Source organism: Martes martes, assembly GCF_963455335.1.
Source record: "Martes martes genome assembly, chromosome: 6".
NCBI classification, from domain to species: domain Eukaryota; kingdom Metazoa; phylum Chordata; class Mammalia; order Carnivora; family Mustelidae; genus Martes; species Martes martes.
This window is the reverse complement of record NC_137893.1, coordinates 42,838,179-42,910,267: the sequence shown is the minus strand read 5'-3', so window position 1 is coordinate 42,910,267 and position 72,089 is coordinate 42,838,179. Positions and strand designations below refer to the sequence as shown.

The window sequence follows — 72,089 nt, the reverse complement described above, 5'->3', positions numbered from 1 at the left end:
TTCACATTGCACTCAAACTCTTTCTGCTCATCTTTCCACACATGCTCTGCTGCCACCATGTAGACCAGCAAACGGAAGATGAACACAACAGCCAGCCAAATCCGTCCAATGCCAGTTGAGTATTTGTTTACTCCAGTTAAGAGGTCTCTGAGGAACATCCAGCTCATGACTTGGGTTCAAAAGAAGGTAAGATTCTGCAAAAGAAAACAATTTCATCATGATTCATTTATTTTTATTTCATTGATCATTTTCACTGTCTTACTTGATTATGGGATTGTGGAAAAGAAATTCAAATTTCAACTCTGGATTGAGGACTCACTTTCAAACATGGAGATAGCACAATTAGTCTGTATATACAATTGATCTCATGCCCAGTTTAATTTGGAATTTGGTTGGTGACCCCACACACACTATACCCATTTTCAAACAAACTCTTCAGTTTATTGCTTCTCTATAAGGATGGATGTGTTTTGTTACTAATCTAGAAAAAATTAGATATGAATCCCAAGGTAACCTTGGTACTTTGAGATAGCTCTCACATACCCACTTCTTGAAGTTGTAATCTCTACTCACTTTTTCTACTATGTCAGTGCCCCTCCCCAATCCCTAAAGGTTATTCACTGCACCTACCTCCCTTTGTGTCACATATCTTATATCAACAGCTGAGCTTGCCTACAGTCTGATAGTGAAAAATGATTCTCTCCAATAAGAATTTCTTCAAACTCATGTTTCCTCACCCTTCCAGACCCACTTACATCCCTGCCCAACTTAACTTGCTCCACCCAGTCTAGAGGGAGGGATCCGTCTCATCTTGCCTCAAAATGGTCATTCCAGCTCTACAGCCCATTCCCATGGATTCAACTACTGCTTTCAGACTCCTGACTCTCAAATCTTTGGCTTCTCCCCAGATTTCCAGACCTCACTGCCTCTTGGTTATCATTTAAATATGTCCCAGGCATCTCAAATTTGATATATCTACAGCTGAATTTATTATCTGTCCTGCCCTTTGATTTTCTTGCTCAGTGGCATCACCAATACCCAAGCGCCCAAGTTGGATATCCCATATTCATCCTGGACTCCTCTCTCATGCCCCTTTTTAATTGCTCCCCAAATTCCGATTCCTCCTAAATATCTCTCAAATTTTCCTCCAGGTCACTGCTGAAATCTCTCTCACTTATACATCCTTCCCACATCTTTCCATTTCCAGTCTCATCATCTCTTCCGGTCTCCTCATACTATGTCCTTGATGCTGCTTAATTATCTTGCACCTCTCTCCATCTCTTTTGCTCTTTTCCACATAAAAGCTGATAGGACAAAAAATCCAGTCAAGAAATGGGCAGAAAACATGAATAGACATTTCTCCAAAGAAGACATACAGATGGCCAACAGACACATGAAAAAATGGTCAATATCACTTGGCATCAAATCAAAACCACAATGAGATACCACATCACACAGGTCAGCATGGCTAAAATTAATAAGTCAGGAAACAACATATGTTAACAAGGATGTGGAGAAAGGGGAACCCTCTTAAACTGTAGGTGGGAATGCAAACTAGTGCAGCCACTCTGGAAAACAATATGGAGGTTCCTCAAAAAGTTAAAAATAGAACTACCCTATGACCCAGCAATTGCACTACTAGGTATTTACCCAATGGATACAAAAATAGTGATTTGAAGGGGTACATGCACCCCAACATTTATAGAAGCAATGTCCATAGTAGCTAAACTATGGAAAGAACCCAGATGTTCATAGACGGATGAATGGATAAAGAAGATGTGCGATATATATGTATATGTATATATGTGTGTGTATATATAAAATGTGTACATATATATGTGTGTGTGTGTATGTGTGTGTGTATATATATGTGTGTGTGTGTGTGTGTGTGTATACACGCACACACAATGGAATATTACTCGGACATCAGAAAGAATGAAATCAAGCCATTTGAAACAATGTGGATGGAACTAGTAGGTATTATGCTAAGTGAAATAAGTTAGAGAAAGACAAATACCGTATGATTTCATTCATGTGGAATTTAAGAAACAAAACAGAGGAACATAGGGGAAGGGAAGGAAAAATAAAATAAGATAAAAACAGAGAGGGAGGCAAACCATAAGAAGCTCTTAACTATAGGAAACAAACTGAGGGTTGCTAGAGGGGAGATGTTTGGAGGTTGGGGTAACTGGGTGGTGGACATTAAGGAGGGCACTTGATGTAATCAGCACTGGGTGTTATAGGCAACTGATGAATCACTAAATTCTATGCCTGAAACTAATAATATATTGTATGTTAATTAATTGAATTTATATTTTAAAAAGTTTTTAAAAAGTTGATAGGATGCTAGGGAGCCTTCTTTTTCATATCAGTGATGTCTTTCTGGCTTCTATCTTGTCTTATAATTGAATGCTGTGGTGTGGCCCCGAATTTTGTTTGTTGGGCCCATTATATGCTTAGCACTCTCTGTTCAGTGCTTTTAAGTTGGTTTCTCACAGCTACTCTGGGAAGTGGGAGTTCTGTTTGTTTTTTGGTTTGGTTTGTTTGTTTATGGTGGTGGATGTCTTGTTCTTTCAGATGAGAAAGCAGATTCTAAAAAATGAAGCCACTTTCCCATGTTTACAAAGTAAGATGCAGAGCAGGGTTCAAATCCAATTTCCATCACTCTAAAACAGAGCTTCTCAACAGTAGCACGATTAAACTTGGGGCCAGATAATTCTTTGTTGGAGTGGCTGTCTTGTGCATTGTAGGTTGTTCGCAGTCTCCCTGGCCTCTACCAGTTAAATGCCAGTAGTACCATCTCCTGCCCCCCAGTTCAGACAACCAAAAATGTAGTCCAAACATTTCCAAATGTGCCCTGTGGAGATGAGGCAAAATCTCTCTGAGTAAAAATCACTTCTCTTAGCTCTCTCATCAGAAGATGTGGGCCAGAACTCCAGGTCTGCCACTCATATACTTTGTGATTTCTCAGGTGAAATCCTTGTCATTTCAGACCTTGTTTTCTACTACAAAAATTAATTAGTTTTTGCTTTCTCTATAGCTCATCTGAAAGAGTATCATGGAAATGATGGTGTGAGGGGAATGAGGATGTTAAGAAAATTGGGATACTGTTATAGCAGCACACCTGTTGGAGCATGTTACATTATCTCTTATAGAGAGAACAATATATAGTAAGCCCACACACTAGAGCCCTGAGGAAATGTATGAAGGTTAAGAGATGTTTTCAGAGAAAACAAAGACACAGGTACACAGTGCTCTATTCAGCAGGGAATAAATACTTCAATGTCCTTGGGTTTTCAGAACACAAACAAAATTGTATTAAATAAAAAGGATTCTCAAATCCACCTGAAAGGTTAATGTCTCCATGAATTATAAAACAAAGTCCCAAAGATTAAAAAGGGAAAACAAAGGGTATTATGTTTTCCTGTAACATGTGTCATTGAGTATTTGTCCATATTATTCAAAAGGGTATTTATGTAATGTTACAAAACATTTGAAAGCCACCCTGCTGGGCATTTTAGAGAAGGGAGGAAGGCAAGAGTAGATTCAGACTTTTTTGCTAAAAGGAGAGCAATAAAAAAAGCAACTGGTGTTTGAGTAGAATTGGACGACTGATACCTTCAAATGTGACAGGATTATGAATTTCATTTAACTGATAAATGTCTATCCTATTTTGAAGTTCTCTGCTAATGGAAAGACCATGGCTTTTCTCAGGAGAGAGAGGTGTTCTAGTGTTAGTTCAATTTTAACAAGGGTGGTTTAACATAGTGGATAAGAGCCTGGGCACAGTGTTGGACTCCTCGGGTTCAAGTCCAAGTTCAGCTCTGATGATAACAGTGCCAGCCATGTTGGGCTCAAAACAGAGTCTGACACATGGTAAGTGATCCATAAGCATTATTATTATCATCATCATCATTATTATTTTGCCATTAAAAGCCTTTCTTTGATGTCAAATTGGAAGTCTTTCCAATTGTAAGTATATATATATTTTTTTCCCTAGCTTTTTTCCTATGAAGGTGGGTAAGTTTGGGGGGTAAGTTAGGAATCTTCATATAATGGCCCTTTAAGCATTTGAAAGCAGTCATTATTAGTTTGAAATCATTAGTTCATCATTCTTATCTCTCTCTTTAAAAAAAAAAAAAGATTTTATTTATTTATTTGACCACAAGATAGAGAGAGAGCACAAGTAGGCAAAGAGGCAGGCAGAGGGAGAGGGAGAAGCAGCCTCTCCACTAAGCAGGGAGTTCAATGTGGTGCTTGATCCCAGGACACTGGGATCATGACCTGAGTCAAAGGCAACCACGTAACAGACTGAGCCACCCAGGCACCCCAACATCATTAAATAATAATTCAATTATCTCTTTATCTTTAATAAAACTCTTTAATTTATCTCTTTTCTTAAACCACTAAGGATAACTACCAATTTTTGAGGAATTTCAAATTGCCTATTCTAATGTACTAGTTCTCCTGTGACTTTCTCTTTTCTCTTAAGAGCTAGCAGTTAACTGCACAAGAATTTAGTTTGGAAAATTCAATTAATCAAATATTTTCAGAAAGTAAAATATTCAGTATTACTAATATCAGGAATAATTTGGGGAAATTGCAAATATTCCCCAAACATCTTACCTGAATTAAAAGTGGAGGTGAGAAGAAGGTGCTGGGTCAATCAGATTTCCATATGAACAAAAATGAAGTTGGACCCCTACTTTATACCATTTAAAAACTTAACTTAAAATGGATCAAAGACCTAAATATGAGAATCAAAACCATAAAATTCTTAGAAGAACACAAAGGGGTAAATCTTTATGATCTTGAGTTTGGTAATAGATTCTTGGATATGACACTGAAAGCATGAGCAACAAAAAAGAAAAAAATAAACTGGATTTCATCAAAATTAAAAACCATTGTTCATCAAAGGACATTATTACAAAAACAAAGAGACAACTCACAAAGTGAGAAAAAATACTTGTATGTAATGTATCTGGTAAGGTTTTAATATCTAGAATATGTAAGGAGCTACTAAAACTCAACAACAAAAATAATTCAAAAATGGTCAAAATGTTTGAATAGACATAACTCCAAAGAAGACATACAAATGGCTGGTCAATACATGAAAAGATACTTAACATCATTAGTCATTAGGAAAATGCAAATCAAAGCTACAATTAGATATTGCTTCACATTTACTAGGATGAGGATAGTTTTTAAAATATAAAATAAAGGGGCAGCTGAGTAGCTCAGTAGGTTAAGGATCCAATTTGATTTTGGCTCGGGTCATGATCTCAGTGTTGTGAGATTGAGCCCCACATTGGGCTCTGCTCTGGGCATGGAGCCTGTTTGAGATTCTTCCTCTCCCTCTGCCCCTCCACACCCACTCTTTCTGGCTCACTCTCACTCTCTCTCTCACTCCAATTCTTTCTCTCTCTCCCTTAAAAGAAGAATTGTGACAAGTATATGCTCTGGGTGCTGAGATACAAGAGTGAACTGGATAGAGAAGGGCCTTGCTCTCATACAGCTTATATTCTAGAGAAGGAGAGAGACGATGAGTAAGAAATAAATGCAGAATATCAGATAATGATGAAGACTGTGAAGAAACACAAGCAGAATGATGTAATTTTGATGGGGCCAGGAGAGTCTCTTTGGACTGGGAGACCATGGGCGACCTCTCTAATGAGGTGGCCTTTGGTTGGAACCCCAAGTGGTGAGAAGTCAACTATGTGAAGCTATGAGGAAGAACATCCGAGGAAAATGGAATGGCTGGACAAAATGAACTTATGTGTTTGAGGAACAGAAGGAAGATTCACATGACTGGACCTTAGTGAGTGAAGGGTGGATGGTCTGAGATGAGGCTGGAGGTCCAGCCAGGTCACATAGAGCCTTAGAGGTCACAGTGGGCTGTCCTGTGCTATGTCACTATAGACAAGAAGTTCACTCTTTTGAGGGTTCATTCTCCCTGTCCATAAAAAGGGGATACTAATATTTTTCAAGCTGACTTCATGAAGTTTGTTGGGAACATAAGATGAAATATAAGAATTTCGTAAAGGATGCACACACACAGAAAAGAACAGAACAGAAAAGAAAAGAAAGGAAAAGAAAAAAAAGAAAAAAGGAAAGAGCAAAGTTGAATGTTGACTCTCAGGTGAATTATTCAGTCTCAAATTTCTTTGCTCTTTGCCATAGAATGAATCACTCATACAGTCGTCAAGGGCCTTAATTCTTCACACTGACCACACTAAGAATATTGAGCTAAAAGATGAGAGATTAATTTTCATATCACTTTGCTGTCATATCTAATATCAATATTAGTAGGAAATATCCATCCATTCCTATTTACTCAAATAATTCAAATGTTAAGCTTATAGCAAGGGTTTTTTCATTATTGGCATTAATGTTGATACAACTATTTCATAATTCTATTAAAATTCCCAGATGAAATGTATCTGGGAAGTGGAGACAGAGGGCATGTGGTTGCACATAAGCCCATGCTCTGTGGGGATGAGGAGTGGGAATGCTCTAAGAAAAATGATTGACAAATTGTTTGGACCCTTCTCTTCACAGCAGAGAGCTGATCCTCAAAATGGAGATTTTGGATAAGAATTGTGTTAAAATGTAAAATTTAAAATGACAATCCCCTGTGTGTTGCATATCCAGGAGTCACAACCAAATGAATATGCAGAAGAAATAAATTTGTACATGTCAGAGTTTACTCTCTTAGAAGGAACTTGTGTTAGTATAGCTATGAGTAAATAGGTATAAATGAATAAATTCATTTGAAGCACTTGGGATATCACCTGATGCATAATAAATACCAATTTAAATATCATCATCATTATCAAACCAGTGAAAGTTGAAGGACCCCCAAAAGCTCAACTAAAAATCCTCTACCAGCTATACTGAGGTTCTACTAACTGATTTTGTTTAAAGATTTTATTTATTGACTTGGCAGAGAGAGAGAGAGAGAGAGAGAGAGCACAAGCAGGAGGAATGGTAGGCAGAGAGAGAGGGAGAAGCAGGCTCTGTGGAACTCCATCCCAGGACCCTGGAATCATTGAGCTGAGCTGAAGGCAGACGCTTAACCAACTGAGCCACCCTGGTGCCCTCTACTAACTGATTTTTTTAAAAAAATGAAGACTACAATCACAGGCCTCTATAAAACATGACATCCTAGAGGGAAAGCATAATCAGACCAAATCAAGTAACTCAGAATTTGGAGACAAATACCTCCTTTGAATGTGAAAAGACTAAAAAGCATCATTGGAAAAGATTAGTAATTTGTACAAGAAAACTATCTCAAAAAGACCATCTGTCCTATATTCCTGGGATAATCTGGAAAATACTAGAATGTTAGTAGATATAAGGGTGTAAAATTATTAAACATTAAAATTAAATTAAATAAATTAAATAAATAAAATTAATAAAATTATTAATTAAACATCAAGGTGAGAATTGGAAACTTATTTTCCCATCAAAGCAACCAGAGTGTCCCTAAATAAAGTTGATAGTAAACGAAGAAACAAGCTAATCAACCATGTGGGCCTGCGACTGGCATAATGACATAGCAGGTCAACAGAAGAGTAGAGCTCTACATGAATGCTAGGTGAATGGAAACTCCATAGACCTTCTCAGTGTCTGCCTACTTCTATGTACAGGGAAAATGTACAAATATAAAACACTCCATCACTCTTTCCGCAACCAAGGATTCTGGATTTTCTGGGACAACCCTATTGCAAATATGCTGATGTCAGAGCTAATGAGAACATGTACAAGTTTTAGTTGAGAAAATGAGTTACAATAACCATAGAGTAGGAGCAAGGATAGTTAACATGTTAGACTTTTCTACATCCTAGATTAAATATCCATTACAGTCTTTTGATTCTCATTCCTCCAATTTACCAAGCAACCACTGAGTAATAACTTTCTTGCTGAGGAGATTCCCTAAACTGTGCAAGATTATTCTCCTGCTATTACATACAAGAGTTCCAGTCCCTGGAGAGCCACCTAATAAATCAGGCTCCTCTGGGTTTGGTTAATGAGTCCCTTAGAGCTGACTCACCTTGGGGTGAATCATACACCTGAGTTTTGTAAGCCTTTGGGACTGAGCATCTGCCCATCCATCCTTCACTTATTGCAAAGTGAGCCTTTGTTATGCCACCAACTCCCCCCACACTGAAGCCACACTTGCAGTGTGGTTCAGCTATCTGCAGAAAGTGCCTTCTCTGTGCTCTGAATGAGCACAAAAACACTGCCAGGAGCTAGAGTCCTGCTCTGAAAGTGCTATTTTGAAACTTGGGTTTGAGGGGCACTGGATTTCCAATATCTGTGCAGACTGCCAGGGACAAGCCCTAAAAAAGGTGTCAGCTTCCATACTCAGCTCCTTTCATGTCTCAGTAATAACAGTACCTGCCCTTGGGTAGTGCTTGAGCATTTCCAAAGTGTCTCACAGCATCTCATATATCCCCCACCTCCATCCTCTGAAGCAGGTAAGGTCTGTGTACGTCCTCCAATGTGGTGATAAAGAAAGAGAAACTCAGAGAAGAAAGGGGCTTGTGCAAGACTCCCCCAAATCAGTAGAAAATCCAGGAGCAGTGGTGCCTGGGTGGCTCAGTGGGTTAAGCCTCTGCCTTCAATTCAGGTCATGGTCTCAGGGTCATGGTCTCAGGGCCCTGGGGTCAAGTCCCGCATAGCGCTCTCTGCTCAGTGGGGAGCCTGCTTCCCCCATCTCTCTCTGCCTGCCTCTCTGCCTACTTGTGATCTCTCTCTCTGTCAAATAAATAGATAAAATCTTTTTTAAAAATTTTAAAAGAAAGAAAGAAAACCCAGGAGCAGAACACAGATCCTGAATGGCTGATCTCCAGCTCCCTGCAGCATGCTGGGTTTTCTGGTTCATTAATAACTCTGTGCTACCCTGTACACAAATTATTTAACCTCTAAAGAATAGTTTCCTCTCAAGGGTCTCTTTCCATCACCTGCTGACACTTGCAAATTCCATAAAACCCCCTGTAGCAATAACCTGTGTGGAAAATCCCTAAAATCCCTAAAGCAAGGTGTTTCTCAGTCCACGATCTATGACCTTGAGGGTTTGTCATTAGATTCTGAAGGGTTTGTGAGAAGTTTATGTGTGTGTATTTTGTCTTTATGGTCTTAAACAAACAGACCAATGCTGGATGACTAGCTCATACCTGAGGACTGCCATAGGCTTTCAGTACTCATATTTATCAGCATTTGGCAAACTACACAGCCTTCAGGCCAAATCCAATTGACCACCTGTTTTGTAAATAAAGTTTTATTGGAATGCAGCCATGCCCATTCATTTACTATTGTCTATAGTTGTTTTCATGCTAAATTAGCAGCTCTGACCTGTTGCAACAGGGATAGTAAAGTCCTCAAAGCCTAAACTATTAACTATGTGGCCTTTGCAGAGGCTATTTGCGGATCTTTGATACTTTTATTGTTCTTGAAATCATATTGGAACCAAGTTGCAGAACTTTAATTATCTGGGCTTTCAAGAAACAACATATGATGGGTTCTGCTCAACAGAAAGCTACCTAAAAGGGACGCCTGGGTGGCTCAGGCTGTTAAGCATCTGCCTTGGACTCAGGTCATGATCCCAGGGTCCTGGGATTGAGCCCCATGTCCAGCTCCCTGCTCAGCGGGGAGCCTGTGTCTCCCTCTGCCTGGAGCTCCCCCTGCTTGTGTTCTCTCTCTCTCTCTCTCTCTCTCTGTCTGTGACAAATAAATAAAAGCTTAAAAAAAAAAAAAAAAAAAAGGAGGGGCGCCTGGGTGGCTCAGTGGGTTAAAGCCTCTGCCTTCAGCTCAGGTCATAATCCCAGGGTTCTGGGATCGAGCCCCGAATCAGGTTCTCTGCTCAGCGGGGAGCCTGCTTCCTCCTCTCTCTCTGCCTGCTTCTCTACCTACTTGTGATCTCTGTCTGGCAAATAAATAAATAAAATCTTTTTAAAAAATTTAAAAATAAAAGGAAAGAAAGCTATATGAAGGCTATTGACAGTGCAGTGTGAATGAATGAAGCTGGCTGGCAGCTTGAATGGAGACAAATGGTGGGAGAAAAGCCATTACCTGACCCACAGTGGGACAGGTAGGACCAACTTCAAAGAATCTGGGCTTCTGGGGGTGCTTGGGTGGCTCAGTAGGTTAAAGCCTCTGCCTTCAGCTCAGGTCATGATTCCAGGGTCCTGGGATTGAGCCCCGCACAGGGCTCTCTGCTCAGCAGGGAGCCTGCTTCCCCCCTCTCTCTGCCTGCCTCTCTGCCTACTTGTGATCTCTCTCTCTGTCAAATAAATAAATAAAATCTTAAAAAAAAAAAAGAATCTGGGCTTCTGCTGTCAGTATCTTATTCTCTTAATGAGTAGTAATTTAATTTCAACCAAACCATATCTTTTGTCCACTAAACTTTAATTTTTGATTTTATTGGTTTTGTGATGTTTGATTTTTCTTTTGTAAATATAGATGCATAAGAGCTGTAAGTCTAAGGATTAACCTGTGAATATAAAATTACTTCACATCTAATTTTAGGTTTCATACATATAAACAATGGTATACTAAAAAAAATTAATTGTCAACACTAAAGGTTCATGAACAATACTGAGTAGAACAGTACCCACACGGGCCAACACACACACAGATATATATATATATACTGCTTGCCTGGTATTTTAATTTCCTGTAAGAATAAAGGTGTTGCCTTTTTTATTTTTAAAATAATTTCTAAATATTTATTTATTTATTAGAGAGAGAGTGTGCATGAGCGAGGGTTGGGGGTAGAAGGAGAAGGAGAGAGATTCCCAAGGGTACTCCCCACTGAGCACAGAGCCCAGTTGCAGGGCTTGATCCCAGGACCCTGAGATCATGACCTGAGCAGAAATCAAGATTTGGACGCTTAACTGACTGAGCCACCCAGGGGTCCCAAGGCACTGTCATTTTTTAGAGGTTCCCCTCTTAGGAACAGAGTGAAGTTTGTCCTCAAGCCACACAGAAGGGGCCACGAGAGGTCCTGTGCTGTTTCTCTATGCCCTCAAGTCCCACTCATTCACATTCTCTGTTCAAGCCAGGTGTTCCGACTTGGCCACAGCCGCCAAAGCCCTCAGATCCATCACACATTCCACATGGGCAATTTTTCTTAGAGGTAGCTTATCCCAAAGGGGCATCTGTGATGTGGCACAAAACTGGATAGCAGGACATCTAGCTTGTAATAATTAGGATTACTTCTCTCAGCAAAACTTTTTGGAAAGAGGTAATGACTACCTGGTTACAAGAAATGCCATCTTCCCATTAAATAAACAAACCCTAGTGTAAGAGAAATAAGCTTAACTTACCTCTTGACACAGATGTGGAGATTAAGAGGAGAGCCAGTCGGTTGCTCATTTGATTAAAAAAAATCATGAGCTGATTATATTATTTCCCAGAGAGGAAACTAGTGCTTTAAGCTCAGGCAAATGGAGTCTAGCAGTTTCCAAGGTAGCATAAGCCAAACAGGTGTAACCCAATCATTTGTTTTGGCTCATAACTTAGATGAGAACTCTTGAGTCTCTGCTGTTTACAATATATGTTAAAAGAGAATCGAAACTGGAAAAACTAATACAAAGCCATTCACATACACACAGTTCATTGAATATCTCTTTTTATAAAACCTCGTAATCATCTACACAAAGAAGCTGGAACAATGAGAGTGTTTCATCTCTTTAAATGATTTTCCAAGATTATTTATCAGAACGTATCTACCAAAGACAATAGGCAAAAGAACAATTTAAGTCAATGTATCTTTGATGAACTTGCTTTGACTTCATATGCTATTCTTAGAAATTCAGAAAGTGGGCGCCTGGATGGCTCAGTGGCTTAAAGCCTCTGCCTCCCGCTCAGGTGATGGTCCCAGGGTCCTGGGATGGGCCTCTGCTCAGTGGGGAGCCTGCTTCCTCCTCTCTCTCTGCCTGCTTCTCTGCCTACTTGTGATCTCCGTCTGTCAAATAAATAAATAAAATCTTAAAAAAAAAAAGAAATTCAGAAAGTAAGAAGACATAGTAAAAATCACTCTCACAAAACCAGGAAACATCAATAACAGGCATTTTGTATGTACATAACAAATAGATGTGAAAGGGAGGGGGAGAGGGAGAAGCAGGGGGGGGAGGAGAGAGAGAGAAAGTACTTTTTATCTTTTTATTCTTAGGTATGAAATCAGCTAAAATTAAAGATATGTGGAAATAGAAATGAAATCATTTTCCTCTTAGAGTAAGAATAGCTTACAAATAGAATTCACAGCTGGAAATGAATTTGATGTCATGAAATTTAATGCCTTCATTTTAAAGATGAGAAAACAGAACCACAGAGAGCAGCCTGCCTCAGGTCCCAGAGCCAGGATAGTTTTTGTTCTGAAACTTTTTCTGCCTGGAGCAGTTGGATTGAAGTAGTTGGTTTTGAGATCAACCTTCAGGCAGGCCATACCGAATCCTTGAGCATTAATGATTCAGAAGATCCCAGCCTTCCAATAATATTAGCACTAACCCAAACAAAGGTAAGATTTAACAGTTTACTAGACAAAGGTTCCTGTCCTCAAGGTTCTTACAGCACCTTACACAGAAGCCAGAGGAGGGAGAAATTGCCAGGGGCAGGGGGCAATCAGGAAATGCTCTGTAGAAGAGGTGGGCATGGGTTGAATCTTTCTTTATGTAACAAGAGATAGGAATGTGGGTGTGTTCTGGACAAAATGTCTCTGTTAAGCCCTACACCTTCTCAGTCACACTCAAGGACTCCTGCTATGCTTTTGACAAAGATTGAATTCTTCCAATGCCATTTTTCATTTGAAGAAACAGGCATAATAAAAACTACAAAAAGAGTGCTGTATTATAGTAGAAATAACAGCATCTACAAGTCAGAAAGATAAGGGTGGGGAGAAATAAGAGAAAGGCAGAACTAGAAAAAGAATGGGATGAATTCTGTAAACCTTGTTATCCTCTCCTTCTTTAAGATTTGGATTTCCATAGCTCTGGCCCCTGTAAAATGTCAGCAAGAGCAGAGTCCAGAGCAAAGACTAGATATGCCAGAGCCTTCAAATGTCCAGTGTGTCCCCCTGGATGGACTGCCTAAGGGAGGGGGCTCAGGAAGACTTATCTTGGTGATCATCATTAAGAAAGGCCACAAAGTTGAGTCGAGTGCAGACACCATGTGAGGAGAACATGACCAAGGTTCTTAGAGTTACAGTCACAGCTAACTGCTGCAATGGCAAATAAACACCACTATACACACAGATCACTGTGCTCTGAACTTAACCTTTATTGTGGCTCAGCATGTCTCTTCCAAGGAAGGGTGGGGGTCTTTTCTGCTCAGTTTAGACGCAGTTGGAGCACCGTGTTTTGTTCTAGTCTGAGTAGGACCTTTGACAAACTCAGGTAGGTCTAGAAGTCTGACCAGGGTGGAGAGGGTGTCTCTAAACATGCATAAAAAGGTTTGGAGCAACTGGAGGTGCTTAGCCCGGATAGGCAAGGTCCAAGGGAGTTACTTACCAGAATATGATGCTAATTCTGTCAGTTTCAATGTATATATATTTTGCAATAATAGAGATCCCATAGACTCTGAGTTCAGACAAACCAGGGTTGGAATCTTAAACCTATTTCCCACTTCACTTTTTGGCTCTGTCCAAGATGCTTGAGTGATGCTTGAGTTCCCTGAGCCACTATTTCCTCACCAGCAAAATAGAAAGGCATTCCCTACTTCAACATTCTTACGATAGTTAAATGAAATAATAACTGCTTGATAAACAGTAGCCACATTATCCTTGTCTACTGAAAGGAGCACTGACCTTGGATTGTAAAATTTTCTGTTAAAAAGGGGGGGGGGGGCACCAGAAATGAGAGACACATGCATGGACTTGATAAACCACAAAAGTTACCTTTTGTGTTGGGGAGAACTTGCCTGCACATCTCAGAGCAATTGCCTTTCAGTACCATTTGTGATCACAAGACACCTACATGAAGGAAGAAGTTATTCTCAGTTATTCCAGGAGCTTGTAGATTTGTAGCATTTGGGACAACCCCAGGGACACACTAAATATTCCTTAATAATGATTGATATTTGTGATGTCAGTGCTTTTGAGGTTTCATGTTCTGGTAAGAATGGTTTGAGGGGGTGCGCTTGGGTGGCTCAGTGGGGTAAAGCCTCTGCCTTCAGCTCAGGTCATGATCTCAGGGTCCTGGGATTGAGCCGTGCATTGGGCTCTCTGCTCAGCGGGGAGCCTTCTTCCCCCCCCCCCTTCTCTGCCTGCCTCTTTGCCTACTTGTGATCTCTGTCTGTCAAATAAATAAATAAAATCTTAAAAAAAAAAAAGAAAAGATGGTTTGAGGGGCTCTCTGCCTTCCACTGCTGTGTCTTCTGGTGCCATAAGTGATTTGTTCCTCTTCTGACTGGTGTAGGAAAGGATCAAAGGAAAATGTTTCATGGGTACAGGATACCTGAAGGATCCAGGAAAGGTCCCATTTTAGCACCATTTCTATTTCTAAAATGAGTTTTTAACATTTTTAGAGTGAAAATGTGAGCACTGTCTTCTTGACTTTAACCTCTCTTAAGTTAGCTCTTTCTGGACCCAGTGACATGATGTGCTTGCCCCATATCACGGCTGGCTGCCGGCAGAACCATGGTCCTGGGCCCCATCCAGATACCATGTCTCTTTTTGGGTCATTGAAAAGGCTCACATTTTCAAAACAAGTACTTAAAGCATCAAATAATTTCTACCCATTTTTCCATGTCCAAGAAATGCTTGTGATATTGTTGTGCCAAGAAAAAGAAACTCACGTGTTATCTATCATGAGTGTAACCACAACTCTTTCAAAATTTTCAGGGCTCAAAGTTGATAAATGCATGTGCCTCTGGCCCTAGTTAATTCTTCTTGCTGTTAAGTCAAGAGATAAAAGGCCAGATTTTACTTATAAGCATTTTGTGCACCTTTACTTAAGAAAACAAGTGCACAGTATTGGAAAATATTTAGATTCAACTAATTTGTTCACAATATATATAACAATTATTACACCTATGTGACAGATAAGTCTAAATTTTTATCTCTCTTCCCTTATTATTTGAATCTGCTTTGAAAGAAATAGTATCAATGTTTTTTTGTGTGTATAGATGTTATTGCAGATATTGGAGATTAAACAACACATTTTATCTGTTCTTCACCAACTTTTGCCAAATAAACAGTTCTTAATTTAATTACTTGTAATGCCCGAGTTTCGCATCCATCCAACCAAGGAGCCAAGCACCAATGCAATCACACAAGGGTTTATTTGATAAGTTTAAGCTTGGGCCCAAGTATACCCGACACAGCAGAGTAGGGACTTGGACCCCGAGCCAGATTACAGTCAGAGTTTTTAAAGGCAGAGTAGGGGTGGACTTGGCGGTGGGTGAGGACAAAGGGGGTTATGGATGATGTAAGTCTCTAAGGAATTTTGGAAGCGAGGTCTCCAGGACCTTGAGGTGTTGTCTGGGGAAAAGGTTATTCATTACCAATAATAAATATCCTCTTGTGAGACCCTTTAGATGTATATCAGTGGGCCATATGCTTGGGAATGATTGCCAACACTATCTTGGAGGTTTAGAGACAAAGCTTCACATTTTTCCTATCAAGTGTCCTTGTTAGTGAGATTTAGGTTTAGATATTTAACTTTATTTACATTTCCTTCTGCCTCAGCCTTTTTCAGTTTTATGGTGGGGAGGGCGACATTAGGACTTAAGGAACTGAGTTATTTGTCTCTTGAAATTGGGCTATTGAGAAGATAGCTTCTTTGTTGTAAATCACTAGGACATTTGTAAACCGAGGGAGACTCCTGTCTTGCAGGATTGTGATCTCTGCAAGTTAACTATTTGTTTTTCTTTTAGGGCAGCCAGGGGAGGCTGAGGAATGTCACACATACTACCGAGGGGAGGGGAGTGGGTGGAGAAGGGGTGCAAGGTGCCAGCCAGCTTTTGCTTTGCCCAGATGGCTGTACTTATGTCAGGGCTAGACTCAAGGTGGGTACAGCCTCGTTTTTCTTGGCCTCCACACACTTACATGCCTTCTCCAAGAATATTATTTAATAGTTAAATTAAATTTTATTTTCTTATTTATTTGACAGAGAGAGAGGTGGAGCAGCAGTTAGAAAGAGAAGGAGAAGCAGTTTCCCTGCTGAGCAAAGAGCCCAACATGGGGCTCCATTCCAGGACCTGAGCTGAAGGCAGGCTCTTAACTGACTGAGCCACCCAGGCACCTCTTTAATTCTTAAATTCTAGCTGGAGACATAAATATAGACATCAAAATCCCATTTTGTATGGAATATATATATAAATCTGTAAATGTCGCCTGGAGATTAATAATGTGAAACATACATTCATATATGAATAAGGATCTCCTATTCCAGGATAGTTGGAATAGATTGGACTCATCACAACTGTAACTTCCTTATGTGCTTGGGAATTGTTGGCTCTGATTATCTAGCAATAATGTGAAATTATTGGGTAACAGTGTCCAACATATAATAGACCTTTGATAAATGTTACTGTAATTAATCTGAGATTCATGTATAAAAGGGGATCACAATATGTTAAAAGTGGTAGCATTATTTCTTCAGGCTATTCGTTAGTCCAATGGGTCAGAAGGGCAAAAGTATTAATACTTGCACATGTAATTAGAGAAGATGAAATAATTAGGTCAAATGCTTCCTCCAGTGCTTGACTAAAAAAAAAACAAAAAACATCAGAAAGTACCTTAGACATCTCTTTTTGTAATTCAGATGAAAAGCACACACTTCAAATCCCATTTGGGGCTTAAGGTCTATAGATTGTGTCACTGTGTATGTTGCCATATCAGCTCAGCAGACAGTGTTCTCTAAACATGGACATAACATACCCATCCGTTCTTCTAAGCTTTAATGCCCAAGTATGCTTGTATTTTGCTTCTTATGGTGTAATAAACAAGGCTAACTTTGCACACAGCCTTCATATGGTTGTACATAGAATTAAGACAATGGCAGCCAGAACCAACACTTTGAAGCCACAACCTGAAATCCAGACACTTCAACAACTTTAGCTTATTGGAAAAGTGGAGAAATAAACCCAGTGTATATATTCCATCCGATTTGAGAGATAGAAGGATTAAAGTCTATCCCAGTAGGTTTGGGGGGATATGGGAAATAGAGGGAGGCAAGGCTTTATTCACTCTAGTCTTCTGTAAGGACAATGTATTTCAGAATACTCTCACCACTCTTTGTCCTCTCAGAACTTTGAGAGTGAGAAAGAAGAGGGGTGGGGGCAGTATATTTGACAAGACATTTAGAGAGAGAGAGAGAGAGAGAGAGAAGGAATATAGAGAACAATTATTGTTCTCTTATTCTTCCCTCAGAAAGTTCTACTGAAATGAGACAGGGGAGATTATTTGATGTGGTGCTGAATCTCCTTAAGACCATGTGTATGAATTTATATAAAGGGAAAGGACTGAGCTTTCTTTTCTTTGTCTATGATTATTTCAGGGTCCACATTGAAGTATAAATAGCATACATTGTTATAGTAGTTTCAGGTGCACAATGTAATAACTCTATACATTACTCAGTGCTCATCATGGTAAGTGTACTCTTAGTTCCCTTTATCTAGCTCACCCATCCTTCTACCCACCTCCCCTCTGGCAACTGCCTGTTTGTTCTCTGTATTTAAGAGTCTGGGTTTTTATTTCTTTTCTCTTTGTTCGTTTGTTTCTTAAGTTCCACAAATGAGTGAAATCATATAGTATTTGTCTTCTCTGATTAACTTATTTCATTTAGCATTATACCTTCTAGGTCCACCCATGTTGTTGCAAATGGCAAGATTTCATTCTTTTTTATGGCTGAGTAATATTTCATTATACATATAATGGAATATTTTATGTATATAATGGAATTATTCATATACATATATAATGGAATTATATATATATAATGGAATAATATATATATATAATCTCTTCTTTATCCATCTATTGGTGGGTACTTGGGTTCCTTCCATGTCTTGGCTATTGTAAATAATGTTGCAATAAACATAGAGGGGCATATCTTTTCAAATTGGGGTTCTCATCTTCTTTGGGTAAATACCCAGTATTGGAATTACTGGATCATATGGTAATTCTATTTTTAATTTTTTGAAGAACCACCATATTGTTTTCCAAGTGGCTATATCAGTTTGCATTCCCAGCAACAGTCCCCTAAGTTTCTTTTTTCCAAGAGTCCACATTCTAAATGAGCTACCTTGTGAGGAGTAATTAAATAAATAATATTTTAAAACATGGTAGGTTTACACTGAAGTTAATAAAACCCCTCCTCACCAGCATACCCCCCTCCAAGGCCCTGGAAATGGTGCCAGTAGTGTGTTTTTATAAGCACATGTTTCTATAAAATTTAAGATATTTTAACTGATAAGATATTTAAGATTTAACTAATTTAAGATATTTTAACTGGTAAGATAATCAATTAAGACTACTGTCTCCTTCTACTACAATATCACCTGCATTTCTTCCTCTATCAGAGTTTGGAATGGCTGTGGTTGTTTTGAGGATCCAGCTAAGGAAAGTTGTTTTAGGCTTAGTTTTGGTTTAGTGAAATATATCTGTGTGGTTCACAGGCACTTTTCTTTAGAGATAAGTTATTTTAAAGTGTTCTGGTGTAGGGATGACTTTCAAGAATCATCCTATTGCCCATTGTGCCCACTCACCCATTGCTATAACCAAAGGTGCAGAAATCGCAGTCTCTTTGCAATTTGAATGTGTCTAGTGAAACAGAGTACCAGAAGGATTTGAGTTATGGAGGAGAAATGAAGTTTGAAATATATCAAGGCAGATTTTGGTCTGGAAGATTCTTCTAAATATGAAGAAACTTCATGGAGGCTTTTGCCCAAATTGGCAATAAACTCCAATTTATATGTTATTAGTAGAAAGTAATGAGAAAAACGTTTTTCTAAATTGTCAGTAATAATAAGCAAATTTTGAACAACTATGCTAGAGGAAAGTTTGGATTGTCTCTGTGTATTCTCTGGAGAAAATTTAACAGTTATTATCATAGAGAGAGGCAACAGAAGAGTATGCAGACAATTAAGTTTCCTTAAGGAACTCAGACTAGTGGAAGACAGAGACATTCCCAAGTTTACACACATGATTACAGTGTAATAAGACAGGATAAGCACTGAGTCAATGATGTTCCTTACTCCTAATGGACAGGCAGAGGTAAGGACTTATGAATTTTGTGGGGTCAGTTCAACTGAGACTTGAATACAGGGCTATTTCTTCTGTTTATTTATTTTTCTTATAAAGATTCTTCAGAGAAAAGGTGACCATGGACAAGGGGAGGAGATGAAATGTATCTGTCCAACTTTGTCACCAGAATTAAAGGTTCTGATCAATTCAAAGCAAGGGAATGCAGGTACTGAGAGTCAAAGACAGAATCAAAAGGAATAGAAGGGGACTCCTTCTTTCAACTATGGCAGATTACTTTGTAGCAAATCACCGATCTAGTTGAGAATAGCTAGAAACCTGTACACAATACAAAGACAAAACAGACAAAATTGTTTGAGGGCATCAGAGAGGCACCTGTAACCATGACTTAAGGAGCCAAGAAATAGACAAGGCTTTTAAAAGACTGAGACTCAACTCTGAAGCAAATCAATTCCTTATTAGATGAAGATAATATCCTATTTTAACTGTCTCAGAAGCTTAAAAAAAAAAACCTTTCTGGAGGAAAATAGCATTATCTAGAACTTCTACAGTACTAAATACACAATTTCACGTATTTAATTAAAAATTACCAGGCACACTAAAAGATTCATGTGAGAAAAGCAAGAACACAAAGCAGACCCACAGGTATTAAGAGATTGGTGTTGTTAGATATAGATTTTAAAATAACTATAATTAATATTTTCAAGAAAGTGGATAAGATGAATTTCATCAGAGAACAAAAATATATCAAAAATCAATTAGAATTTCTACTTAATATTCAATATCCAAAATTAAAAATGGATTAGATGGCTTTAACAACAAATTAGCTGTTTTGGGAAAAACCTCAGTCTTTCCTCCTGTGTCTCCTTCACTGTCTAACACACATTTCTAACAACAGAGGTGTGGTTTTCCCCACAAAGCTGTTCTTTGCGACACCAGCTGAATGCCCTACAAGGCAGTTAAATGCTGACATTTCATACCTGGAGATAGTGTCAGATCCCACAGGTTAAAGATTCAGTCCCATGAGACTGCTCTCACCTGGCCTCAGGTGCCATTCTCAAGTCCAGGTTGTCACCAATGCTTCTGACTAGCTAGGTTCTCACAAACTCCTCCTTGGATTTGATTAATTTGCTAGAGTGGCTCCCAGAACTCAGGGAATAATTTACTTATGTTTACTAGTTTATTAAAGGATGTGATAAAGGATACAGATGAAGAGATACATAGGGCGAGATCTGAGATCTGAGAGGGTCCCAAGTGCTGGAGCTTCTGTTCCTGTGGAGGTAGAGTACGTCACCCTCCTGGTATGTGGATGTGTTCACCAACCTGGAAGCTCCCAAACTCTGTACTAGGGATTTTTATGGAGGCTTCCTCATACAGGTATGATTAATTATTAACTTCATGTCTAAGCTTTTCCCCTCTCTGAAGAATGGGGAGTTAGAGCTGAAATTTTCAAGCTACGAATCACGGCTTGATCTCTGTGGTGATCAGCCCCGTTCAGGAGCTCACCCAGGATCACCTCATTAGGAAAAAAACTCTTCCTAGTGTCTTATAACTTAGAAATTTACAAGGGTTTCATGTGCTCTGTGCCAGGAACTTGGGGCATATATATATATATATATATATATATATATATATATATATATATATACACACACACACACACACATATATATGTATATATATGCATATAATATATTATTATTATCTAATGTTAGCTAAAGAGAGACTTAGCAATCTGAAAACCAAGTCAGTAAAATATATCCAGACTGAAGACTGAAGCACAGAGACAAAAGAATGAGACATTTGGATGTGGTACATATTATGGATGTTGTGCATATAATGCAGCCATCCCAAAAAAAAAAGTTTTTAACATATGAGTTTTAGAGTCCCAAAAGAAGAGAGAGAAAATGGGAAGAAGTAATATTTAATTACTGATCAAGAATCTTCTAAACCATATGAAAATTATCAAGACACTAATTCAAGAAATTGTATGAATCCCAAGCAGGATTAAATACAAAGAAAAACATACTTAGTCATATCATAGTAAGAGTACTGAAACCCAAAGGCAAAGAGAAGATCTTAAGAACAACCAGATAAAAAGATGCATTCCTTTCAAAGAATAAGTAAGACTGATTGCTGATCAATTAACATTAATAATGGACTCCAGAAAACAATGACATACAGTAGTGCTGAAGGAAGTGACAATGTAATACTCTAAACCCAGTGGAAATAATCTTATAAGAAACACATCTCCATCTCCTTTTCTCAAAGGAAAAACAAAGATACTGAAATAACTCTGAGATGCTTTGTAATGTGTCTGTTTGCCTAGGTTGAACTACATTTTCCAGAATTCTCTATCTTGTATGTTCCTGATTAAGGTGTGCTACTAGGGAGATACTTGGGAGATTTGCAAGGTAAAAGGGAAGCAACAGCTACTGTAGCTGATGCACATTGTCTCTGATATGCTGATTCACCCTGCTGTTGTGAAGCAGCAGCTGGACTCGCAATCAGTTCACCTTCTCCAGGATCATCCTTCAACTTCCTTGACTTGGGCCAGGTATGTGTTTATCTCTTCAACTGAGGGCTGAAGCTTCTGCAGGATGCCCCTGACACCAAAGTCGGAGGCAACAAGAACAAAGGTTTCAGTGATCCTTGTGGGTTTCCAACTCATGCTTGTGAGTTCCAGGCTGCTTCATGATCTTTCCTTCCTGACTGCCTATGCTGTGGACTTCAAACTCCAACATCAGAGAAGGAGATAACAGCCTTACAGAGTCTGCTTAACCAGCTTCCCCAATTCCCTGAAAGTCCAGACAGACTTAACTTTGTACAGCCCTTAACTTTGTACAGTGATAGTACTGCAGCACAATGGAGAAAGAATGGTCTTTCAATAAATAGTCATTTAGAAATCCATTTGAAAAAAAACACATCTTAATTTATTTATATTGTGTATACAATACACAAATATAACTGTAGAGTTGTAGATCTAAAAAAGGAAAGAGAAAACAATAAAGACTCTAGGATTCTAGAAGGTAATAAAGAAAAATATTTTCATGGCCTCGATGTAGGAAAAAATTTCTTAACATGATATAAAAGGCGCTAATCAGAAGGGTTAGTAAAGTGACTATTTCATTAAAATTAAGAACTTCAGAAGATACCACTAAGAGAGAAAAAAACCAATCACATGTTGGGAGAAGATATTTGCAATACATCCAAAAAGAGACTCCTATCCAATATCTTTATAGAACTTGTGAAAATTAATAAATACAAATTAGAAAGCCCAATAGAAAAATAGACAAAATAACAGGTGTTTTTGCAAGAGGATGCCCAAATGAAAAACAAGCATATAAATGGACAGCAATAGGCAACAAGCAAACAAGCAAAGACACCTAAACTTGTAGTTTATCAAAAAATTATCTTAAAATGGATTGTAGAGATAAATGTGAAGCATATTACTATATAACTTGTAGAAGGGAACACAGGAGAAACTTCACAAACTAGGGATAGGCAAGAGTTCTTAGAAATGGTACCAAAAGCTCTGGCCAGAAACAAAACAAACAGAAAGAAAGAAAGAAGAGGAAAGGGAAGAGAAGAGGAGGAGAAGAAAAAGAATGAAAAATGGATAAATTGTACGTCATCAAAGTTCAAAACTTCTTTTTTTAAAAAAGATTTTATTTATTTATTTGACAGAGATCACAAGTAGGCAGAGAGGCAGGCAGAGAGAGAGAGAGGAGGAAGCAGGCTCCCTGCTGAGCAGAGAGCCTGATGCAGTGCTCGATCCCAGGACCCTGAGATCATGACCCGAGCCAAAGGCAGAGGCTTTAACCCACTGAGCCACCCAGGCGCCCCCAAAGTTCAAAACTTCTGCTTTGCAAAAGATCCTGTTAAAAAGATAGACAAGTTATTGATTGGGAGAAAATATTTACATATATGGCAAAGGACTTGTATGCAGAACAAATAAAGAATTCTCTAAATTCAACAATAAAAAAGCAAACCAATGAGAAAATGGGAAAAGACATGAAGAGATACTTCATCAAAGAAAATATATGAATGGCAAATAAACATATGAGAAAATGTTCAACAATGCTGACCATTAGGTCAATGCAAATTAAAAGCACAATGAAATATCACTACAGAGCTATGAATGGCTAAAATACAAAATATAGATAATACCAAAAACTGATGAAGTTGTGAAGATATTGGATCTCTCATATGTTGATGGTGAGAATGTAAAATGGTACAGCCACTCTGAAAATCAGTCTGACAGTCTTTAAAAAAATTAAAAATACACTTCCTATAAGACCCAGCAATCACACTCCTGGAAATTAATCCTAGAAAAAAATGAGCTTTTATGTTCACACAATAACCTGCACATGAATGTTTATAGAAGCTTTATTTGTAATAGCCAAAACCTTTAAGCAACAGTATAAGTGGATCTTAAGGACATGATGCTTAGTGGGAAAAAAGCCAATCTCAAAAGATTACATACTGTATGACATCATTTATATGACATTCTTGAAATAACAAATTTATAGAGATCTAGAACAGATAAATGGTTGCCAGGCATTAGGGAAGCAGAAGGAGGATGTGACTGTGAAAGCAAAGCACTGTGGAGTTCCTTTGTGGTGATGCAACAGTTTTGAATCTTGATTTTGGTGGTGGTTGTAGGAACCTATACATATAACAAAATGTCAGGTAATTATACACAATGACATACAAAAAGAATGAATGCATCCAAAAACTGGTAAAGTTTGATCAATATCTGTTGTCTAGTTAACTGTGTTATGTTGATCTTTTCCTGGACTTGATACAACACTATGGTTGTAGAAAATGTTATCATTTTTGGGGGAAGCTGGGTGGTGGATATGTAGGATTTCTCTGTACTATTCTTGCAACTCCTTGTGAGTCTATCAGTTTTTTTAAGTTTAAAAATTGGCATATGAAAAGGGATTCATCATCAAGGAAATACAAGTTAAATCATAATGAGCTACCTCTACATACTCACCATTATAGCTAATATTAAAAAGGCTGACCATATCAACTATTGGTTGTAATGGGTAGCAAGTGAAACTCTCATACATTGCTGGTAAGAGTATAAATTGGTACACTCACTTTGGGAAACTATTAAATCTGTTAAAAGTGAACATACACCCACTGAGGACTCTGCAATTTCAACTCCAACTGTATACGTATGTGCATCAAAATACAGTGTTCGTAACAGGACTGACCATAACATCTTAAACTGGAAATGCCCAAATGCCCATCAACCTAAAAATAAATAAATAAATTGTGATATATTCATATTGTCAACTTCCTCATGGAGACCGCCAGAAAAACACGTTGATTTAGCAAAGCTCACGGAGTCTCATTGTAAATGAACTGATGTGAGTTCACTCTTTGGTGAGTCGGAAACTGCACAAGGTTAAGTTGTTGCACAAAGGAGACTTTACTTGCAACAAATAAGGAGATCAGAGGGAATAACTTCCAAAGCTGTGACTCCTTGGGCAAAGGTGGATGGATTCCTTTTATTTAGGGCTTAGAGGAATGTTTAGATAGGGAAGACTGGTCTTCTTAAGTAGAGGGGGACAAAAGGTTACTTGTGTACCTTTAGGAAACATGCCTATATACACATTGTATGTTATGTAAATGGAGATGAGGTTCCTCCTAGGGTGAAGATTTTAGTATTACGATGAGGTGAAGGTCGTCATCGGCCATTCTAGAGGTCACTCCATGGTCCATCTGCACAGGTGTGAGTCAGGGGTTTAGTTCAAATGGGTCTGGATGGTCTGGGCTGGCTGGAGGTCTTGTCAGGACAGTCGCTATTGCTCTGGATGGTCTGGGCTGGCTGGAGGTCTTGTCAGGACAGTCGCTATTGCTCATGGGTGGTTTTGCTTTCCATTTGCCTGAGTTAAGAGATAAGCTGGAAACAAGAGCTTGAGGAAAAATGTGGGGAAAAGATGGGTGAGTACAAGCAGGTGGGCATTAAAGATCAAGTCTTAGGGTCTAGCTGGTGACATTAGTACTGTCTCTAAAAGGGAACATCAAGGAAGAGTATTTGTAGGTTTGGGGATTCTGAACTCAGGTTTGTGGCAGGTCTTTCGTGGTAGGGAACTCTTTGGGACTGGGTGAAGTTCATGACACAATATTTCAGAACTGTTGGTCATAGCAAGATTACAGTCTGAAGATGAGTTTTATGAAGAGCAAACTATTGTCCTGATAAGTGAGTTGTTTACCCACATAGGAAAACTATTTCCTTAAAGAATGGGTTTGCAAAGTCATCCTGATGTAAACACTGAAGTATTTGATGGATCTGCTATTGTATCTCCTTTGGCAAGAACTCCCTGGGGATTAAAGGCAGTGACTTGACACAGGTGGTCTCAGCCATCAGTCTCATCAGTTAAGTTTATGTTGGTGCAAGTAATCTTAGTTCTTAACTGAGATTAAGAAAACTCTACAGCAACGGAAATGAGTAACTGACAAATACATCAATATGAATAAATTTTAAAACCTAAAGTTTAAATGAATGTGGTGATAGAAATCAAAATAGCAGTTAATGGAGGAGAGAGATAGTAACTGAGAGGAGGGGTAATGGGATTCTGGGGTGCTGGTGATAGTTGAGTTTCTATTTTGAGTTGTTGAGGGGGTTCACTCTGAAAATCCATTAATTTGTACACTTAGGACTTATATGCTTTTCTGTTTATGTTATGCTTCAATTAAACAAAATGATTACTTAAAAAATAGAGGTGGGCTAAGAAAAGGCCTAAATTCTGGCAATGGTTTTTATCTTAAATGATTGAAATTAAAAATAAATGCAACATGGGACACCTGGGTGGCTCAGTGGGTTAAGCCTCTGCCTTCGGCTAAGGCCCTGATCTCAGGGTCTTGGGATCGAGCCCCACATCAGGCTCTCTGCTCAGTGGGGAGCCTGCTTCCTCCTCTCTCTCTGCCTACCTCTCTGCCTACTTGTGATCTCTCCCTCTCTGTCAAATAAATAAATAAAATCTTTAAAAAATAATAAATGCAACAACAATACTAAAGAAAATTTGAACAAAAGGAAGTAATTCCTCAAAATCACAAAATCCTGTTATCCTGTTTACCTTGATTCACCCACTTTCCATTATTCTGTGACTGTCATTTTGCCTCACTCCATCAGGCATTTATGGGTTAATGCAGAGCCTTGTTTCCTTGCCTGCTTTTTCAAACTATTGATCAAAATCCTACCTCTTGCAAAAACAAAAACAAACATAAAGTACGTTTATGAGACATGGTTGGAAGACCTTCTTAGCTGCTTGGAGTGAGTGGTAGAGGTTTATTGATCTAAAACAAAAAGAGAGTGAGCATCTTGCTCAGAAGAGAAACCCCCAACTCCTGTTAACATAGGAGACACTTGTCTTCTGGAGATTTTAGTCTTTTTACTGTGGGTTTTTAACGACTGCTATCATTAACGAGGAAAAGCCCTTAGCTTGTCAGCAGGTTACCTTAATTCAGCACATCTGCAGCTTTACTGTGAATACAAACACTTAACTGTAATACACTAATAACCCTGCCTTGTGCATCATATGTTGTAGAACAACTTCCAAGTGACTTGAGGAAAATGCCCAAGTGTTTTATAAAGAAGAAACAGGAAAAGAAAAGAGAGAGAGGGAGAGAGAGAGAGAGAGAGAGAGAGAATCAAGGAAAACAGAAGACAAGGGAATCTTTATTACTTGTTTGAATTTAAAGAGACCTTTTGTTGTTTATGGCATTGCAAGACATCCTATGGAACTATTACAAAAAAGGACTTTATTATATTTTATGCATCTGGAAGAGGACTTCAGCTACAACCTCCATTTTGACCTCAGTCTGTATTTTCTAAGTGAATAAGCTCTTTCCAGCTCATCTCTTAGCTCAGGCAAAAGACCCAGTGGGCAAAGCATCCCCTGAGGGAAACTAAAACTACCCCTCAAGCAATAACGACTGCTCAGAGCCAGCAAGACCCTGCCCATGACAATGATCCATCTGACCTTCACTGCCCACTCACCTTTGTCCCACATTTTCCTCATATAAACCTGGAAGTATTTTCAGCACTTTGGAAACAGTCTTAGAAACACTAGTCTGCTCTTTCTCACTGAAATAAATTCTTTTCTTGTTTCACTACTGTAGGGACCTACTTAGCCAGAGCGACTCCATCTTGGTTAAACAGCCATTTTGTTGTTCATGCAGTAAAACTTAAACTGACCCTGCCCTGCCCCCCTCCCCGGGGAACTTACTTAAAAGCAAGTCTGGGAAACCAGTAAAATATGGTCGACCAGTCCCTGATAACAGAGCCCAAATACAAGGACAGGTCAAGTCAGGTGGAGATAACAGAGCCCAGAATGCAAGGATGAGTGAGGCCAGGTGAAGACAATCTCATTGGCCAGGCTCAACCACATGGCCTTTGCTCTATAAAAGCTAGTCTGTGAAGCTGGGGGTCGTCGCTCTCTCCAAAAGAAATGGCTCTGGCCGGTTGGTTTGATTCTCGGTGCTGGCGCAAAACAAATTTTTGCTTGACCTTCGCTTTGTATCAGTCTTGCTCCTTTGGTCACGGATCCCATCAACTACCACTCATTTCTCTGCCTTTGGATTTTGTCAGTGGCCAGTGGCTGAACCTGGTCTGTGTGGGACCCTGGGAGCCAGGTGCTCTTATAGCCTGGCTACATATCCAACTAACTCAATTATTTGCTTTATGTTCTGAAAGGATGGGGGTAAAAATAATTAGAAGAGAGTCTTTAAATTTCCTAAAGCCTCTGTATTTTTCGAGTCTTAGGAAGCACCTTCTCATGATAAGTGTCATTGCACCCAAATGAAATCGTCCTTTTTCACTGATCATAATCCATACAGACCTACAATAAATACAAACTAGAATTAAATCTCCATCATCTGAAATAGTTGTTCTGTATGCTTTCCTGAAGTCTGATCAATTGGGTCAGATATTTAAATCTTCAGAGGAATTTCCTTTTTTTTTTTTTTTAGATTTTATTTATTTGACAGATAGAGATCACAAGTAGGCAGAGAGGCAGGAAGAGAGAGAGGGGGAAGCAGGCTCCCTGCTGAGCAGAAAGCCCGATGCGGTGCTCGATCCCAGGACCCTGAGATCATGACCCCAGCTGAAGGCAGCCGCTCAACCAACTGAGCCACCCAGGCACCCTATGTCTTCCATTTGGGCTGCCTCATTTCATTAGCCATGATAGGAAGAAGGTATCTCTTTACCACCATGTGAGAATATGGCAGCAGCACTGCTCAGCAAAAAAAGCTCTGTTCTATGGTCCCTGCTGGCTGCTGTTTTCCAGGAGCATACTCCTTGCCCCAGCTGCGCATAACCTGAACTGGAAAGCTGGTCTACCTGTTGGGTGGACATCTGCTGATTTTGTCCTTCTAGCACCTCTATCCCATTCCAGCCCCCAGGCAACTGCTCCTCCACCACTGTGATAACAGGACTTGACTCAGGCCTGGCCAGCCAGGGCACCCCTTCCTCCTGTCCACAGCAATTTGTCCTGAAAAATGGCACATGATCCAAAAGTCATGAAGGCTGATCAGAGCCCTCTTATAAGATTTTATATATGAAGGATTAGAAAAGCTCCCTTTCTAGTTGAATGTACTTTAACATGGTAGGTGCCTAAAACTGCCAGCAGCTATTTACCCAATATATGGAATATATGGAATATAGGTGCCTAAAACTGCCAGCAGCTATTTACCCAATATATGGAATATATATATGTATCCAAGAGGTGAGACAAGGAAGCCCTGTTGATGTGTTTGGATGTCCCATAACTCACTGTTCCCAAAACTAGTTCTCTCCTTGTATTTATCATTACATGACATAATACAGATCCTTTTGCACTTGAGCTAGTGATTTGCAACTGAAATAACAGTTGTATGCTGAGTCTCCCAAGATCTTATATCCAAAAAATGCTCCCTTCTGTTTCTACCTTGTCTCCAGGGGGTCAGATCTTGTTTCTTATTGGCCACGGAACAAGGAACCCTGCTCTTTCCATTTCTTCTCTATGAGCTGATGCACAAATCTTATCCTTCCCACTTAACCAGGAAAGACAGTTTCCTTACTTATCACCTCCTACACATAGACACCAGAGTTTTTAGATGGGTGGGGGCAGGGTTTGCTGGCTCCTTGTGCTCAGTCTTTGCAGGGGCTCAAGATTATCCTGCTAGACTTCCAGCTTATAAAATAAACAAAATAAATGTAGCCTCTTAACCTTACCTGAGAATCTGAAAAGGGGAGTCTTTCTTCTGGATAGGTATGATTTTTCTCCAAGAGTCAGCTTCCAGGAAGATAATTTTTACACCTCAAACATGGCTGAGCTGTGGTTGTCATGTCTCCTCTGATTAACCTTATGGAATAAGGAGAGAGGCAAAGGGCAAGGACAGGAAAGGGCATCCCAGCAGGAAATGTTGAGCAGAAGAGTGACATGATTAGACTTGTATTTTAGAAAGGACAATAGTTTGGAGGGGAGTTTGGCTGATGGCAAAGAAGCCTGTGCATTAATCTATTCTCTTCTTAATCATCTCAGCTCCCTTAGCTTCCAAAGTATTCCTATCCTCTTCTTCCTCACACCATTCTGACCATCCTTCCTCAAACCCTTTCCTGATCTCCTCTTGGTCTGCTCACTCCCTCACTGTTGTGTTCCCAGGGTCTTGTGGCCCACTGTTCTTTCCCTGCCTCCTCTCACATGCTCACATCCACTCTCATGGTTTTACCATGATCCTTAAATCTTTATCTCCCCCTGAACTTCAGACGCATATACCCAAACCCAGTATCAGCCAATCATTGGTTGCAGGCAACCAACCCCTAAAGGACTGGATGAGACAGTTTCCTGAAGCCCTGAGAATGCCCAGCAAAGGAGCAGCTGGAGGCAGTCATCAGCAGATCTTCCACGTTGCCCCAAAGAGGCAGCATTCTGGGCAGAGCACCACAGGCTCCACTCTATTCACCTAGGTTTCTTTTCCCCCTCACCTCCTACTCCTTCCACCCCAACCCAAAACTATCACTGGTCTTACCAGTTTTGCTCGCTAGTATCACCAAAATCCATCCCATATTCTCTATACTTCCTATTACTGTCCTAATCCAGGCCTTCATTCCCTCTCTCCTGGAATACGGCATTGGCTTTTTACTGAGTTCTGTGCCCTTTAGCCCATCTTGTTCTCAGAGAAATTTATGTGAAACATACATTCGATCACATAGCTCCAGGTTTAAATGGTTTCAGTAACTTGCCATGACCTTCAGAATACTGTACCAGTCCCTCATCACAGATGTGAGCCCTCCTGGACTGGCCCCTATCTGTTTTTCCAATCTCATTTCTTCCCATTTTCCATTTGATTATTCACTCTCTGGTGAATATGTCACACACCCCATCACACTGCATGGCTTCATGCTTTGAAGACTGTGTTCATTCTCTTTCCCCTGCCCTGACACATCCTTTCTAGCTTTCTTGCCTTGGTTAATGCTTGTGATTCTGTCAGCTCAGCCTTCAGTGCTTCCAGGCCAAGTTACATTCCATTTTCTGTGCTTCCAAAGAAACGTGCACATTGTTACATTATCACTCATCACATTATGTTGATCTATTGATCTGTTGAGATGATCTGTTTTTATATTTGTCTCCTTCACAAATCTTTAAGATCCTCAAGGGCAGAGAATAGATCTTAATATTTGAATTCCCAATGTCCAGTATAGTAGCTGTCACACTGAATGCACAAAGGCACTAGAATTTTTTCACTAAACTGAACCTAACTACACTGGTAATGAACTCCTGCTTCTTTCACTCAATTAAAAAAAAAATGGAGTAAAAAGGTTTTTAATTTTTATTTATTTAATTTATTTATTTTTAAAGATTTTTAAATTTATTTTATTTGACAGAGATCACAGGTAGGCAGAGAGGCAGGCAGAGAGAGAGAGAGGAGGAAGCAGGCTCTCTGCTGAGCAGAGAGCCCGATGCAGGGCTCGATCCCAGGACCCTGGGATCATGACCTGAGCCAAAGGCAGAGGCTTTAACCCACTGAGCCAGGCACCCCTTTAATTTTTATTTTTTTACACTGCTTTGAGATTATGAGATTTTAGAAAAATTAATATAGAATAAGTCATTATTTTTTCTAGTGTTTGGAAATGTGACAAATGTAAGTATAAGATGACTTGACATGGAAAGTGCCAAAGACAGTTTTGCTAAAAAAAAAAAAAAAAAAAAACATTATCTAGAAGAAAAACAGTAAATAAATATCAGTTCCCCATTCTCATTTTTAAACTCATTTATGTTTCCTACTATGTGATAGATTTCATTTCCTTCCCATAACAGATATTCCTGTGATGGTAGACCACAGTATAGCTTTTACAAATAGCAAACATTTGGGCTTCTTGCAGTTTCCACTGAAACTGGATTACTCCTGAAGCTCCCAAGCAAATCGAATGCTCTTTGATTTCAGGGAATTTGCAGTGGAGGGCATTGTGTCAATTATCCATTGCCACATTGTATCAATTATCCATTATAAAGTTACACAACAACCAGCACATCTATTTAAGCTCAGCTGATCTCAGCAGGCTTGTCTGGTCTTGGTAGGTAGATTTGCTGATCTTGGCCGGGCTTGCTCACTTGTGTGGGGTCTAGTTGATGGATGGCCAGCCTAGGATGGCCTCAGTAGGAATGATGAGGATGACTTGGTTTAGCTCAATGTGTTTTTCATCTCCAGTGGGCTAGTTGGGGCATATTCACCAGTTCAAGCACCTTTTCAGCCTCTGCTGGTGTCATATTTGTTAATATCATATTAACCAAAATAAGATACAAAACCAACCCCAGAATCAGAGTGGGAGTGGACACAGGAGTGAAGGGGAGGGTATGGAGGAGCAGAGAATTGGGATTATTCTTGTATTATACCACAAATGCTTGATTTTTTTTCCAGCGCATCAGGTAATAATTCATTCAATGGAGTCAGATATCCAATGGACCACATTAATTATGTCACCTACTTTGGTTTGGCTTAATGCTAGGGAAAAGAAGCCAGTACTTATTTTATAAAAATAACAGCAGCAACTATTATTTCATGTCTGGAAAGAAAAGAACCAGCACATCAGAGATTCCCTTGACAAGGCTCCCAGACCACCAGTATTGTCCCTGGGACACACTTGATGAACTCCTGATTAAAGTATATGTATTTTGAAAATTTGAGTGCAGTTTCACACAGATGAACTTTTGTTTTATGCAGCTAATCCCATCAAGTATAAAATCTCTAATCCTAGCAAATGCCAAATCTCCTCTTAAATATTAAATATTGAAGGATCTATTTAAAATGACTATAAAAGCTGATTTCAGACCAGCCTCATTCTTCAAAGTAATTTCTTAAAAGCATGATAAAATGGAAAGAACTTGTGTTTATTCACAACCCTTGCATCGTTTTCATATCCATGACATTGGCAAGGCCATTAGGCTTTTCTCTACTGTCTTTACCTCTTTTTAGTTTATGCTCTTTTTTTAACCATATTCTTAAGGTTCATATTCTTTCACCTGTCACAATTCGTGACAGTAAAGGTACTTTTGTTTCCGTAGTGATACTTGGTACTTTACTGATTAGGGGGGAGAACCCCAAAGGATAAGGAGAAAATACGGGTATGCTGATAATGTAGCACAAGAACATTTTGTAACCCTCAGTTGTTCTGTGGCTACTACACAAATAGGCTTTTGTTTTCTTTGAGAGAGTTCTGAACATCATCTGTAAGTTTGGTATTGTGTTTGGTATATAGATCCTTTGCCTGATTTTGTGGGTGACTTCCACTCTACCCCAGCTTTACCGAGATATAAATGACATATAACATTGTGCAAGTTTGAGGAGTCCAATGTTTTGATTTAACACACACATATATTGCAAATGATAACTACCAGAGCATCAACTAGTTATTATTTTTTTGGTGATATTTAAGATCTACTCTTTTAGCAACTTTCAGGTATGAAATACAGTATTATTAACTGTAATCACTATGCTGTGCTTTAGATCTTCAGAAATCACTCACCTTCTAACTGGAAGTTTGTAATCTTTGACCAATATCTTCCCATTTCTCCTATGCCCTCAATTCCTGGTAACTAGCATTCTAGTCACTATTTCCACACATTTGTCTGTTTTAGATTCTGCATGTACTTGATATACAGTATTTGTCTTTCTCTGTCTGACTTACTACGCTTGAGGACTTAGCATAATTTCCTCAAGATCCATCCATGTTGTCACAAACAGCAAGATGTCTGTCTTTCTCAGGGCTGAATAATTATCTATTGTACATATATACCACATCTTCTTTATCCATTTACCCATGGACAGACACTTAGATTGTTTCCTTATTTTGGCTATTATAAAAATGCTGCCAATGAACATTACAGGGTGCAGATCTCTTTTTGAGATAGTAATTTCATTTAGTTTGGATATATGTCCAGAAGTGGAATTGCTGGATCATATGGTATTTCTATTGTTAGTTTTTTGAGGAACCTCCATACTGTTTTCCATAGTGGCTGCACCAATTTATATTCCCACCAACAGTGCAGAAGCATTCCCTTTTGTCCACATCCTTGTCAACATGTACCTCTTGTCTTTTTTGACGATAGCCATTCTAACAGGTGTGAGGTGATCTCATTGTGATTTTGATCTGCATTTCCTCAATAATTAGTGATAATTAGCACCTTTTCATGTCACAAACAGCTTTTTAGTTAAAATTTAACTGAGTTTGTCAGAAAATTGTCTAGTAATACCAGATGCTGATGAACTTCTGGAAATTAAAACTCAAGTCAAATATTAAGTTAATTTGGCTTGAATGAATGAATTTTAAATTCAAAATTCATTTGCCCAAACTTTACACAAATTCATGTCCAAATCTGGGCACCTGCTACTCTATTTGGTTTGTTTTATTATTTTTAAAAATTATTATCATTTTTTATTTTTTTTTAAAGATTTTATTTATTTGACAGACAGATCACAAGTAGGCAGAGAGGCAGGCAGAGAGAGAAGGGAGGAAGCAGGCTCCCTGCTGAGCAGAGAGCCCGATGCAGGGCTCGATCCCAGGACGCTGGGATCATGACCTGAGCCGAAGGCAGCGGCTTTAACCCACTGAGCCACCCAGGCGCCCCTTTTATCATTTTTTAAAGTAGGTTCCAGGCCCAGTGTGGAGCCCAACATGGGGCTTGAACTAGGACCCTGAGATCAAGACCTGTGCTGCGATCAAGAGTCAGACCCTCAACCAATTGAACCACCTGGGGACCCATATTTTGTTTGTTTTAATGCAACTGGTATACCAAGAAACTTTAACATCAAGAAAGTATGTACAAACCAGCAACCCTATCTATTCTTATCACAACCATGGCCACACACACCTTGCATCTTGGAATGTCAAGACACTAAGAGAATGACAGAGTATTAACTGTATATTTGAACCAGTGTGCTTCTAAAATCCGGGCTGGAGGATAGCCTTCTTTCCCGCCTCAGAATGCTTTCCCCTTCCATTAAATACATTTTTATTTCTAGATGTTGTCTCCTTGTATTTCTACAAAACACAGACACACGAAATCGAACCCTGGGAGGCTGAAAACTAAAAGTAAAGGGAGAAACTAAACACGTCTCTTGGAAGCTCCCAACAGCTGAATCCGTGGGCGGCGCCACGACCTGGGAGCTAGAGGAGCGGTCAGAAGCCTGAGTCCAGCAACGCACGCGCGCCTGCGTTTGCAGCCTCCACGCTGTAGGGGCCGCTGTGGCAAGGAGCCTGATGGGCGCTCTGGGCGGCTCTGTCCTGCACGCGGAGAGGAGGCGGAGCTGAGAGGACGTGCCGGGTGGGTGACCTCGCAGCAGGTGAGGGGCGGCGGGTGATTGGCGATGGCTGGGGAACAGGGTGCCCTTCCCCCCACCCCTACTGTCTGGTCCCTGGCCTTGGCGGGGGGGCCGTCCTGTGGGCCTCGCTTCCAGGTGCGTCGGGCCTGACGGCGTTCTCTCCAACACCCCGAACGTCGCCACTCTGTGGGCGCCCTGACCCGTCTTTGGGATCCTTGACCTCATAGAGCCCATTTCCCGGCCCTCACGTGCCAAGATCCCGGCGCTGGTCATGGGCAGCCTCACGCCAGGAACACTCCCACTTCCCGGACAGTTTCTTGGTGTCCCAGCTCACCAGACTCCTATTTAGACGGAGGAGGTGTTGTGATTGTTTTCCCCTGAAGTGCCTCTTTTCCTTCAGTCACGTGTTCCCCCTTGCAGTTCCCCACCACAGTGTCTGGAACTTCATTGAATGCAGTTTCTTTTTCTGGAGGCTTCAAATGCGTCTGTCTTTGAGTAATAGCCAGCTGTAGTGTGGGTACCACAATATGGGGAGGGAAGTAGAACGCACTACTACTTTACAGCCCTCAGATTGTAACAGCCATTGTGAAAACCCTTCTCCCTTACTCAGGTACAGTAAATTCAAGAGATGGAAAGGGACTTTTTAAAACTTTTTCTTTTTTTTAAACATCAAAACAACAAATACAGAATCCATTTAAAAATTTAGATGATTATAATTTTATGTTTCGTAATTCTGGTGATAACTTACCGATTTCAGAGTACAGCGGGGGTGAAGCGGAATAGGGGTGGGCTGGAAATTGAGAGACCTGGGTTATCTCACTCTCATTGACAAAGACAGTCTCTTTGGGGCTAGGTTTCTGTGTTTAAAAAAGGGAATTGGACTAGATGGTAAGCATGACAATAGCTGTCATTTATTGAACATCTGTTACATCCTTTAAAAAGTGTTATTTCACTTAATCTACACAGCTGTTCTATGCAACAGATAATATTACCCCTTTAGGTGGAAACTGAAGCCTGCAGAGGTTGTCACCTATCCCAAGACCTCCAGCTTATACATAGCAAAATTGGGAGGAATTTGAGGCTATGCCGAATCCCCTGAAAACACAAAGCTGTCTGATTCTATCCCAAACTTGTTTATTCTAATTTAAATTCTTTCTGAAGTGCTCTGACCCTGACTGCAAATAATTTTCTTAAATATTAAGATAGTGTGGTATGTGAAACTAAAATAACAAGTGTATTTTATATCTCCACTAAAATATTTTGTCTATTTTAGAGTTCTCTAAATCTTTTTTTTTTAAGATTTTATATTTTATTTGACAGACAGAGATCACAAGTAGGCAGAGAGGTAGGAAGAGAGAGAGGGGGAAGCAGGCTCCCTGCTGAGCAGAGAGCCCGATGTGGGGCTCTATCCCAGGACTCTGGGATCATGAACCAAGCCGAAGGCAGAGGCTTAACCCACCCAGGCACCCCTAGAATTCTCTAAATCTTAAAGGGGGGACTTTGATTATTGCTAAGGTTCATTCTCACTAACATTCTGTAATTCTGATGATTTTGTTTTGACATCTTCTGTTGAGATGCTGATTTCAAAAATTAACATCTGGAGATTAAATTTTTCCCTAAAGTAACTCATAGTCTTTTTATCTTGGTCTAATTTCCATGTACAACATAATATAGTCATACCAGTGAATTGTTCAATATCAGTTGCCAAATACACTCTGATCATCTGCCTGAGCAAGAATTTTAGTAAGGGAGGGGAAAATCATCCATAAATGACCAGTTCTGGCTGTCTAGGACTATGTTGTACAGCCTCATACATTGTGCATTAGTTCCAGGAGGGCACCATTCTCACTCACACTTTGAGGTGTGAATGACACTCATGAAGCTGTGTGAGGCGGCATCCTTCTCTCTGCTGCTTTCTTTTCCAATCATGTATTTCCTTCACAAGAGGATGGGCAGAAGAAAAAGATGAACTTTTTACCGGGGAGGGACATAAATGCAGCTGAATTTAGATCCTTTTTATCTACAGGTAGGTATGAAAAATCTTACTCTGTTTTTAAAAAACATATAAATGACGGTTTCATATCATTTGTCAGTAAGGGAACAAGAAATGAGTGATGGAAAAATGAAGAAATACAAGTAGGGGCTCCTGGATAGATTGCACCAGCAATCTATCTAAGGTGGCCCCTTAGATACCTAATTTATTGAGTATTTTGCAAGTGGGCCCACACACAGGCTAATCACCAAATTGCTTCACCAGCAGCAGTGCAATGCCAGGTTTCCGTCATCCCTGCCAGACTCTGTGTGTGTCTTTTTAACACAATAAATGAGGAGTTTTTCCCTAGCTTAAAAGTAAACCTATCTTGAAAGCAAGTGTAAGTCGAGATTGGTCAGTATCATATGCGAACAAGTAAGTGCTTGCTACTTAGCGGTGGTAAACAAAGAGTGAGGGGGGAGAAGTTGGACAAAGTAATGGGAGGACAGGAAGTTCTTTTTTTTTTTTTTTTAAGATTTATTTATTTATTTATTTGACAGACAGAGATCACAAATAGGCAGAGAGAGGAGGAAGCAGGCTCCCTGCCGAGCAGAGAGCCCGATGCGGGGCTCGATCCCAGGACCCCGGGATCATGACCCGAGCCGAAGGCCACCCAGGCGCCCCAGGACAGGAAGTTCTAAGGGAAGTGTGCTAGATGTTAAATAGATGTTTTTGTCTGAGGTACGGTGCATTTGAGTGGTGATGGTCAGATTATTGCTCTGCTTTGAATTTATGATTAGTTCTGCAGCTTTTAAAAGTGAAATTTACATTAGCTCTGCACTTGAAAGTAGCTTTACTTCTAGATTAAAAGTTTACTTTTGATGTAGATATTTGTTTTCCCCAAAAGTTTTGACAGTGAACACATCTGTGAACAAACAACTAAGTTTTTGCACTCTATGGACTTCACTTAGACAACCAACACAAGTTGTATTTCTGCTCCAGCCATATATCTGTAGCTCTGTGGCCCAGGCATGTGAAGAGATTCAAAAGAACTTTCTACACGAAAAAATTTTTTGTTGTATTGTTTCTTATAGTTGTATATAACACAATTTTTTTCTTAATATTTATTTGACAGAGAGACACAGTGAACAGCAAGAGAGGGAACACAAGCAGGGGGGAGTGGGAGAGGGAGAAGCAGGCCTCCCGCTGAGCCAGGGCCCGTTTCGAGGGTCTATCCCAGGACCCTGGGATCATGACCTGAGCTGAAGGCAGCCACTTAATGCTTGAGCCACCCAGGCGCCCCTTATGTAACAAATTTTCGGCTACTAAAGCCCTTTTTGTACTCAGTAATCTATATTTTTTTATTTAAGGTATAGAATGTTGTTAAGATATCTTTGTTCAATAGATTATATAAACAAATTCATGCAATTTTTGGGAGAACTGCTATAGCCTCCCAGTGACCGTGACTTATTAACATGCAGCAATAGGGGCACGTGGGTGGCTCAGTCAGTTGAACATCCGACTTTTGATTTCAGCTCAGGTCATGATCTCGGGGTTGTGGGACTGAACCCCGAGTCAGGCTCTATGCTCAGTGAGGAGTCTGCTTGTGCCTCTCCTTCTGATCCTCCTCCTGCCCTTCTCTCTTTCTCCCTCAAATAAATAAAATCTTAAAAAAAAAAAAAGCAGCAATAAAATTGAACTGTCTTATGCCATATCTGGTAAAAGACTGATATATCACGGAAAATGTTGCTTACATACTTCGCAGAAAGTACACTTTCCATCCACAAATGATGGAAAGTGAGGTATATGAAATCTTTTAAAATATAGTGTGGTAGGTAATCCCTTAATTTGTAAATGTCCCTTTAATAAACATTTCTGCTGGCTTCCTCAGGTATTCTTTGTCATTTCTGATAAAAAGTTTACAATAAATAGTGTTTATTATGGTGAATATGGATGTCTGGAGATAGCAGTATAATAAGTACTGCCTTGGTTATTTGCTTCCTTCATTCATTACAAAGAAAACATAGGTTCTGCTAAGGAAAAGAGGAGACCAAGGAATCTTGCAAATAAAATTAAGTCATTAGAGGGACGCCTGTAATGTTATATGTCAGTTATATGTTCAATTCTTGATCTCAGCTCAGGTCAAGCCCCGAGTTGGGCTCTCCACATTGGGGATTGGGCTCCTTGCATTGGGCTTCCTCCTGGGTGTGGAGCCTACCTTAAAAAAAAAAAAAAAATTAAGTCATTACAATTCAATTACAATAAAAAATATTTTATTTATTTATTTATTTGACAGAGAGAGAGAGAGAGAGAGATCATAAGTAGGCAGAGAGGCAGGCAGAGAGAGGAGGGGGAAGCAGGCTCCCTGCTGAGCAGAGAGCCCAATTCGGGGCTTGATCCCAGGACCCTGAGACCATGACCTGAGCCGAAGGCAGAGACTTAACCCACTGAGCCACCCAGGCGCCCCATGTTAGAACACTCTTAATCCATGCTTTTTACAGACATTTCATATAGGTTGAATTTCAACATCGAAGATCCCTTTGATTTGATTAAAAAAATTTTTTTTGCAATCCTTTGATTGTAAAATAGTGAAATCTTTCTTTCTCCCTCTGTTGTTTTGGATTTGAGGTAAGGATTGCATTAACCATCCTCAATTCTTGGCACATTTTTATCAGCACAGAATGTAAGTGATTAACTGTGGTCTGAGGACCCTTCTGTGCTTTACAGTATGTGTTCTCTGTACCCACCTTCCCCGTTACCTTGTTTTTCTTCCCCATGAACAATTTTAAACCATAGTCTATTGGATATCTTTGTTTTAATTACATGCAGCAGTTTCTCAATAATTGAAGGAAAATGCCACTTTGTAAGTTTATGGTTAGAATGAATGACCTTTGTGTATTTGCTTTTTCAGGCCTTCCTAGTATTTTTTCTAATGCCCCAGTTTCAATTAGCAGTATACTCAGGCTGTGATTTAGTCTTAACGTGGCTGTTGGGTGAACTATTTCCTGCCTCACATTTCTTTTAATGGGCAGAGCTGATTTATATTCTATAATGTTGCTTCCACTTAAATGATTGCTTCTTTTTAAATTTTCTTTCCCAGTGTTACAGTTAATCATGTTATTAACTTTAAAGTAGAAACATTACTGGAACTTAGCTTAGGCATCTGGTGACCAGCATTTGTCACTTAAATTCCAAATGCATTAGTGGTACATCCCATCTACCCTGCTCTCATGGCTGAGAGAGAAAGATGAAATGCCAGCAGTTTTCAGAGAACGAAATGAAAACAATAGGAGTAGGTTGTTGCCATAAGAAAGGAGGAGTAGCAAAGGAATTTACCATCCCTTACAATCCCTTCCCCATTTTGTTAACATTAGGGAAAGATTAGGCCATAGATGAAGAGGAAGTTAAAGTATTGTTCAATAGATTATATAAATCAATAGATGATATAAAAGGGATTCTGAGCCTAAAGCAGAAACAAATGCCAGGTCCCTATTAAAGGTATTTTTGTGTGATATCAAGAAGTTAGTTCAGTACGCGGCACCTGGCTGGCTCAGACTGAAGAGCAGGGAACTCTTGATCTTAGGGTTGTAAGTTTGAGCCCCATGTTGGGTGTAGAGATTACTTAAAATTACTTAAAATAAATAAGCTTAAAAATTTTTTTTTAAGTTAGTGCAGGACACAGGCACATAAGTAGACCTCTTGGTCAGCAGAAAGCAGTGTATTTTTTGCCAGCCTTGGGCATAATAAGTTTCAAGCAAGTGTATTCTGGCTGGACAAATTTCAGGCATCTTACAGAATTGTTTCATAAGTTGTCTGTAGTGGGAAAAACAAAATAAAAAACAGTGTCCCAGTGGAGAGAATGAGTAACTTGCATACAGGAGAAATTTAAAAAAACAATTGCTAGTTACAGTTTGAATGATGTTTGAAATGCTGATGAATTGTGTTTTATGAGTTGCTACGTCATATACCTCATGGCCAAGGTGGACTTTGCAGAAGAAGTAAACAAAGCTAGATGATTGCTGTATTCTTGCAGAAGAGGTGAACAAAGCTAGATGATTGCTGTATTCTGCTGTAACACATCTTGGACGGAAAGGGTGAGACTACTTCTCGTTGGCAAGTCGGTTTATCCTCAGTGCTTCAGAAATGCTCATTTGCTCCCCTGTGATTACAAAGCCAGCACACGCATCTCAAGGATGAGAGGTTTATTTAATGAATGTCCAGGAAATGCTGGCAAGAGAATGGAAGGAGCAAAATGCCATATCCTCCTGCTGGTAGACAGTTGCTCTGCCTCCAGCACACTCCTATGCTTGGATCATGCATGTGTTGAGTTTTTCCCATTGAACTGCATGGAGCCATTCTAAAGCTATCAGATGGGGGTATAATTTTCACAGTGAAAGCACACTGCTGAAACAACTCTTTCTAAATTTAAATGGTGAAGAGAAGATAGAAAATATGATTGCCGAGATCTCGTGGTCTGTAGAAGCCATCCACATAGTGAAATTTTGGCAGAAAGCAGGTATGATTGCTGTGGAACCCCTTAGGTCAACCTGGAAGACTGCAAACCAAGCATGGTATTTGAAATACTCTGGTACTTAATTGCCAACTCTCTTAGTCTCCCAAACCAGTTTGATTTTAAAGGCATTGTGGCTAGAGATAGTAGATGAACTATTTTCCAAGAGTTAGCAAATCCAAAAATTGCTATAGGAGTGCTAACTAATGTCAGAGTGGAGCCAGAAAGTAATGATGATGATGATATTGATAATGACAGTGATAACCATAACATCTGGTGGATGATGGAACAGGGAACAGTGAATATTTCAGAAGCCCTGCCAAGTATAGGGAGCATTGAGAATCCTTTCCCTTTGAGTAAGTGTTTCTGACAAGGTGTTTATCCAACTAAGTGATATAGATGAAGTATAGATGGTATAGATGAAGTAATCACTTCAACAAAAAACAGTTTTGAAAAAAAAACAAACAAAACTCCTGGAGTGCCTGGGTGGCTCAGTTGGTTAAGCATCTGTTCAGGTCATCATCTCAGGGTTCTGGGATAGAGCCCCTTGTCTGGCTCCCTGCTCAATGGAGAGTCTATTTCTCCCTCTGCCTCTCTCCTCCCACTCATGCTCTCGATCTCTCTCTCTCTCTCTCTCTCAAATAAATAAAATCTTTTTTTTTTTTTTAAAGAAAGAAAATAGAAAAAAACTGAACTCCTAATTTTCTCCATAATTAATAAAGGTACAAAAATATTGCTTTTATAAAGTCAATAAAATGGAAGACTTGAAGAATCCTTGCCTGAGCAAAGCCCCAAAGAGAGTTTAAATGTGAATGTTTGACTCTTGTTTTATAACACTTACTGTATGGTAGGGTTACAGCATTTCCCCAGAGAATTTTATTAATATTGTCATAATTTCAGCCTTTGGAAGCTCTCTTTGCTACCTTTTCCCTTCCAACTCTCCCTCACCCCTCCCCAGCATTAGGTGACAGGAATGATAAGAATAAGCTTTTGCCTAATGGTATCTAGAAGAGAATATTCACAAAATGTTGACACTGCAGCTGGGAGAACTGGAAGCCAAAGACACAGAGAGTTAGAGTGATTAAGAGGAAAAAAGGATATTCAGATTGAGAAGATAGCAGAGCAGTCCTTCCCAGAGAGTCGCTAACACACAACGAGGAGTCAAAGTAACTACTTGCCCTTACTGCTTGGTGCTCATGCTTGGGTAGGCCAGCAGACGCTGAGCACAGGCCAGGGGGAAGCTGTGGGAGAAATTGAGGAATGCTAGCAACCTTTCAGCTGTTTCAAGGTGAGCAATAGTGAAAATGGGAGGAAATAAAGTAGGGTATGAATTACTCCCTGCCCCCTCCTTCCCTTAGTACCCCTTTTGTATAACAAGGTACAGGGTGACTCAGACCAAGGCTTCTGTGAAAGTAGTAAAACAACTTTTGCCCATTTCACAGGTTTGTTCTAAGAAATGAAATATTAAATAATTGTTCTACCAAACAAAATTTAAAGCACCGTTTACAAAGTACATGTTATACAAAGTAATAAAATAATTGGCAATCACTTTGTATATATCTGGACTGGGATTCAAGAAAATGAATGAGTACAGATGATTTTTTTAAAGAACATTATAAAAAAATGGTCATGAAGGGAAAAAAGGTCTCTTACCTTATTTTTAGGTAATAAATCATCATTAGTCAAGAAGATGTCTTCAGCACCAGAGTCTCCTGGCTTTAAAGAGGAACCACCCAAAGAGAAAGACTTTCGAAACCCAGGGCTCAGAGGGATCCGTACAACAACCTTATTTCGAGCTGTGAATCCAGAGCTCTTCATTAAACCTGTAAGAAATATATCCAGGATAAGTCATTACGTTCAGTTTAACTAGGCTATCAGAAATAGAAAGTTTTTATTTTATCATGAAATAGCAAGTTTTCATTTTATCATGAAAATTTTGTGTTTACTAGTAACAGCTCACTGAATAAAAGAAGGTGGAAGGAAAACTTTAAATGCTATTTCTCTAAATACACATATAAAACTAATTATTTTAAGGGTATTTGAGAACTTTTACGGTATAGTTGCACATTAATAGATCAACTTCTCAAATTCCTATTTAAAATTTTATTTAAATGGTTGCACTAATTTGAAATATTTTTTGCAGTAAGGAAATATTTGTTGTTTGATCAGGTATTATTGAGTTAATAAGATCTTCCATTGAAACAAAACAAAATGAATATCTGATCATTCTTACTACAATTCCAGCCTTTATTGTAATATTTTTACTTAAGGGATATTGCAAATATCATGAAAAGTTTTAAACATACAATGTAAAGGAGTTAGCTAATCATTTATATTCTTGTTGCAAATTGTTGAATATATTTGACCAGTTTTATTTTTAAGTAAATAGAAATTTATTTAAAAATAGATGTAAATTAAAAAAAATAAATGTAAATGAAATCAAATATTATACAATATACTTAAATATATTGAATTTGGTTAGAATATTAATAACATAGTTGTCAGTGTAAACTGTTTTAAAGTTAAATAGGTCAGTTTAACAATCAGATCATTAAGTCAAGGTAGAATTTTGTAAAACCTTTGAACAAATGTGTTGTTTTAATTGCCAAGTGCATTTCAAGAGTTGTAGATTTAAACCCCTTTGAGCTTATGGCTCTTCTTATGTGTCCATCCAAGTGGATAGTTTGACCTTTATTCTTTTGATGATTAAGATTTGAAATGGTAACACAACAGATGTGACAGAAGCAGAGAATACTAATTTAAACTTGTATCACTACTGTGCACTCACACTGACCTTAAGAAAGGTTAATTTGTTGAGTGTGAACACGAAAAGGAAGATTTGAGTTATACTCTTGACAGGACAAAACATTTCTGTGGAGTTGTGAACATCTTTTCCTATTTTTTTTTTTCCAATTTCAAAGTTAGAATGCTTTGTCTCTTAGGGTCTTGGATTTTTCAGCAGTTAATCAAGATTATTATAACAGCATAGTATCTGCCCCAATCACTAAATTTCTTGAGGTTATAGAGTAGGTTCCCAGAGAAGAGTGTATACATTGTCATTTTTGCTGCACTTAATATATGACGTGAAAATGAAGGGCTTTTTGTTAGCTATCCATGAACTTAGGCAAGAAGAATAGCATATATACTTCATTCCTCACTTCCTAACAAGAGTAAATAATTGAAGGTTTGCCAGTGAGGAAGCTTGGGTTCAGGTACATTAAGCAACTTCTTCATGTCACCCAGATAACAGTGAAAACTCTGAGCACCAGACTCATTTCTGTGCTTCATTTCCCTAGCCTCTCTCCCAGACACCACCATCCTGAAGGTGGAGGCCTGAGATCAGGCTGTACACAGGGGAAAGACTGGAGAGGAGAGCAGGAGCTTTCTGATCTCTGAATTATCAGGAGCTAAATTGATTGGATAAGGAACTGGGTAAATTGTTATAAGGGAAAAGACCATAGCAGTGCTAGTGTGGTAATAGAGACTTGGTATGTCAAGAGGAAAGTGCAACAGATTTGGGTCTCCTCAAATTATTAGTCTTAATGAGGATTTATCTTTTTTTTTTTTTTTTGGCAGAACAAACCTGTAATGGCTTTCGGATTGATAACCCTTTCACTTTGCGTGGCGTATATTGGTAATCTACATGCAACACAAGAGAATACAAAGGACCTATATGAAGCTATTGATAGTGAGGGTCACAGTTACATGAGGAGGAGAACATCTAAATGGGATTAATAGTGCTGGATACTGCAGATGTAACTTCATAAAAGGCTCTGAAATCTTTGAAGGAAAGACTGTGAGTGCATAGTATCAGCTTCTTGTTCTAGAACGTGTTGACGAGGAAAGAATATAGCAGTTGCAGCCAGGCCTTGAGGCTGTATTCCTTACCTCATTCTTTTTCCATAGAGGGAGCTTCTCAGTATTGTTCTTTTATTAAGTCCTCGTATCAAAGTGCCAGGAGAATGGAAGTCGTTTTGTTAATTATTAAGTTCTGTATAATAAAAGTACCCAGTGCTGTCAAATTTGCAGGGTATTTTTAATATTTTAAGGTGAATTGTGTATTTGCAACTGCTGTGAGGGTTTTGTTTTGCTATTTGCAAAGGCAATGATCATTTTCTTCCCGGCACAGAACCTGTCTGTATTTATGAAAAAAGAAAGAAAAAAGAAAGAAAGAAAAATTGTAAATTATTGTAAAGCCTGTAGTCCACATTCAAGACAGATAATTTTTACAGAGTCACAGATGGCTCAAATATTTTGGCATTCTATTTCAGCTATTTTGGGTACAGAATTTTATTTCTTTTGAAAAGGTAGTCCCATTCAACTACTAACATGAGTAAATGGGAGAATAATCCAATGAAATTGGAGTTTTTCTTTGAAAAAGAAAGTATAGTATACTGAGATATGTTTTTATTTGATTACAACCAAATGTTATCTATTTTAGTTTTTATAAATTAATGTTACAATGATACTATAAATATAAAACCAAATTTTCTTATGGTTATTTTAAAACTAGAACTATTCAACAGATAAGAAGAGAGAAGTTCTTCTTACTCTCCTGGGTTTACCTTATATAATTTAAATTTTTCTGACAAAGGTTTTGGACATGTTTCATTTATAGATTTTTACCCTATTTTCCAAATCCCTGTAATTGGGGGTCAGTAATAAGTCTCACTTATGAAATTTTTTTTCACTTATTATTACCAAGTAACAATAACTGCATTGACAGAGTTTGTCATCATAGTATGAGTTACTATGATGACAAATAACTACTTTATTGTAGTTTTGTAAGATATGTGAAAATGTAATTATGTCTTATTTGTAGATATTAAAGAGCTTAACTAGTTATCTATATGTAACTAAATCAAATCTTTATTCCTGAGCCCTAATATTTCTTTGCTATGTCTCTCTATATAGTGCACTTCATCAGTTTAAAATGCACTTAAGTGGTATAAAATGCCTTTTAATTTAAAGTATTATCTTTTGCTTTTTGTTTCTCTGTGTACTTTGGCTGTTAAGCTAGAATTTTTTATTTTCAGCTTATGCATGAATTGTCATACCATCCTCTTTTAGAATTCCTCTATTATTCAACAAAATAAGTTGATATTCGGTGGGGAGATGTAGTTAGGTGAACTCTCAAGAGACCAACGCAGCACCGAAGTGCAGTGGAAAATGCACAGAGCAACCTTAAGCCATGTGACATCTATGTATGTGAATACATACATATTCTCATGTGTCATTTCTGCTACATAGACTTTTATCAGCTCTTCTTATCAAAGTTGCTTGTCTTTCAGGGGTGTCCGTTTGGCATGAGAAGAATATGTGTTAAAATCTAGCTTCTGCACTGACCAGTTGTGTGCCTTAGACTGTACACTTAGCCTCTGAGTCTGTTTCCTTATAAGGATGTTAGGGATCCTATATTAAATAGGATTGTGTCATTGTTTTTGGTTATTGGGAAATAAACATAAGAAAATTTGATTTTATGTTTATAATATCGTTGTATATTGATTTACAAAAACTAGAATAGATAACATTTGGTTGTAATCAAATAAAAACATCATACCTCAGTATAATATACTTTTTTTCCCCAAGGAAAAACTCCAATTGCATTGGGTTATTCTCTCATAGACAGTCCCTATCTTGTAGGTTGGTTATGAGACTATAATGAAATATTTGAAATAATTGAAATATAATGAAATATTTGTTGACATTTATGCAGTGGTTTCAGTAAGGTGCACAGCTATGAAAAATAATGGGAGGGAACAATCACACTGAATTTTAGGAAAAAGTTACCTAACTATGATACTTTTTTACAGGGTGGTTACAAGTTACATATAGCACAGGCTATGTGTACGCACAGTGTCAAAGGCTGCCTGACTGTGTATTGATGTTCTCATTCATTCTCTAAGGGAAAATGCCACTTTGACACAGTCAGTTGTGTCTAAGAAGAGGATGGTCTGGGCATGAGATGCACAGCATTTTGGAGTCAGGGTTCACGTAAAAGGAAGGTCTTTCAGTGTGGGAATCTGGTTGAGATTGGCAAACTCAGTAACATAATAGGTTAGGTCTTGAAGCAAGTCTTGGTAAGTAAACTATTAATAAATGGTAAGTGACTTTTTTGCCCAGGGAAGTAGTCTGTTCTGATAGAAGAGCTATTTGCCCAGAGGAGCAAGCTGTTCAGTTGATAAATTGGTTTTCAAGCCATTTCCTGAATAAACAGTGTTATGATTTATTGTTTTGTAGCCTTATCCTCCACAGGGTGACCAATCTTTTCCTAGTTTTTCAGGCATGGAGGTGGTTCTTGGGATGCAGGACTTTCCATTTTAAAACAAGGACAACAAATTACTTAATTATGTGATTTTAAAAACCAGGCTTATTAATTTTGAGTGCTGACTGAAGGAAAGTAATTTTTCCTTTAAGATACTGTGATGTTTCCCCGTCTTATCTTCATGACACCAAAACATCACATTTATAGGTAACCTGAAAAAAAATTAAGTTCTCTCCTTTGCTGGCCTAAAAGAAATCAATTCTTTAAATAAACCATTTTTTTTAACTTACAAAGTTGCATTTTCTTTTTTTTTTTTTTTAAGATTTTATTTATTTATTTGACAGACGGAGATCACAAGTAGGCAGAGAAGGAGGCAGAGAGAGAGGAGGAAGCAGGCTCCTCACTGAGCAGAGGCCCGATGCGGGGCTCGATCCCAGGACCCCGGGATCATGACCTGAGCCGAAGGCAGAGGCTTTAACCCACTGAGCCACCCAGGTGCCCCTAAATAAACCATTTAAAAGAAAGTATAGAAAGGAAGGAAGGAGAGAGGGAAGGAAAGGGAAAAAAGAACAAAGGAAGTGTGGTTGGCTGAATAATGATTCCCCTGTCCCACCCCACCCCCAAAGATGGTCAGATCCCAATTCCTAGAACCTGTGAATATGTTACCTTATATGGCAGAAGGGACTTAACAGATATGATCAAGTTAGGGATTTTGAGATGAGGAAATTATCATTTATTATCGATATGAGCCTGATATAGTCACAGAGATCCTCATAAGTAGGAGGCTGAAGATCAGAGGAAGAAGCAATGTCATCATGCACACAGGTAGAAAAGGCTACGTGATGTGAGGTAATGAGCGAAGGAATTTGGTTGCCTCAGAAGGTGAAAAAGGCAAGGAAAGACTCCCCTAAATCCTCCAGAAGGAAACAACCCTGTTAATACCTTAATTTTAGCTTCATAAGATTCATTTTGGATTTCTGACCTCCAGAACCGTAAGAGAATAAATTTGTGTTGTTTTAAATCACTAAATGTATGGTAATTTGTTACAGCAGCAAAAGGAAACTCGTACAGAGTATCTGGGAAATGAATGGCTATACCATGCTCCTTTGGTCATTATTTCTAGTTGCTTTTATGAGCAAAGCTTGTCTTACCTAGCAACAGTTGCTAAGTAAGTTAACAATTTAATGCTAGAGTCTGGAAGAGAGCCACTGCTTAAATCTTCCCAAATCCAGTGCCCATACCTTATGTGGCAAAGACTTTCAGAACCATTCTTTGCCATTAGGCACATAACCACTACCTAATCATGGCAAATCATTTTATTCTTACCAGCCTCTAACATTGTCCTAAAACCCTGAACCTCTAACAGCTTTCTTAAACTTCTAGCTTTTCTTAAAACTTTTTTTTTCATATCATAAGAGTACTTTAACTGCACATAGTAAAAGACATCTAAAATTTAATTATGATCAGAAATCCAAATTACACAAGCTTTGTTTGCTGTGCTGTTTGTAATAAAATAATACCACCAGCCCCTTTTGGGGAAACCTTCAAACGGATCCATGAATACAAGCCATTTAAGACCCGCTTTTACACTCACAAAGATATACTGGGTAAGTGAATGCTCTTTTACTTTGTTCTAATATTTGATAGCATTATGTATCATTCTTTCTTTCTTTTTTTTTTTTTTTAAAGATTTTATTTATTTATTTGACAGAGAGAGAGAGAGATCACAAGTAGGCAGAGAGGGGTGGGGAGGAAGCAGGCTCCCTGCTGAGCAGAGAGCCTGATGCGGGGCTCGATCCCAGGACCCTGAGATCATGACCTGAGCCGAAGGCAGAGGCCTAACCCACTGAGCCACCCAGGTGCCCCTGTATCATTCTTTCTGCTGTATAGACTTTTACCAGGTCTTCTGAAAGTTGCTTGTCTTACAGGGGTGTGTGTTTGGCACAAAAAGAGTATAGGTTGAAAACTAGCTTCTCCATTGACCAGTTGTGTGCCTTAGACAGTACATTTAGCCTCTCAGTCTGTGTTATAGGGATGTTAGGGATCCTGTATTAAATAGGGATGTTAATACCTATTTGTGATTGGTTATGAGGCTTTGATGAAATATTTGTTGACACATAATAGTACATGGAAATTCTTTTTGCCCTTGTTCGTACTTGGGCACCTTCCTTACACATCGGAGTGGAAATACCTCTAAGTAACACCTTAATAGGTGATGACACTATAACCTTTACTAGTAGCTGGTGACATAAATGTAGATAACATGGAAATAACCCGAGACTATTTACTGTCTAAGCAAATCAGATTGTCATCACAGGTTTGCTTCTTTCCTTCTTCCCATCAGAGTTTGCAGTCTGACTTTGAGCCTTAAAATGTTTTCCTAAGGGCTCTCAAAATACTTCTCTGATCCTCTCTTCCTGTAACCTGGTAAACTAGTGATTTGATTTCAGTCCTGATCTTTGAAAATATGAGAAGCTAAAGAATGGAGAATCTTTTGAAAACACTATAGTGTAGGGGAGATCAGATTGGAATCATCCTCTACAAATGTCAACACCAAAACTGATTTTAACTTTCAGTACATTAATTATAACGTCTAAAGTGATTTAACTTTTTATGCCCAGGTCAGTGGATATGCATTCTTAGATGTGTGTTTATAGATCAATTCCTTATGCCTTCTGAGATATCTGAATCGAGACATTAAGTAGATAAGTTAAATCTAACGAATTAGAAATTAGTATTTTACATTCAGTGACCTCGATTTGTGATTGACTATTACAAGTCAAAAGAGTCAAAATACTCTGTCCTTTTTAAATAAATTCAGGAGCATGTAGAAATGTCTGTATAAATGTTAAATAAATATTGCATTGGTCAGTAGTTCTCAACCATAGCAGTGCACACAGCTTTTATTTGTGTGTATGTGTGTTTTAAAGATTTTATTTATTTATTTTACAGAGAGAGAGATCACAAGTAGGCAGGAGGCAGGCAGAGAGGGGGAAGCAGGCTCCCTGCTGAGCAGAGAACCCAATATGGGGCTCCATCCCAGGACCCTGAGATCATGACCTGAGCCAAAGGCAGAGGCTTAACCCACTGAGTCACCCAGATGCCCCGTGTGTGTGTGTGTGTGTGTGTGTGTGTGTGTGTGTGTTTAAGTAGGCTCCGTACCCAACATGGAGCCTGACATGGGGTTTGAACTCATAACCCTGAGATCAAGACCTGAGCTGAGATCAAGAGTCAGATGCTTAACTGACTGAGCTACCCCGGTGCCCCAGTTCACACAGCTTTTAAAACATTTGTTTTTACTACAGATATCTTAATACAGAGTCATAGGACGTAATGTTAATTTAATACAGACCCACTAAATTAGAACCTTCAGAATCAGGCTTCAGCATGTGTTGATTTATTTATTTATTTATTTTAATGATTTTTTTTTTAAAATAAAGATTTTTATTTATTTGACAGACAGAGATCACGAGTAGGCAGAGAGGCAGGCAGAGGGGGCGGGGGGGATGCAGGCTCCCTGCTGAGCAGAGAGCCTGACGCAGGGCTCTATCCCAGGACCCTGAGATCATGACCTGAGCCAAAGGCAGAGGCTTCACCCACTGAGCCACCCAGGAGCCCCTGTTTTGTTTTGTTTTTTTTATTTGTTTTATATTTTAACAGCTTTTCATTTGGAAATTGAGACTCACAAGTTTTAAAAACAGAACAAAGTTCCTTTGTACTCCTCCAGTTTCTCTCATTGGTATCTTACATAATGCTAGTATATTGTCAAAACCAGGAAATTGGTATTGGAACAATACTGTTAACTGAGATGCAGACCTTACATTCATTTTTTTCTTGGTATAGTTTATGAGATTTATCACGTGTAGGCTTATGTAACCATCACCACAATCAGGACAGAGAACTGCTCTGTCACCACAAATAACTCCCTTGTGTTACCCTTTAACACACCCTACCCTGAGCCTCTGGCAACCACTAATCTGTTCTCCATCACTGTAATCTTATCTCTTTGAGAATGTTATATAAATAGAATCATATAGTATGTAAATCTTTGAAATTGACTTTTTTCACTTAGCGTTATGCCCTTGAGATCCATCCAAGTTGTTCTTTGTATTAGTAGTCTTCCTTTCCAAGTATTTTTTTTTTTAAGCTATGCAGGAATCCTGTTGTACAATCAGGGTTGAGAACAATTAGTACAAAATAATGAAATTTAAGCATTAAAAAGTAATAGCCCACAGTTGTATCACATTTTTATGAAGTTTTAGTACATTGATGGTCCATGCCTAGTCACCTTTCTCCCTAGATCTTTCATTATCATACCTACACAGTGTTGAGCCTATGTAGTATATGCCCATCTCTACCATAGTAGTCACTGCCCTATGTGCTTAAATTCATTAATCTAATAGCAAAGACTCTTAATGCCATCAAACATGGATTTTCAGTTGCAGGTGACAGAAACACAACTCAGACTATGCATAAAAGAGAATTCCTTGACCCTTTAACAGAGAAACCCAAGAAGGATCCAGTACCAGGGCTTTCAGTCTATCCACACTTGCTCTCAATGAGTTGGCCTAATTATTTACTACCAGCCAGACTTATTCCAGCAGCTGGGAAAAGAGTAGAAGTGTCCCAAAGTGCTCTAAGTGCCTTTTACCTCCAGCTTAGGAATCTCAGAGGAAAAGTTATGTTTTCCTCACATCCTTACATAAAATCCTAAAGAGGAGCCTGGTTGTCCAGGCTGGAGCCTGTGCCCAACCCTGGGCCAACTGTGTGGCCTGGAAGATGGTGACAATATAATGGGCCAAGTAGGTTGGCTGCTGTGATTTGCATCCCCCCCCCCCCCCGCGAACAACCTGACGTGAGAGAGGAACATTCTTGAGAGAAATGGGTCCTGTTACCAGAGAGAGAGAGCAGAGATGTTGGGCAAACTCATACGTTCACAGTGACTTTGTGAACATAAAGTCACAATGCCTTCTCTGTACTTATTACCAAGCCAGGCATCAGGAGAGAGACATGTTAATATAAGATATGTTTTGTAATTTTCAGAAGTTGATCGTCAAGACCTAAACACATGAAAAATTAATAATTCAATAAATCTAAGATGTGAGAGTTAAGTGGAATGATAAGAGTTTAGACCGAGGAAAAGATGATGCTGTGTGTGACTTGAGCACTGAGAAGGCTGGTCGCCTGCACTCAGGTCCTGAGCCACCTGACGGTCCGCTCTGGCAGGCGAAGAGGGAGCTCAGCTGCAGGTCTAGCTCTGTCCCTACCTACCTGGTACCATGTCGTCCTCTAACCCCTTTGGCTTTTATTTTCTTGTCTAAGTAGAGAGGCAATTATTATGGGAATATTATCATGTGGACTTTAAATGAGGTAATTGACCGAGAAGTACTAAACAGCTACCCGCTTACTCACTCCACAACGGAAGCAGCTAAACCATGAAGACCTACACATGAAGAAAGGCCTGCGACAGAGTGAAGAGAGCATTGTGCTACCACTTGTCTGAGGGAGGTAACACCAGCACCCAGCTCAGGGCAGAGAGAGGGGAGCAGGATAACGTGCTAGTATCACTCTAATAATCTCTCACTGCTCTGCTCTGGGACCACAGAATGTGCTGTTTTCTGCCACTTTACTTCCCCAGTTGCTTATTGTGTGGCCTGAGTGTGAGGAAGGGAACAGACTGTCTCCAGACCCAACGATGCTGTGAGCTCCCTCCTCATTAATTAGGGAAAAACCTACCCTTTTCATCGGTATCTTTAAAGAAAAGATTGACATCTAAAAGGTATATCTTTTAGAGAACACTAATAACTAGGTGATAATGAAAAGGAAAAAATAGCCTGTGGATTCTTGTGATTGTTTTTCCTCAAATACACAGATATCGGGGCAGATATTCTGAGTAAAGAAGAGCAATTTCAAGAGGCAGCACTCAAAGAACTTATTGCAAAAGCAGAAGCTGACGTATGGGTTCAGGTAAAAGAAGCTGGATATCAACCTAAATGCATGTTTATGGTTCTTTCACTTTCTGGATTTGTGTGAAACCATAGGCAGAACTGACTGAATCCTGGTTATCTGTGGGACCTTGGGCGAGTTCCTCAACTCTGCAGTCTCAGCTTCTTCACATGTAAAAGAGGGAACAGTAAGATTCTATAGGATTGTTAACAGAGTTCAATGAAATAATGTTCTGGAACACAGGAGGTGTTTAGTGAGAAGCAGACACCATTAGGAGCTTCCTTCCTTCTGAATTGCCCCTCTGTGTGGATGACTCCTGCTTACTTTAATCTCACTGGATTAAAACATAAAAAACAAATCCTTGTTGATAATTGCTTATTATTGCTTCCTATTTGTACAGTGTGTAACACCCCTGACCAAGTGCCTAGTTTTACCAAATTCTGCGTTATGGTCTGCTCTCTTTGCTCCGTCTCTCCAAAGTCCTTGATACCTTGTCCCTGTGACTGCTGAGGGTTGTAGGGGCAATTTGAGTGTGTTGGGACTCACAGTCAGGTCCCAGACACTTAACTGAAGCAAAATCTCAATCCTTCAGCCCCTACTTCTTCCAGTCATAGACAGAATAACAAACAACTTCCCAAAGAGAATCCCTGTGAGACCAGGACAAGCCACAGTGCTTGGTACCTTAATTCTCAGTTTCTTTATAACATAGACATCATAACAAAGAGTGTTAGAATTGTCCGGCATCTGTGCCAGCACAAGCTTTGTATTAGAGTACTTTGAAAGTGCAAAATGTTCCAAGTGCAAAGGGGAATATGAATAAAAGCCTTAGTAGTCATCTCTCTTTATCAATAAGAGTAAAATTCAAATCAATTGCAACCTGTTACTTTTACACCCGAATACAAGCAATGCTTTTATGAGTAATCTCCAGTTTGCATGTCAGCATATCTAATGATCTAGGCATTCTCTTCAGATTAAATAATAAAACCTCTTTCTGAACGTCTGATGGAGGTCAGGGATGGTGCTCAGCCTCCTTTCTCTGCCAAGTTCTAGCTTTGTGCATCTTTAGACTTCTCTGTATTTTCCAGATTTTCTGGAATGAGCACACATTCCTTTGATAGTCAAGCAAGAAATACAGTGCCAAAGAAAAGACAGCTCAGCAGCTTACAGTAAAGCTCTCTTTAGCAATTCACAGAATAGTGATGTTAGCCATCAACTGGGGGATGTGTTAAGGCATCTCTGGCTGAGGCAGCCAGTTTGCTGTGGGAGATTTGAGATGGGAACAGAGCAAGTAATTAGGGGCCCCATCGTGATTGCTAATTTTCAGTAAACATTAAAAATTTGTGTTAATGTTAAGTTTATACATTATAAATATTAATGTGTATGGGCTGTTTCTTTCAAAGGCTGATGAACGTCAAAAACAAGCAGTCGAGAAAGCACTTGAGGAAGCAAATAACCAACACAAAATTGATATTCAGATTCTGAAAGAAGCACACCAAAAAGATTTACAGGTTTTTATGATGACTTGTTTGTTGTCTTTTTTAAGGGTACATAGGTTAGTAAAAAGCTCTGGCAAACGAATGAGAGAAAAAACAAAATATGTAAAACCTCGATGGGTGTTTCCTAGAGGTTGGATGGGAGACCCAGGATTTTTACAGAAGAGATGCTGAACTCATAGATGAGAGCAGCAGTGATGGGTGGGTGTGGGAGAATCCCATGGTCTCTGATGTGATGAATCCAAACTTTTACGGGGTTTCAAGGCCCAAAGGAGCTACCCCATCTACTTTACCCACCACATCTCTTGCCCCAGCCCTTCTCTCTCACTGCCCTCTTTGGATCCTCAAACCTGAATGCACTACCTCCTTCCCACCTCAGGGTCTTTGCAGTATGTTCTTCCCCCACTTCATGGGATTTAGCTCAAACATGGGATTTAGCTCAAACTTGAAGGAAGTTTTACCTGATCAGCTCTTCCCTGCCACCGTGCACTGTCTTGACACCGTGTCCCCTTTTACAGCGGCCCTCACCCATCAACATTGCAGTAAATAGCCTGCGTGATTATTTCTGCCCCACACATGACAGTAGCCTCCAGTAGGCATGTCTCTCATTCCCACTCTAGCCCGGTGTCTAGCACAGAGCCTTGACTTAGCAAGTGTTCAAGTTGGGGCCAAACAAAGGAAGTAGGCTATTTTCTTCCTTCTTCCAAGCTCTGATTGCCTCCTCTTCCCTCAATTTGCATTTACTGCAGTGCCTAGAGGGACCCTAAGCTGTTACTGAAGTATTTCCTGCAGCACCAGAGGTCATAAAACGAGGGGTCCTCTTTCTAACCTGGATCTTGTTCAAGCACACAACTGTAGGTAACTGGCCCGCTTTCCAGGCAGAGGTCCAGGAATTCATTATTTAGCTAAGTACCTCAGTTACAAAATCTGATCAAAGGAAAAGGATATAGAACTCTTTTCATATGGCAGCCACGGGAGGGACAGGACAGGACGTGGTGTAGATGTCATGATTTATGAGCAGAGGCTGGAGGGAAGGTGGCAGAAGTCTGGCCCCAGATTCAGCGTAACTTAATAAGAACAGAACTAATAAACAATTCAGGGACTACCAGCCCATTTATTCATTGTTTCGGTAATGAGCACCTACTGTATATCAGATGGGTATTAGATGAGATTAAATAGACTGTCCTTGTCCTCAAGAAATTTGTTGGCAGGAAAAGGAGCTCTGCCCCAGGATCCTCCCTGCTTGGCTCTAGTGGCCGTGGTCCCTGAGAAGTGGGCTGCAGGGGTTCCCCGCCCATTCCATCTTTTAGCTCAAAACATGAAGAGCATTTAAGCACATCTACGTGGACTGCTGCACCACTGGCGTCTGCCAGTATGGCTCTAAGTATTTAAATACTTCTCTATCAGTTGATAAATAACGACCTCCCCCCCCGTCTTCCTGGCTGCTCCCCCAGACTCCAAGACCTCCCCCAATCCAGCAATGAAGGGGGCAACCCTTTAAAATAGTGGGGGAACTTCAGGCCCCTGCACCAGTGCTGCTGTCAGAGTATATACATTTTGAATATCACTCCTGGCATTAGGCTATGAAAATACAAGGATGACCAAGCTGTGATGCCAGTTTCAAGGAACTCATGTTGACTGTACCCCATATAGCCTTTGCCTGGAGTTGATACACTTGGTGCTGAAGTAGAATTCCTAAGAAGATGTGAAAGGGAAAAGTTAGAAGGAGGTTGACCTTTCTAAAATATTCGCCTAGGGACGCCTGGGTGGCTCAGTTGGTTAAGCAGCTGCCTTCGGCTCAGGTCATGATCCCAGCGTCCTGGGATCAAGCCTGACACAGCACTTGATCCCAGGACCCTGGGATCATGACCTGAGCCGAAGGCAGATGCTTAACCAACTGAGCCATCTGGGCGCTCATGGATATTTTTAGTGTAATGAAGGAGTGATTTGTCTTTAGAGGGATGCATAGGATTGTTTCAACTTAGGGTACCCAGACACACACATCATTATTGCTTCTCAAGTGGTGTCTATGAACAACCTACTTTAGAGTCTACTCACCTGGGAGCTTAACACGCAGATTTCCTGGCCCCACCTGACCTACACAGTCAGGGGCTAGGTTTTTAACCAGCAGCCCATCTGATTCTCACATGTATTACAGTTTGAGATCACCAGTATGAAGAGCAGAAAACCAAGCTATTCTAAAACCAAATACCATTAAATTCAGATACGTAGATCTCACCAGGTATTACTCTTTTATGATATTAAGAATTTGGGATGCCTGGGTGGCTCAGTTGGTTAAGTGGCTGCCTTTGGCTCAGGTCATGATCCCAGCGTCCTGGGATCGAGTCCCACATCGGGCTCCTTGCTCGGCAGGGAGCCTGCTTCTCCCTCTGCCTCTGCCTGCCACTTTGTCTGCCTGTGCTCACTCTCTCTGACAAATAAATAAAATCTTTAAAAAAAAAAAAAGAATTTGGCATAAGTCTCAGTGCTTGCTGTTAAACAAAAGTTCAAGATCTTATGCAATGGACGACAGGTAGGTAGTACTTTGCAAAGATGTTTATATTAACTTTTTCCAAATACAATGATATTGAAAACGAAATGATAACATGGAAGCTAAGGGAAAATTAGAGTAGAAAATATAATGAAGTCAGGAGTGAATTAAATACTTAAAAGTGTATATATACATCAGTTCCTGTGCAATTATCACTATTTGGGCCTTGAACTTTCTGGCAGTCAGTGCAAAGAGGAAAATGCCATGAGTCACCATGTCCATTAGGCAAAACCAAATCAGATACTCAGAGAGGCCCAGATATTCCTACACATGATAGCTGAGAGAAACTTCTTCTACGGGAGACATCGTGTCATAAATGTCTATCACACATCAGTGCAGTAAATATGATGGATTTCATGAGGCTGTTTCTTACAATATCTCAATATATGAGCTGATTTACTCAAAATGCATTTCAGTAAAAGTAATTTAACTGGGAGACTTTCCATTGAATACGAACACTGCCAGTCAGTCATTGAATTATTTTTGTAACCTTAAATATATATTCCACATCCTTTGTGAGGCAGTAGAATGATTTTGCTTTTAATACATCATTACATAAAAGAAGGATTCGTTTAATTCGTTGAATCCCAGTTCAGAACCCAGCCAAAATTAAGGGCTGGAGTGTCATTTTAAAATTCTGTGATTCAAATAGAAATAGTTTATGATACTCCTTCATCTATCTAAAACTCAACCATTCAGCAATCTCAATTACTGAGAATATACTTGAAAACCCAGGAATAATTTAAAATATCCCTGAGGAATTTAAATAAAGCCTCCGACTACAAGACAGAAACTCAGGCTTATTACTCATAGCAGAACCTCTTCATTCCCCCACTCAAATGTTATTTACACTTACTTGACAGCCTGAACCCAACAGATGTGGCTGCTCAGTGTCACAAATCCAAAATAGATTAAAACTAGAAATGACAAAAAGGAGCTCACAGACAGCAGTGAAAACAGAGTGTCCTCAGCACAATAGCATGTGAAGAATAAGAAAAAATTACAAAAATCAGATATCAGATCTCAAAAAGCAAAGCAGTCTGGGATCATTTCTAACAGAGACAAGTAGCCCAATAACTTAAACAATTACTAAGTATAGTATAAAGTATTTAGCTCAGTACAATTGTTCTCTTTTATCTACCAGCCTGGGTCTTCAAGAAGGGTTAAAATATGCTCACTATACTCTTTTTTATGAAGTAAAATAAATGTTAAAGACATTTAGAAGTATTTCCACGTAAAATGTTTTATCATCAAAAAGTTCTAGTCTTCTCAGAGACAAAGCCTTCTGCATATGGAAAACCTAGCTGGGATTTCTAAACAGCCAATGTTTTCCTTAACATTTCTTTGTAAATACATGAACTGAGGCCACTTTGCAGAGATCCTTAAAATTGTTTTGTTGTTTTATTCCTTTTTTAAAATTGTCACCCTTGGAGTAGCCAAAGTGGGAAGTTGAAAACGTTCCTTCTCTTGAAAAAACTGAAGTCTTGGGGCGCCTGGGTGGCTCAGTTGGTTAAGCAACTACCTTCAGCTCAGGTCATGATCCCACGGTCCTGGGAGTGGTAGAGCTCCGTACTGGGCTCTTGGCTCATGGGAAACCTGCTTCTCCCTCTCCCGCTCCCCTTGCTTATGTTCCCTCTCTTGCTGTGTCTCTGTCAAATAAATAAATGAAATCTTTAAAAAAAAAAATCTAACAAATATTTTAATTGTTGAAACACTTTTTTCTAAAAAGCTAAAGTAGTTTCAGATTCTACTGAGACACAGAGTTCAAAAGAAAGAAAGCAAGCAGACATCGTCACTGTGATTAGAATATTGTACAGGGTTTCTGGAATGAAAACAAATTGATGAATCTCTTGGAAGACCCTAGCATCACAGCCAGCAATAAAGCAAGATTGAGAATACTGTTTCTGTTTTTACTAAAACACTATGCATGATTAAGTTGCTGGTTTCCTCTAGATCTGCATTAGACACGGAGTCCTGGAGGAGGAGGATCCCAGTCTTCTTGTGTTTGTACTACATGGGCCTAGCACAGTGCCTGGCACACAGTAGAGTTAGTAAGCATTTCCAAATTGGTTACAGGGTTTTCCTTGAGAATCTGTTTTTCCTGAGTCCTGGTTTGACTAGTGCTTCCTCTCTTTACTTGGCCAGAGGCATCCACAGGTCCTTCTACTCTGGAGCAATGAAGCTCTGTTCCTGTCCCCTTGGTGAAGGAGAAAGGGCCCCTCAATGCTAATGAGCTAGAATGCTCAGATGGCAAGAGGACCAGCAAACAAGCTTATTTGACTACAGTAATGGGCAACTGTTAGCTGCTTGAGCTTCAGGTTGCCTCGTACCCAGGAGACACTTGGGAGAAATAGTAATTATTTCTGTCATTTTCCAGGATTGACTTCCTAAAGGAGAATTCTATTATATATCTCTAGCATGATATTATAGAATATTTGGACAATCAAAGAAAAAAAGATCTATTTTCCTTTTTGCATATTAGGGAATATTCCAATATTACCTATATAAATATTTATGTTTTATGGTTTGCAACATTTCTGGTATTAACATTGTGTAAATGAAAGTTTCCATATTATACGCAGTCTTCTATTTATTTATTTGAGAGTGAGAGAAAGCATGAGGGAGAGAGAGAGAGTCTTAAGCAGGCTCTGTGCCCAACATGGAGCACAAGGCAGGGCTCAATCTCATGACCCAGCGATCATGACCTGAGCTGAAATCAAGAGTTGGACACTTAGCTGACTGAACCACCCAGGCGCCCCCGCAGTCTTTTAAATAATCAGTGTTCACAGGAGCACATTCCATCAGATTGATGAGCTATGATTTGAATAACCTTTTAGTGTGCATTTTTAAACATCAAAGCTTTAGGGACACCTGGGTGGCTCAGTCAGTTAAGCATCTGACCCTTGATCTCAGGGTTATAAGTTCAAGCCCCACATTGGGCTCTTGTGGAGCCCACTTAAAACAAAACCAAAAATTTATATTTAAAAAAATAAGTAAAAATAAAAATAAATCAAAGCTGTAACATCTCAACCTATTTAACTGTTGCTTAAGGAAATGGCAGCCAAAACCAAGATAGAGGTGCACCAAAACATGGAAGACGCACTACAGAGAGAACACTCGGCTGCGGAACAACGCATGGTGCATAGAATCCAGAGGATTATGATGGAGTGCCACAGGGAGAAGGTCCAGGCTGTGGAGAAGGCTAGGGCTGAAGAGAGACAGATGGCCCAAGAAGCAATGCAGGCCCAGAAAAGGTATTCCAGAGAACACATTTGCAAATCAGTGTCTTACTCCGGCCAAAACAGCTTGGAGCAAGGGCTGTAAGGTTGAGGCACATAGGTGGATATTTCCCAGGTTCTGTGTTTTTACATTTTTATTATGGAGTATTTCAAACATAGAGAACAATATGTAATATATTGTAGAATGTGTATGCGTGTGTGTGTGTGTGTGTGTGTGTGTGTGTGTGTGTAGTTTAAAGAAAAATAGCATGAATATTCAAGGACATACCACTCCTCTGAAGAGACTGAAAATTGCAAACACTTCTGGCACTCCCATGTGTTCTTCCTCAATCACATTTCCTTCCTCTCCCCCCACTCAAGAGATAACTACCATCCTAAATAATGTGCTTTGCATTCTGTATCTCCAGTTTTAAGAGGCTAAGGAAAGGAATCAAGAAATATTTCCCTATAAACACATAAAAGTCAATCTTTATATTTGTTAGCTGATATTATATGCCAGCAGGTATTGTGTTACTTTTGGTCTTTTCCTTACTACACAAGTAACACATGCTGTAAATGGAATTGACACTTGGAAATATATAGGGCAAAACGTGCTAAGTCCTGACTCACTGCTTTCCTACCCTCCCTGTCTCCCAGGGACATTCATTTTAAATAATGGGCCCATGTCTTTCTGTGCCCTTTTGACATAATTACATCTTTATATTTGTACATAATCAGAAATAATTTCTACATAAATCAGATCACTTTTTTTAAAGAATACCAAAGTAACCATTTTTACGTGTGCAATGAACATTTAATGGAGTTGGCCACTTTTAACAGAACAGCAGTCAGGATCCCTAGTGATTATTGGGACCAAGAAAAAAACAGTTTCCAGCTACTAAGTGACCTGCATAAGATCATGCAGCTTCAGCAGCAGAACCAAGACTGAAACCTGTGTTTGGCCTTGTATTCTAGGACTTGTCTGTTTTGCTTTGCTCTTTGACTTAAGGAACAAATCTATCTGTGATTAATGGGTAAAATCTTTGTTAGAACTGTTTAGAACAGGGCCAAAGGTCAAATCCTATAGAATGTTTATTTTGCAGATAAATAAGAGTGAAGGCTGCAGCTGTGACTGTTTCAGTGGTACCTCCTTCATGCACAGGCTATAAATCATTGTTGAGATGGAAAACGAAGGTGAAAGAGGATTCTGGGAGAAAGTTAGAGAAGATGGTGATGCCCAAATGAGTTGTGGTCCAGTGCAGTGAAAGACTGTATCCTCCTCTCCCTTCTCCCCACCCCCCATCTGCAGGAACTCTGTCTCTCCTGTAGAAGAATGTCTACTCCTTCTGGGGTCTACTCCTCCTGGGTCTACTCCTCACACACCTGCAGTGTCTGCTCCTTCCACTCTGCTGCTTTCACCATCCTACCCCTAACCACCCCCACCCCGCCAACCTCTGGCCCTTTCCTCTGTGAGGGTTGAATAGAAGATTTTCAATGGCTGCCTTTTATTAAATAAGTTGACTAAAATTAGGGAATGGCCATGTCTGTTGTTTAAGAATATACAACTAGAATGTCCATTTTTTCCATTGATGTATTCCAAATGCCTGGAAGAGAGCCTGGCACATGGTATGCATGCATTAAATATTTATTAAACAAAGCTTCGAATTTGTTCCAGTTAGCTGAACCCACTCTGCAGCACATCAGATCTTATTTCTAGATATTCCTAGATTCCAGTGTTCTTTAGAGCATTTGCAGAAATGAATACATGGAGAAGGACCACTGTTTAGAATTTGACTGTAGATCTTTTATTTGACTATAAACTTCCACTGAAGAATTAAGGATTCGGAACATTTACATATTATGATAAATATGCTAAATTCACAGAAAACTTTTTTGTGGACTGCGGTGATTAGATTCTAAATAGATTATCAAGGAAGGAGAGGGGGAGGGAGAGAAGAGAGCAAGCAGGCAAGTTTTGCTTAGAAAGGTTCTAAGTGTTTTCTAGCCCAGGACAAAGGCATGAATGAAGTGACTGCTCAGGAATTTTTGTGTTCATGTCTATAATTGCTAATGATAGTTACCCTTAGTTAACATGCAGCATATGCAAGGCCCTTTGTGAGCTTCTCACTGAATTCTCATATCCCTTCCCAAGGCATTCTGTCATCCTCTATAGCTTCAGATGAAGTCCCTGAGTCTTAAGAGAGTAAGTGAGCAACCTGCCAAATGTCAATAGAGAAGAGGTGACGGGGCCCGTTGTGAACCCTGGTCTATCCCATACCAAAGTTTATGACCTTCCATTACACTGCCCTGCTTATTTCACCAGAGCTTATAAAGTGCCTTCTATGGATGTGGTCCTGAGTTCTGCTGCAAGGAAGTAAGGGTGTTTCCTCAAAATGTGTAGTAACTAAAGCATGGCTACCCCATAGACCAAGGCTAGATGGATGGGTAGAAAGAACACGTAAATACTGGGAAAGTCCTGAAAAGATCAAGTGTGTTGGCTATGTAGTAAGCTAGGTTTGTCTTGGGTTGGGCCTTAGAAAGAGGAAGAAGATCCCATTTGTGAAAGACTGTAAAGAGTGACAGCAGCACCAACAAACATGTAGAGGGAAGGTAGATAGTGTAATGAGGCAGAACCAAGGGAAGGTGGCCTCTGGTGGCCTCTGGAGATGTCCCCCCACTAAACCTATGCAATGCCTGTCACCTCAGGTTGGGGATATCACTAGTCCTCCTGTAAGATCAGGGTGCAGTAGGTTCCCAGGTGGGAAGTTAGAATATATTTTCCTTAAAACATGTGGTTATAACTGATTAAAATAGTGCTAACAGTGCTATAGTTCAAGTGAAAAAATGGGTTAATAGTTTGTTGTGGGTTCATCAGGCAAATGTTCAGTATCACTCTAAATACTTGATGTACAAATGAATTTGGGGAATAATTTAGAAATTGAAGAAATGGAGAAATGAAGTATTGGTTCTTATTGTCTTAAGAACCAAGACTTTTACTGATGGACATAAAGAGGAGATTGAAAAGTGTGCTTTTAGCAACTTATAGGGAAAATGAAAACTTCACTTAATAGGTAGAAGGGAAGGAACAGCCCGATAGTATTCTTTAAACCCGTGAGCAATATATCTTGTACCATTTCAATAACCTCCCAAACACACAGAGAGAAAGCTAAGAGAGTCCCTAAATAGAGCAAAGCACAAATCAGCTGCTAGTATGGTTTTTCCCATGCTTTATTTTTTCCTCAAGAGTCTAATGAGGTTGGATTATTATATATTAGATTCTATTTTTATTTAGGAATCTAGTTTTCTTCTCTGAGACCCATTTTATAAAATATCAGACCAAATCCTATAGGTATATATGAACACACACTAAAATTACTCAAAAATTATTCAATTTCTAGCCAGCACTGCATGTAAATACTATGTGTCATTTTGAAATCCCAAGATTAGAGCCTCATAGAGTGAGAGAAGGCAGCTAGACCTCACCGCTTAGAGAAAGAAGGATAAACGTTCATGTCATGTCAGGAGGGTCATTGGAGGTCATCCAGTTGAACCTGCCATTCCTTCTGCTGGATGCCTATCAGGCACTGGTGAGCCTCCTGATTCCTTTTGTTCCAGGAATTTTACAGTGGTTGAAGTGGTTGGTTAAAATGCTGAATGCCTTACTTGTCATGTGCTTCCTAATGTGGACCCAGAATGTGCTGGGTCTCATCCTCACATGCATGCTTGGCTTCTAACTCTGCCTCTCCCCAAAGCATAGTGATCCTCCAGATATTTCAGAAGAGAGAGAGAGACTGTCCAAGCATTCGTTTGGAGGAGAAAAGAAAAAAAACAAAAAGTACTAAGCCAGTTCCTTCACTCCTTCCCCATATAATATGATTTCTAGGCCCTCTTTTGAGGAAAAAAATAAATGTTGTGGGTAATTTGTATAAATCAAAAAATATTTAAGATAAACCACAAGAATTGACTTTTTATGATGAATATTTTACTTATGCTAAGAAACCTTTTTAAGCATGAATTATTTCAAGCTTTAATAATGCTCTAATTTAGCTGTTTTTAAATTAATTGTTTTGCATAAAATATGTTTTGGGGAGAACTACATCTATACTACCCATTCTTTCACTCATTTATTGGTTACCTGTTGTATACACACCAGACACCATGACAGACAGGGGAGATAGAAAGCTGAATGGGTGCTCCAGACCATCTCTCCATGCCCTGCACCCACTTTCCTCCTGGCCTCAATTCCATGATTTCAAGGAAATTATCAGAATAAAGATCAGAGAGATACTCTGACCTTAAACCAAAAGGAGTGAATCCCACAGGATCAGAAATTCAAGCTCTGACATAAGCTGAGAGACGTTGGAAAGGACATTTCAAAAAATACCAGATTGTTTTAGTGAGAAGAGATCTCTAGAGCGAGGTGTTTTAGGCCAGGGCAGCAGGGGTGGTTTGGGGTGGGTACTACGGAGGGTGGGAGCTGGAGTCATCTGAGATGCACTTTATTTGAGCAGTTTTACCTAGGACCAGCTCTGGTGGTGCCTTCTGGTTGGCCCCATAGATGAACACATCCTCTGTGTGGGAGCGGGAGAAAACCAGGCAAAGCCAGCAGGAAGCTCACACCTGCATGGGGCAGAGCTGTGGTTCCCAAGAAGGAGTACCATTTCCTCTGTGGAGATTTGAGCCTGGCTCAAGGAAGCTTCCTACCAGTTCCTCCTAATCAAAGCCCCAGGGTCCCTAGTCGCCACCTTTATAGCCTCTCCAATATCCTGAAGATTCTATGAAACATCAGACTAAATCGTCAGAGTGTGTGTAGAGTCTCCCTCCTTGCTCTGGCCACAGTGTGACTTCTTCTGATGGCACCTCCATTCTCCTGTGACCCAGGCTGAGAATCGGGAAGTTTGTCTGGATTTTTCTTCTTTCTGCCTCCCCTGTATCCTTGCCAACACAAACTCTGGCACTACGGCTTTGTAGTATTTCTTGGACTTACCCTTTTCTCTCCCTCTTCCTGCCCCTTTCTTTTTTATCATTAATTCAGACCCTAATCATTGCACACCCAGAATGTTGCAAAATATAGTACCAGTTCATCTCTCTACTTCACCCCATTACTTTTCAGTTTAACCACTATTACCCAGAATAATAATTCTAAAATGTTACTTTCCTTGTGTCGTCCTCCTGATAAAAAATTTATAATTCTCTCTCACACTATTGCAGCAGGTCATGGTTAAGGGCGGGAGCTCTCCCACTTGCTCAGTCATGTCACTGAACAATAACTAAATCTCCTTAAGCCTCAATTTCCTCCCTTCTTACATGGAAATAATAAGAGGTAAGAAATAAAAATTGTACAATCTTCAGTTATTATGAAAATTAAGAGATGTAATGGATGTCAAATGATTAACACAGTCCCTTGGACACAGTAAATATTCAGTAAATGTTAACCCTTGTTATTAATCACAGATGTAGCCTAACTGGTAGGAAAAGGAAGGAGAGAAATACTGCATAGCAGCCACACAGGCTGAGGACAACTGATATTTACCTCACGATTGGGGAAATTTGTCATGTTTGAAAGTCAAGTTGAAAAAATCAGAGACAATGAGAGAATTGCATCTTGGAGGTTAGAAGTTAGGAGATAGGGAAGTGCTAAGTCTTGGGAAGATTGTATTAGACTCAGAGGCAGAGGGTAAGGATTTTCAGGAACAATCATACATATTTGAATCAACATTTGTAAGTTATTTTATTCTCAAATCTTGGGAGGTTCTTCTGAAACTAGGTTAAGCAGAGATGTCCACCAAAAGTGCATGCAATGGCTAAAAGCTTTTGACCTGGACTTAGACTGCCTGAGTTGCTCATTTTGCCGCTTGTACTGATTAAGTGAAATAGGGCAAGTCACTTAACCTTTGTGAGCCTCAGACTCCTCATCAGTAAAATAGGCGGAATCACAGACCCACCTCATGGACTTGTTTTGAGGAAACGAGCTAATGTATGCATGGGTTGCTCATCCACTTACTTGCCTGGGACATAGTAAGAATTCAACACAGTTGGCTGCTATAAATTACATATAGTTACATACATTACAACCAGAGGCCTGTGAACTCATTAGTGGTGGTTCTCCAAGAGTGGTCCAAAGAATGCTCAGTGTCCCTGAAACCCTATTGGGGTCCCTGAGGTCGAAGCTATTTTCTTAATAATACAAAGATATTATTTGCCTTTTCACTCTCATTAGCTCATGAGTACAGAGTGGCATTTTCCAGGATTTTATGACATGTGATGTAACAACAGATTGAAACAATATGAAAGATCCATATTTTTTTCTATTAAGCCAGACAAGCAGAGTTTTGCAAAAAATATGAAATTATGCCACTTTTCTCACCAAAATTTTTTTAATTTAGAAAGTGTATTTTTCATGAAAAGGTAAATTAATTATGTTTAACATTTAATAGATTTAATCATATCTTACATAAATGTATAAATATTTTTTAATGTCTCACTTTTAATTCTAATACTGTCAGTTTCACTAGATATCACCCATACAAACAAAAGTTGTTTGGGTTCCTTGGTCGTTTTAAGAGTGGAAAGGTTTTGAGACCAAAGGGTCTGAGGTGGCTATCATAGAGAATTGTTCAGATAAAACTGAGTATAGTTTCCTCCCCTTCGGCTAAAGGGAAGTAGCTGGATTGATAGAAATACTTTCTCTAGTGGTTTAGAACTCTGATCCAATTTCCTCATTTTTAATCACATTGCATTCATGTTTTTCTGGCCACAGAGGACTCAGGTCCCTAAAATTACCATCAGACACTAGGCTACTAGGCCTCACCCTAGTCTGTGGCAGGGAAGGCAGTGGGTGATCTCCCTTCGTAAAAAATGTTTTTGGATTGCTAACAGCTAGTGTAATCCAAAAGCTCATCTCTACCCACCTGTCTCAGACTGATGGCTCATCTAAACACTGCCACAATTTCTCATACATCTGAAGCAAAAGACAACATTGTTTTGTTTTTAGTGGCTAACCCATCTAACTTCTAAATCCCTATCTTTTGTAGAAGAGCCATGGAGGAAATTTTGAATACTGGTATAACAGCTATAAAGGATCAGAGCAAGAGTTTGAACCAAATGATAAAAGAAAAAGAACATGAGATGAACATGTACTATTGCATGGCTCAGAGAGAGAAGCAAGAAGAGGTCCAGGAAGTGCTTCAAGAAGCAGAGAAGACACATAAGACCACGCTTGGAAATGTGATGGATAAACTCGTTGACACTCAGGGGGAGCTGCTGTCCATAGCGAAACAACTAGGCATTATGACAAACTGGAAAGATTTCCTGGAGGAGGAATTACAGGAAACAAGGGAAGCATTTCAAAAATACATCAATTATACATTTCCTAAGCTTTCGCCAGGACATGCAGATTTTATTCTACCAGAAAGAAAGAAAACACCTTCCAGTCTTGTTATTCAGGAGAACGAAACAACTCTCGATTAGAAGTCTCTGACTGAAATTTCACTACAAAAGTCAATGTTCCAAAGACTAAATAAATCAACTAAAAAACCACTTATTGATCCCCAGGTATATGCAGGGTACCACTGGGCTGCTGGCATTTTTTTTTTTTAAGATTTTATTTATTTATTTGACAGAGAGAGAGGTCACAAGTAGGTGGAGAGGCAGGCAGAGAGACAGAGGGGGAAGCAGGCTCCCCGCTGAGCAGAGAGCCTGATGCAGGGCTCAATCCCAGGACCCTGGGATCATGACCTGAGCCAAAGGCAGAGGCTTTAACCCACTGAGCCACACAGGCGCCCCGGCTGCTGGCATTTTGATGGAAAACCAAAATACTCAAAAAAGCACACGCCAGGCTACATTGAGTTCTAAGTCTTTCTGAGGAGAGAAAACAGTGAGAGGGATCAAAACTAATTAGAAGGGGGAAAGTTTCTTGGAAGAATCCAAACAAATTTCTATAACTGGCTTTATTCTTGCCTACATCAGACATGTAGCTATTTTAGTGTTTGTTGCAGTTAAAAACAAGTAAAGGGATATGTTTTTAGATTGTTCCTGTTGTGGAGAGGTGTGCTAATTTCCAGTAAAGACCGTTATTTGGTGAAGTGCAATAGCATTGTAGGAAAAAAAGCAATTTCCTTCAAATTCAATAGGATAAAATTTAAATTCTGGGAACCCTATGCAAGCTAATTCAGAGAGGGCTGGCACGCTGAACATAGTACACAAGAGGACTTAACTCATTTTCACAGCAGTGTGTGAAAGGTACAAACCAGTAACGCAGTCGCAGATAGTTTAAGTCACTTTCTCAAAGTCATACAGCTTGTAATGCTCACAACCAGAGAGCATGGGTCTTCAGTCCACGCTTTTAGTCATTATTTTGTTCAGCCTGAACATCAAGGCCTTCGTGCCGGGTTGGTATTCTGCAAGTGTGTGTCTGGGTGGATTCTATGATGAGGACAAGAAGAGCCTGGTCTGTTCTCTCTGTCCGGCATCATTTTTGTGTCCTGGAAGTCGAAGGATGTTATACCTGATTGTGGTATCTGAGTTATTGGAGTCACCTACCAGATTCAAATCTGAGTGCATACAATAAGGGGAACAGAAGGAAACTGTCTTCTGAAGGGATTCACTTTTCAGCCACAGTTCAGCATGTGACATAGTGGCATCAGTGACATAGTGAGTAACATGAAAAGAAAGCAGACAATGTATTTTTGGTTTGAAAAAAGGAACCTACCTTCTCAGTCTTCAACCAGATTGGAAGACATTAAATTAGCTGTGTTTTTAGTATTTTCCTTGTCAATATTGCTGTCCCTTCTCCTACCCTAATCCCAAACAACAGCTTCCTTAGAGTTTTTAAAGCAATTTGGATCCACCAGAGAACTTACCTCTCCACTCCCCAAAGTGCTAATCATCCTTCTGTCATAGGAGTAATCACAGGGGATCCTATCAGAACAGACTGCCTGATCCCAGGCCCCCATTTGCCACTTACTTTAGAGTCTGGAGTCAGCACCAACCATGGCAGAAGGATCTTCTTTCACTTCCCTTGTTCTCACTCAGCTTTACCTCTCCCAGAGTCACACTGGGGGAACATCATCTTTGCTCTTCCCTAAATCTTTCACCTGATTTGATCAGCTCAACCCATAGTTCTTCCAGGTTTGAATGTTTCCCAGATAATATAGCCCTGAGAATTAGAGTTCAAGTGGTTGCATAATTTCCCCTAAAAAGAAGGAAAGGCTGATGGCAGACTAAAAATGAGATGTAACTCGTATTTCCAGTGCCACATTCAGTGGGACCCCTCAGTAGTCTCTTGTTTCTATGACACTGATAAGGATGATCCTGATGGATTAAAAAATGACACAATGGAAAATATAGCAATAGCCATTTCTGAGCATGTACTGTGCATCAGACAGTGCACTAGGCTCCTTACTAAACATTGTCTTATTGAAATCTCACAGCAACTCTGTTAGATACCTACGAGCACCCTGATTTTGAAAATGAGGAACGTGTGACTCAGAGAAGCAAAGTCACTTGCTGAAGATCACAGAATTGTTTGACGGCAAGCGCATGTGTTTTTCACAATTACAGCACATCAGCCTAATTTAGTGCCTGTGGAAACACTAAGTAGCCACCAGTCATGTGTTGCTTTCAAAATACATTGAATTGTAGCAGGGCAATTCTGAATTATTGTGCAGAACCCTGACTGTTCCAGTGGCCATGCTTGGGAGCCAAGAGTGAAGGGGAGCAGAACTGGACAACTTCCTCCAAACGTGCTCAATGAGCTTTCCTAGATAACTAAGACCCAAGGGTGAATTTATGGAGGGGCATACTCCCTCCCACCATTCCAAAGTCAAGGACAGATTCCCCTTAGGGTTCTGGACAGAGATCAATTGCCTGTAGCTCAAAGGTGAGACTCTACAAGTCAAGTGAAAATTAGAAGTGAGATATGTTTTTGAAATCTCAGTGGGAGCCTTACTCCAAGGTTTTCTAGGGAAACTTGATTGAGACTAAATTGGGTTATTTTCAAAAAGAAAGATTCTTTGAGTGAACGAATTTTTTTTTTTTTTTAGCATAACTTAACTTGAGAACACTTAACTCTCCTGGTATCATTTACTTCGAGTACAATCCCTAAAGAGACCATTATAGACCTCAGATACTAAGCCCCATGTAAGTTATGAAATTGTAAAAGTGTTGGAGAATTCTTTTAAGGAGAAATTAAAGAGTGCATTTTTCTTAGTTGTCTTAGATGTTACCTGTACAATAGAAGTGCATGCAGTTCCCATGTTCTCTGCTATTTAGGAAGATATATTAATTCGTGAAGGCCATCTGGGAACTTAATCTGGGGATCCTAAGAAGTAACTTCAGTTTAATTTTCTAGAAGTCATTTCACAAAAAAAAAAAAAAAAAAAAAAAATCTTGCTTTTGGAGAAAATAGATGTGTAGGCTGGAAAACAGATGCACAATACTCCTAGGAGAGGTGGAGAAACCCCCAGTCAGCTTAGTCACAAAGCACAGGAGTTGGGCTAGTTAGTGATCAGTGGACCTTGATGTTACAAAGAAGTCACTCTAACTTGGATTCCACTCGACCTATTTAAAGCTTGTTTAAATGTATTTAGTTTAGGGGGCCTGATTTACATGGACACCAGGTAGACACTATTTGGCAAAACTTAGGTTCACTTACAGATCAGAGGAGTTTGACCGAACTCTTCTTGCTTGGCTGAGATCACTCAGAAGAGGAAAGAAGAGGAAACATCACCATCTGTTGTCCAGTTATCATAAGTCAGGCAGTGAGTGAGTGTTTCATCTGCATTATTCCACTTCTGCCTCACATCAACCGGATGAAGAATTTCAGGCACTTTGAGGTTAGGCATTCTGTATAAGATCATCCTATTTGAGAAGTTGGGATGCATTCAACCAATTGCTATCTTTCCAAATTGCAAGAATGAAAATAAGTGGGTTTTACTCTAGTTAGTTTCCAATATGAACACTTTACTATTGAGTTGAATGAAGTTAAAATTACCCCTTTGTGTATAGCAACTGCCTGTTAGATCTTAAAATTTCTGAGGGTCCAAGTCTATCAATCTGCTTTTTAAAAATTCTTGACAATATATGATATTTCTTATTTCTCATAGCTC

General features: G+C 39.5%; 3 protein-coding genes across 4 annotated transcripts in view; 2 read left to right on the top strand and 1 right to left on the bottom strand.

Annotated features, from left to right (window-relative positions):
- GJB7 (gap junction protein beta 7) overlaps window positions 1–167 on the bottom strand; it is a gene marked incomplete at both ends in the record, with an annotated part of 807 nt that extends 640 nt beyond the window's left edge. The window contains one exon of the mRNA XM_080805884.1: window positions 1–167. This exon is cut by the window's left edge and continues 640 nt beyond it. Coding sequence (XP_080662010.1) covers window positions 1–167 — 167 coding nt within the window.
- Window positions 168–34,965: 34,798 nt separating this feature from the next.
- LOC308344299 (uncharacterized protein C6orf163) lies at window positions 34,966–68,511 on the top strand (the record flags this gene model as incomplete). The annotated part of the gene is made up of 5 exons (XM_080805883.1): window positions 34,966–35,047; window positions 53,646–53,740; window positions 55,120–55,227; window positions 60,815–61,017; window positions 68,016–68,511. Coding segments are annotated over 5 exons (924 nt in total), but the record flags the coding sequence as incomplete, so codon positions are not given.
- Window positions 34,999–46,982, top strand: SMIM8 (small integral membrane protein 8). 2 transcript variants are annotated; one of them, XM_080806083.1, is made up of 3 exons: window positions 34,999–35,047; window positions 43,173–43,333; window positions 45,085–46,982. In XM_080806083.1, the coding sequence occupies exons 2-3, from the start codon at window positions 43,199–43,201 to the stop codon at window positions 45,241–45,243; spliced, it is 294 nt and encodes a 97-aa protein (XP_080662209.1). In that variant the 5' UTR covers window positions 34,999–35,047; window positions 43,173–43,198; the 3' UTR covers window positions 45,244–46,982. The 2 variants fall into 2 exon arrangements, with proteins under 2 accessions (XP_080662209.1, XP_080662210.1); XM_080806084.1 differs by having other exon boundaries at window positions 43,191–43,333; window positions 45,085–45,655.
- Window positions 68,512–72,089: the final 3,578 nt, after the last annotated feature.

What these genes read in the sequence shown, in the direction of transcription:
- SMIM8 (XM_080806083.1), top strand. Translation starts at nt 43,199, where the DNA reads ATGTCTTCAGCACCAGAGTCTCCTGGCTTTAAAGAGGAACCACCCAAA. An exon ending in CAGAGCTCTTCATTAAACCT is followed by an intron (nt 43,334 to 45,084) that starts GTAAGAAATATA and finishes TTTTTTTGGCAG; the next exon opens with AACAAACCTGTAATGGCTTT.